The following is a 72,089-nucleotide window of genomic DNA, read 5'->3' as shown; positions in this document are numbered from 1 at the left end:
CATCTCATTCCTGTGATAACTCCAAACATTTTGGTAGAACCAAAAGGTTTGGACCAACTAATACCTGTTTATTAATGAGCACTAGTATATCAAGTCATCTAAATTTATCATTGAGCCTCCCTCTCCCCTACCCAACATTCACTGGTATAGATGTATAATCAATGTCTAAGCCCATATGAAACTCTGCAAATAATAGTTTTTAAAAATAAAGTGGCAACTTATCCTTTTGTGACCACATATGATGAGATGCCAACCATTTAGGAAATATGAATGGTGTCACAATAGGATCGGTGCATCTGGTAACTAAATATCTAGTAATCTTACATTGTCTCGGACTTTGATAATGGGGGAACATAGTATAGACCTGTATAGAGGATACATCCCTGCTCACGCCTTCTCATTTCACCATCAGGATTATATGTCCGAATAGTGTCAATCATATGTAGTAAGTCATCCCTAATAATATTTGCCCTTTCCTTATTAGGCCGAGTTGTGGAAAAATATAATTTGGATGCAAGATGGTCTAGTGCACGCTAGAGGGCCTAAGTGGTTTCAAAAAAAGTTGATCCCTAACATCACTATCACTAGAAGGCATTCAACCAGACTATCTAGATGTCTCGTTAGTACCCTCACGATGAACTCTACCATATGATGCCTAATCGGCCATGTTGAAAATATCTGTATGTACATAATTATAAAAGCAAAGAATTTTAAAAATAATTATTCAAAACTATTTGAAACAATTCAAACTAATTTTGAATAAAATTTTAAACTAATTCAAACATATTTAAAAATGATATACAATTGTAATTTAAAGTAAAATAAGAAGTAATTGAAACATTTGATACAAATTACTTTAAAGAAACATTAAAATTAAATACATGTGTACATACACATACACATACACATACACATACACATACACATACACATACACATACACACACACATACACATACACATACACATACACATACACATACACATACACATATACATATATAATTTACTTTAAAGAAACATTACAATTAAATACATGTACATGATACACAAACACATATACATTCACATACACACACACACACATGTGCATATACACACATACTATACCTACATACATACATACACACATGCAGACATAAATACACATGTATATACATATACATGTACACACACATATACCCACATACACACATACACACATATACATATGTGCATGCATATATTTATACATACACATACACACATACATGCACATACACATGCATACACACATATGTAAACACATAAATACATGCATACATGTATGCGTGTATGTATGTATATACATATGCATGTATGTGTGTGTACATGTGCACATATGTGTTTATGTGTATGGATACACATGAATTCATGTGTATGTGTATGTGTGCATGTGTGTATGTGGGTTTATGTGCATGTGTATGTATGTATGTGTATATGTATTTGTATGTTTGTTTATGTGTGCATGTATGTATGTATGTATGTATGTAAGTGTATGTATGTGTGTATCTGTATATAAATGTATGTGTTGGCAAATGTGTATATGAATGTATGTATGTATGTTTTTATAAATGCATGTCGATTTATGTATGTATGTATATAACATGTATGTATGTATGTATGTATGTATGTATGTATTCTTATGTGTGTGTGTATATATATATATGAATGTGTGTGTATGTGTATGTATGTGTCTTTGTATACACACATAGACACACATAAATACATAAACACATACATACACTCACATACACACATACACCCATACACACATACACATCACATACACATGCATGCATACATACATACACACATACACACACATATACACACATGCATACATATACACGTACATACATACATACACATTCAAATGTAAAAATTCAAATTTTGGATTTGGCAAGTGCCAAATGTGAAAATTCAAAATTTTGCATTTGGCATGCGCGATATTTGGTGCTCACCAAATGGTTTGCTTGGGAGAATACCAAACCTTTGGGTTAGATTTTCCTTGGGCATCTGACCCATAGGTTTGGATGACCTTTTCATGCCAATGACGCATTTTTATGAAAAAGTAAGAAGTGGCACCCTTTTGGTAACACAACTTGGTGCACTTACCCCCAAATTACATGATATCATCTCTAAAGAAGAAGAATTTTGGAAGAAGAGATCTAGAGCCTTATGGCTCAAAAGCGGTGACAAAAACACTAAGTTCTTTCATATGATGACTCTTAAGCACATGGCTACCAACATAATAAGAAAAATTTAGATTGGGCAGAGATGGGTTGATAAGCATGATGAGATTTGTTAGGAAGCCATCAATTTTTTCTCCAAACTCCTTTCTGTGGATGATCCTCTTGATCCTTCAGCTCAGATTGAAATCTTGCAGCAAATTCCCTCCATCATCTGTAGGGACATGAACTTGGACCTTACTAGAATCCCCTCCCCTGAAGAAGTTCACAATGTTGTTTTCTCTTTTGAAGGTAACAAGGTCCCCCGACCTAATGGTTTTCCTCTTTTTTGGATCCCGCTCTCTCCAAGAGGAACTGAATGCCATCTTCCTGGTCCTCATCCCAAAGAAATCTAGCGCCTTCTCTTTTTCAGGATTTTAGACCTATTAGCCTTTTCAACTCTATTTATAAAATATTCAACAAGATTCTTGTGCTCGGGCTTAATATTTTCATCCCCTCTGTATTCTCTAAACATCAAAACTAGTTTGTGCCCCAAGGGTTGATCCTGGATTCTTCTATTGTGGTTCATGATAACATCCAATCCCTTTGTATTAACAAAAAACATGTTTTCTCTTGAAACTTGAGCTGCTGAATGCTTTTGATAGAGTTAATTGGTGTTTCCTCCTCAGAATCCTCAAGGCCTTTAGATTTGGAGATAACTTCATCTATATTAGTGAGCAATATGTTTCCAACCCAAAATTCTCTGTGTTGATTAATGAATCTACCTCCGGTTTTTTCTCTGGGTCTAGGGGCATTAGACAAGGGGATCCTCTATCTCCTTTCCTTTTCATTTTGATGAGTGAATCTCTTAGCAAAATAATTCAGAGAGAGGTCAGAAATTCCAATATTATGGGCCTTCGGCCCTCCTCTCGGGCCCCCACTTGCTCTCACGAGCAATTTATTGACAATACTCTCTTGATGGGGTAAGGTTCGATCAAACAAGCTAAGAATTTAAAAATGACTTTGAATATATATGAACATGGCTTGGGACAAAAAAATAGCCTAGCTAAAAGCTCCATCTTCTTCTTTAACACCCCTGAGCACAAGAAAGTTAAGATTGCCTCGATTATTGGCTAGAAAATTCAAACTTTTCCTAATTCCTATCTAGGCCTTCCCCTCTACCAGGGCCCGACTCTTGACTCTTTTTGCATGAATGTTATACATAAATTCTAGAACAAATTGGCTAGATGGAAATGCGCTTTTCTAAGCCCAGTTGGTAAGCTCCAATTACTCAAAGCCTTGCTTCAGAGCCTTTCAGTTTATGCTATGTGTCTATTCAAAATCCCAATTAAAATCGCAAATAAATTGGAAAGAATTCAAAAAAGAAATTATGGACTAGAACTGAATCCAAAAATAGATTACACCTTGTGGCTTGGAATCAATTTTGCTTTCCCAAACTCATGGGAGGTCTGTATATCCAGAATTTGAGAGACTTCAATAAAGCCCTGATGTCCAAGTAGCTATGGAGATTTCTTAAGGAGACTAATGAATGGACTGATATATTCAAACTTAAGTACCACAACCTTGATATCCAAAACACTCTAGAAACTTATGCGCTCCCCAACGTAGTTTCTGATTTCTAGAGCAATTTCTTTGGCTCCTCCAAAGTTATCTTGCATGGTTATAGATGGATGCTAGGCAATGGTATGAGAATCAGTGTTTGGGATGACTAGTGGACTGGTGATGGCCCCCTATTAGACTCTGTTTGGGCTTACCCCTACAAAGAATTATGCCTCAAAAAAATTGGCACCTAGGTGGCTGATTACATTAGAAATGGAGAATGGTTGGACCTCTCTTCTGTTGATAATGATCTGAGACCTATGAAACCTTGGTTGAATTGCATCTACATCCACCACTCTCAAAGGGAGGATGAAGTGTTCTGGAACTTCTCCTCTTCTAGGAATTTCAAAGTTGCTGATGCTTATAAGTTCATCTCTAGATCCTTCTCCCTCCCCCCTATTGGGTGGGTATTTGGAACAAACTGCTAATTCCTAAAATTAACATCTTTTTCTGGTTGTTTATGCAAGATAAAATCTCTACCATTGATAATATTTGGAAAAGAGGTATTCCTCTCTTTAATCGATGTTTTCTTTGTAAAGAGGCGGAGCAAAATGTTAGCCATCTACTGCTGCATTGCATCTATGCCAAAGATATCTGGAATCACTTCAGGGACTTGGAAACTCCTCCTTTTGTTGTGGCTGTTAGAATTGACAATTTTATCAAAGAGAACTTTCTCCACTTCTACCCCAATAGAAAGAATGACTCCCCCATTCCTACTCTCCAGGAGGATTGGGAGACTATCAATCGGTGGCAAATTGATTAGAATATTGCCAAACCAGTCCACAAACCCAAGCATTGTAGAACAAATATTGTATGGCATCCTCCCCCTATGGGCTAGATCAAAATCAATGTAGATGGGGCAGCTAAAGGAAATCCTAGGCCGACCGAGTGCGGGGGAGTGGCTAGGAATTAGACCCCTCTACTGGTTTCTCCAATGGTGCTCCCCCTAGGCACCAAGCCTAACCACTATGCGGAAGCCAATGCTGCCCACATTGGGCTACACATGGCTAAAAGAGAGGGGTTTACTAAAGTGTCGCTAGAGTCCGACATGCTAAACATTGTCAACTACATGAGTGGTCACATAGATCCTAGCTGGGTGATTGCCAACCTGATCAACAACTGCTGAAATATGATTAATGAACTAATAGATTTTAAAATCTCGCACATATACCTAGAAGGTAATAAGGCGGCGGATCTACTGGTAAATCTGGTGATGGGATACTTGGCAACCAACTGGTGGATTAGCAGGGATGCTTTCCCCGAAAATCTATGCGACCTGGCACGTAATGATTATTGTGTTAATTAATGATCCCTCATCATGACATGACTAGGTTGATAAGGAAATGACTCTTTCTGGTTTTCCCTAATCAAAAGTATAGAAACCTCCTCAGTGACTAGATTTCATATCTCATTATGTGGTTTTTCTGCTACTGTTCTGATATCCTTTGGGTGTGTCCCATTGTCTATGACTGGTTGGTGATATTGAGCCCCTTCTCCTATTATCTGGCGACTAGGAGCATAATGGGAGGGGATAAGAATAGACAAGTGCCCTCTACTTGTGAGAAGTCAAAAAAGAATAAAGATGTATGGTAGGAAGTTGTCGATGGTCGTCTCGTCCCCTACCTAGACCGACTTCATGGCCCCTCTCCTCTAATTATGGAGGTCTTTGTTAATGGATGGAAAAAAGGGAGTCTCAGGGCTTATGGTGCCAATTATCAGATTGATGAAACTTTGGTGGCGATGGTCATTGGTCTGGTTATGACTGGATGAAGCTTTTATAGGGATAGAAAAACTAGGAAGGACGACCTGTCGAGTTTCTTTGACAAAGAAAAGGTGCGCTCCAGAGTCACCAAGATGGTCGATGGCAGCTATAATAGAAAATACCTCATAGCCCCATGGGCTAACATGGTAGAGTTTATAATGAGGTATATCACCCTAGATGGTAGGTATGCAAGCATCTTCTCCTACCATTTCACTATCCTAAATCATTTTTATCACGGTTAAATTATCTTTGTTCCCTAATATCTTGCCTCCTCCCTTCAGAGTATCTTGGAAAAGCACCTGGAAAACCCTAACAACTCTGTTCTTTATGAGGGACTTATTGTCCTTATCATGGAACATGCCAAATCCCTTGAAATTGTGCCCCCGCTTGCTGAGATTGACCTATAGATGGATGCCCAAGATGTCTTTGATTCAGAGATAGACCTACATGATAGTGGGGTTCCTTTACATGACCCTGAATACGAACCTATGGATGAAAAGGAAAAGATGGTCACTCCTAAGGTGCTCAGCAACAAGAATCCACCCAGATGGGTGGATAGTAAATACAAAACCAACAACAAGCTGATCTTCGAGGCTGAAACCCTCACTAAAAAGAAAAAGATGGTGGTGAAGGATCACAACCTGAAGATTACGGACCAAGGGTTTAAACTGGACATCCCTATCAATGTCCATAAAGATAATTGGGGGAAGGATGGTAGTCTGATGAATCTTGTCATGGAAGCCACTAGAAGCCAGTAGTGCTGTTGGAAATGGGTCGAGCATGAAATTGACACCTTTAAAATGTGGGTCAAAGAAATAATTGACATTTTCACTGCTTCCTGTGAACCCAGCAAGCGAAAAAAACTCATGACCATGACTCAAAAACTCTCTCAGAATGTTGAGGTAATGAAATGTAACCATGAACAAAGGATTGATAAGGTGGAAGAATCCATGGCTAAGATTAAGAAAAATCTCAAGAACCTGGTCGACATTAGTAAACAAGCCATGAACAACAACATTGAGGGGCTTGAAAAGATTAATGACATGGTTGCTAACTATAGATCCTTCCACAGTGGCCTGGTGAAAGATCTTGGAGGAGATGATGTGGTTGCTAGAGACAACAAAACCACTGGACCCAGTTCCAGAACTAGGAGCACAAGCAACAAAAAGGGTACCTATTGCTCTCATTTAACTGGGAGCTTTTTTAGCTTTGGCTTGTTTGTCTCCGTTTCTTTTGTTTTTGTTTTTGTTTGGGGTTGCTTCTCTATTTTGCTGTTGTTTCTTGTCGGTTTGGCTGTTGGCCGACTATTGTGAAACTTAAGGTTTCGGGTCCTTGTAAAACCCGTTTATCCTTATCAAAAATATTTAATAATTCAACAAGCTAAATATCAAGATTTATCATCTAAAATAACATGATCAATTCTACTTGAACTAATTATAGAAATATAACATAGACAAATAGACATATGTAATAAACAAACAAGTAATCTTATCAAACAAGTGTGTCTGATATGTACAAGTGTTAGATACATAAACAAACATGTACAAGTGTCCGATATGTATATAATCTCATCAAACAAGTGTCAGATACATATATGTAAAAAAAGAGTACATGCATTGTACATATAATCTCATCATAAACTAAATCGGTCAACGCTCCACTAATCCATGTCTTGAATATCGTCCTTGCAAAAGAATGTACACACAAGAACACGTATATATAAGAACATTTAAATATTATCTAACTATGAGTATGCAAATTTTACTTCAACATATGTACATGTAAATTTTGCTTGGTCTAATTCATCATCTCCAGCACTAGAGTGTGCATGGGCCACAGGAATCCGAGATGGAGAAATCAAAAGTGGTCCAGGAACTTGGATCATATATAATTTAAAATTAAAATTATGTTAACTAATAATTTTGATGTTGAAATCCACTATTTAAAATCAATTTAGTAATATGAACTTACAGAAAAAAAAAGAAGGCGTACCTGACTATGACCATGTGTAGGAGCAGAAGGAGGCTACAAATATACTAATGTCTCCAATGTAATAGGACACTATATATAATTCAAAATTTAAATTGTGTTAATAATTTTGAAGTTGAGAGTGCTATTTAAAATTAAATAAATAATATAACCTTACAGAAAAAACAATGTTTACCTCACGAGACTCGAAGGCTCTCCCGATCCTACTGACCTCGAGTGAATGGAAGGACACATGGTAAACATCTATATCCAATGACGTATCCTCTAAACCATCAATAAGAAGACTGGTATAGTGACCATGAGCTCGAGAAGGAGTTGTAAAATTGATAGGCGGTAGCAATGTAGGTCGTGGTGGCTTAGGTGTCGGATTGCCTGGTGTAGGCTAAGGAGGAGTTGTAGGATCAACTGATGTATGTGCTAGAGGGATTGTAGGATGCATCAGAATTCCCTCCTCTCTCCCCATATCATCATGAGATTCTCTACCACCATGACTCCTAGAACCACCTCCGTGTACATGTTGTCTCACCCGTGTTGGTACATCCTCGAGTGGGATCTCAAGAATCAAAGAAAGAAGTGTATATGAATCCAATAAATCACTAAATAACAATGCACTCATCTGCTTCACAAGATCAACCTCTCTCTACCGTACAACAGCAAGTGGAGATGGTATATCTACATGAGCATAAGAATCAGCGCCACTACTAGATGTTGCATCTGTAGCCCTCAAAATGGTACGCTGTGATCGCAACAAATATCTCCCAACATGATCAGATCTCATCTAGTCAACCCAAGTGGAAATCTATGCAATGCTAGAGTATATATGTCTTCTAGCATTATTAGTTGTTGTATCTGATTCCTGTGATAACTCCAAACATTTTGGTAGAACCAAAAGTTTTGGACCAACTAATACTTGTTTATTAACAAGCACTAGTACATCAAGTCATCTAAATTTATCATTGAGCCTCCCTTTGTCCTACCCACTATTCACTGGTATAGATGTTGTGTGTACATGTGCATGTATGTGTGTATGTGAATGGATACAAATGCATGCATGTGTATGTGTAGTGTGTGTATGTGTATGTCTGTGTATACACACATAAACACACATACATACACTCACATACACACATGCATACATATACACATACGTACATACATACACACAAACATACCCACACATACCCATGCACACACATGTAAAACTATGTCTGCATGTGTATGTGTATTTGTGTGTATGTGGACATGAGTCTCTGTGTGGGTGTGGATGTGGGTGTAGGTGTAGGTGTCTATGTCTTTGTATGAGTATGAGAATTTATTTTTTATGTGTAGCGTATTAATTATATTTTTTTATGGTTTATATGTAAGGGTAATGAGAAAACGATTTACTTTTTAATTATTTAATAGGTATATGCGCATATTTTTTTCATAGTTTCATAGTGTTGGTTTTCACATTTTGCTAGCTTTAATTTTGTTTTAACATTTTTCTAATGTTTTCCTTCTAAATGTTTTTTAAAAATTGATAAACTATTCAATAAATATAATTATAGCAATAAATATATTAATTTTTAAATTACAAATACAAAACCAAAAATCAATGAAAAAAAAGAACCTTCTTGGAAAAATGGGGGCTGGAAATAACTTCCTTGTGAGTCCGACCAAACTCCCAAAGCTCCTTAGGGTGCAAATGGGGGTCGCTGGGGAAAATATCAGTTTATATAATCGATAGTCCGGTCGGACTCCAGACACCATTTCAGCGCCACGCGGCTTGGGTGTAGTCTGTCCGGACTGAGTCCAGTCGGACTACCCATAGTTGACTTAAAGTGTGACACAGGTTCATGCATTTACCCCCTACTCTTTGGACTCTATAGTGCACTTGCTACTTTTCAAAAAGCTATCCTGGCCATTTTTCTAGACTCGAAAACATGTGTGGAAGTGTACATGGATGATTTCACTATCTATGGGAAAGCTTATGAAGAGGCATTGAGTTGTCTAAACCAATTATTGAAGATATGTAAAGACCACAAATTATCCTTGAATCATCAAAATATTTTATTAATGATGATGGAGGGCATCGTCTTGGGTCATCACATCTCTGAAGGAGTCACGGTAGACTCTATAAAGGTAGAAGTTATTCAATGAATCCCAATACCCTAGAATAAAACTAATATAAGGAGGTTTTTGGGCCATGCAGGTTATTATAGGACATTTATTTTAAGAAAGATACAAATTTCACTTGGACAAAATACTATCAAGAGTATTTTGAAGCCATTAAACAAGCCTTGACAATTTCTGTTGTTATAAATGTACCAATGTGGCAACAACCATTTCATATTCACGTTAATGCATCCAATCCAACAATTGAAATGGTCCTCGGTCAAAAGGATGAGTCTAGAGAAATGCATGAAATCTACTACATAAATAATAATCTCAATCCTGCTAAAATGAACTACACCATGATTGAAAAATAATTATTGGCAATTGTTTTATTCAATTAATAAATTTAGACATTAAATTATATTGGTTAATTTTTTTTTGTCAATACGAACCATGCAACTATTAGGTATCTAATGAACAAGTTTGTAATAGGAGAACATATTATTAAATGGTTACTAATACTTCAAGAATTTGGCATAGCCATTGTTGATAAACTAGGAAAAGATAATGTCATAGCTGATTTTCTATCAAGAATGATTCTATAAGGTAACGATGAACCAATCAAGGATACATTTCTAGATGAGCATTTGTTTCCCATTTCTATCCAATCACCTTGGTTGATATTGTAAATTATTTGGTGACGGGGAAGTGTCCTTCTCAATTTAGCTCAAAACAAAAAAAAGAAACTAATTTGTAAGAGTTGTAGGTTTAAATGGATTAATGACATGTTGTTTAAAATGTGTCTTGGCCATATTAGAAAGAACATTGAGATATTAGTGAAAATTATATCACTAATATACATATACAATTTAGTATGTGATGAATATACAATACTGCAATTTGACCTAGCTCCATGTATAATGTATTATATGATGTAATGTTCATGTGAGTATTCACAAATTATCAATTTTACTTATATCTTCTTGTCTCAATGCTTTTTAACTCAAATTTTCAAGAGACTCAAGCCCATATCCTTGACATATACCTATTGTTTCGAACATTTTGGTTCCAATGTCAAGACTTTTCTAAAGTGATAAAGGAAAGGTCAAATCAATACATAAAGGAAATGTCAAATCAATACTATCATTTGTGATGGTAAAATACATTAATAAAAGATTATTTAAGACATGGAAAAAAAATAATGGGTAGAAATAGAAATACTACACATATGTATCACACTTTAATAAAGAAAACAATCAGTACACATACAAATTTTGAAATTCAAACACCTAAATGTGACATTTATTATTTGAATTTTAAAATGATGTAAAATGTAGTTTATAAGATACATTTAAAAATAGTTGGATTTATCATTTTTTTCTAAAATTTTAGAAAACAATGAGTTGGATGGGACATTACCAAAAAAACAAAATCATTTTTCTCCTCATAGATTACTTGAAATCAAGTGCATGAAAAAAATAAAAAAAACTCAATGATTTTTTTAATAATTTTTAAAGTTAAACTTAATCAAAACGTTACAATTTTCATAAGATATCAATTTTCATTTAATTTTTTCATGATTTAAAAAATGTAACCTTGGAGAGGATTGTCTCCTCTAATACACTCTATGTTTTTCAAAAGCTCTAGATATATTTGATATATATTTACAAAAAATTAAATAGAATATGTTGGCCAAACGTGAACGCAACATGACTTCTTCATCTAATTAGACGAAGAAAATTTGATGTACTTATTGCTTTTAATAAGGACACAAAGAATGAGTTTCTTATGATAAAAGGTGTGAAAAGAGGTAGAGACAGTTTGATCGACTATGAATCTAATGTAAGAAATTTACAAACAATTTTTATTCACAGAATTAAATATGATCTTCCTCATTAAGTCAATATGTTCCCAAGTTGAATCTGATTCCAAACATGGATTTTTGCCCACCAGATTATGTCCAACATCAACATTTTCCAAGTCATGTACATCAATTGGAGATCCAATCTTAGTGGGACTTTCAATCATTGCACCATCTTCAAGTAAAATATTTTCCCAAGTTGAATCTAATTCAAAGGACAGATTTTCCTCCGCTGCAAGCATGGCATCAACATTTTCTAGTCCATCAACACAAATCAAAGATCCAATACTAATGGGACTTTCAGTCATTGCACCATCTTCTAGCAAAGTGTTGGCAGCATAATCCGATTCACAACAGCTCCTAGGTTCTTGTAAATCTCTAAATTGACCTTCAATTTGCTTGGTTTCTGCCTCTGCATTTGGTTGCCCTAGATTATGATAAGTAGTATTCAAACTAATTTTATGAATAGGCTCCTCACTTGTATTGTTTTGGGAAATAACATCATCTTCATATTTCTTGACGTAAATTTCACCTATGTATAATCCATCATCCAAGTTTGGACCCAAGTTCAACTCAGCTAACCAATTACTTCTCTCCTGTAAATCTGGTGCAAAAGTGGAGTTGAAGCCATTTTCATTTATAACTAAATTCACTTCTGGACAACCTGAATTGTTTATACCATTCCTGTATGGTAAAGTTTCAATGTCTCCATTTTCATGTGTACCTGGTTACATATAACAAAACAAGTTAATATCAATATTAAACAGAAGCCACAAATAAAGTATTGTACAATGTCAAATTAAGGAACAAGAGCTTTTAGTTCAGGGTAGAGCACCCCAGCATTTGGACAGTCTTAAACCATACACACCAAGCAACATATGAAGTCTAGAGAATGTTAGTCAACTTTGAGTGTTTAACACTTTTAAGTCTAGAAATATATTAAGCCTAAAAAATGTCAGTCAACTCTCAATGTTTAACACTTTTAAGCCTAAAAATGTAAGCTTCATGTGTATGATTTAAGCCGTTACCCAACACCCTAACAACACAATAGACAATGCTTAGATCTAATTTGATCCTACTGTTTGGCCGCAAAATATGTAGTACCGATTCTAGATTGTTTAATACTTGTGTACCCAGTTTTATGGTGGGAAACCTAACATTATGGATTACAGAAGCTTGACATCATTCAACAGTAACAAGTTCTCTTTCGAATTCGGTAGCTCTGTCCATAATCATTCTGCGAAATCACCCTCTCTTTTCCTGATATATGAACCTCCATTCCCGACTTGACCGGATTTTTAAACAAAATGATTCGCAATAATAAGAAGATAAACTTAGAGAATTGTGAACAAATAATTTGCTCCGAGCTCGGTTATTTATTTGATAATTTCTAAAATAAGGCTGTAGCAGTCACACCCACAAGGGTCATGGACGTATCGCTTGGATCTATAAGTTAAAACGTAGTTTTCAATTTATAATTTTTTAAAATAAGGTTTTACTAATTATAGTGGCCACTGTAATGGATATATTAACCTCATTTTAAATTAATCAAATATAGATACATATTAAAATCTTGTTAATAAGTAGCAATCGCACTTTAGTGTGCGATGTCGAAGAGGTGTGGAAAGTCAATTAAGAAGAAAGTATATTTTTTACATATATTTTCTTAGTCCATTTGGTCATTTAATAGATGACTTTTATGCAACAAAGGTCTTAATAGACAAGCGATATCTCCCATTCAACTATGCATATGCTTACATGGATATGAACATGATTGAAATAAAGCCTTTAAATTAGGAAGATAATCAGGATCAATTACCAATAGGATCATGTTATATTTGCAGTAGAGAGTGAAGGAGAGAGAGGGATAGATAAGGATGGAAAGGAGAGATAGAGGGGGGAAGAGAGAGAGGGGGTTAAGGAGATAGAAATAAGGGATGGAGGTAGAGAGGAAGCTAGAGACAAGATGGAGATAGAGATGGAGATGGAGGTGGAGAAGGATATAGGTATGTAGAGAAGGAGGGGGAGAGATAAGGAGAGGGGGGACAAATAGATAGATTGAGATGTAAGAGATGAATATAAATAGAGGGAGAGAGGTGGAGACGATATGACAGAGATATGAAACGTCATAGAGAGGTGTAAAGAGATATAGTGGTAGAGAGAGATGGAGAGATACCAAGATAGAGATAGAGGGAGAGATGGAAGAAAAAATATAGAAAGATTAAGATAGAAAGGCAAAGAGATATAGGTGTAGAGATGCAGGAATAAGGAGAGGGGTGGGGGATATAGATGTAAAAGACAGGGAGATATGTCTAGAGATAAAGGGTGAGAGAGGAAGATAGAGGTAGAGATGAAGATAATGAGAGAGATTAACAACGTCAGAGAGAAGAGGGGGAGAGGAAGAGATATAGATAGAGGGTGATATAAAGAGATAAAGAGGGATATGGAAAGAGATTGAGAGATAGGGAGAGTGATAGAGAAATAGGGAGATAGAGAAAGGCACAAATAGAGATGGAGAAAGACAAAGAGAGATGAAGAAAAAGAGATATTGAGAGAGGTAGAGAAATAGAGAGCCCAAGAGGTAGAGGGGGAAAGAGAGAGTAATAGTAAAAGTGACATGTTTATGATTCCATATTATGCATGCATGTCTACCAATGTAGTTGTGATATATGTCATAACCTATTCTAGATCTCTCATTTTGGTACAAACAAGGATAAAGTAAGAAAAATTTGTAGAGACTTACTTTATATATGTCAAATGCATTTGCTTAAAAGTTTATAAGTAATTTTCAACAAATCCATTTTGTGCAGTTTTTGCAATTATAGCAAGCCATGAGACAAAGATAGAAACTAGGTTCTTATTTGAAACTTTTGACCAACTATCTCATGATGTTAGACATCTTGCTAGCCAAACATTTTTTTTTTTATGACTCTTTTGTACATTCTCTTGAATTCCAAGCATGTATGATTCTTGAGTATATAGGAAAACAAATAAGAGAACTAGTGAAGAACATTAACCCAGAAATGTATCCACAATTGTTTAAGGAATTACAAGATGAAGTAGATAAGGAAATGAAAGAGATGATCCCTGAAAAGGGAAGAAGATTATTGTAAGAAGAAGGGGTCCTAATCCTACCTAGATGGGATATTAGCTCAACCATAGCTTTTGACAACTTAAGGATCAATTGGAACATGCAAGTCAAATTGAGTGTTGGAGTTGCAGATAAGATCTACACTGGATCAAGAGTTCACCCTAATAATAAGTCTTCGTATACTTGGGCCTTATATCCACCACGTAAGAGGTCTCTCAATATTGAAAATCCAAGTCAAATTTATGGATATCTTGTTCATAGATTAGAAGACATGAACCTTGTTAAGGCTGTAGACCTAACACTTAATTCAACAAAATTTACGAAAGCTCATATTGAAAAACTCGTGAAAGAAAACACATGGTATAAGAGAGAAAATGAGCACTTGGGAGAAGAAAATGTGAAATTTGGAGATAGATTGCCATCTTATTTAGGGACTACTCTATTGCCAATAATTGATGCACCAAATCATGAGAGAAGACTAATGAAGGTTAATTCAAAGAGGTCTTATTAGAAACTAGAAGTAATAAAGTTAGTGAAAAGAAAGGAATGGATAGTTCAATAGTGGAAGGGTTTAAAAGCCAATGTTGTCATAGAGTTAACGAATGACATATTTGAAAAACTATTGCTACATGTTGACAGATTTTGGACTATATTTATTGGAACATAGAAGGCCATTAAAATTGCATGAGAGGTTACAAGGAAGGCTAGAATCAAAAAGAGAGGAAGAGACATAAGATCCTGTTCAGGAGAAGTCAGAATATGCAGCAAAACAAGTTGATAAATGGATAAAAGTACATGGAAAGTTTAATAAGAAGTTTCAATCAAAGAATTAAATAGATATGATCAAAAGAAAGACACTTATTTCCCCTCACTCCTTAAGGATACTAATAGTAGTTTGAAAAAATTCTAGAAGAGTGGAACATGAAGATTATTTAGATGTTACCACAGGCCACACGTATTGTCCTTATTAATTACAAGTTGTTGAGAATAAAAGTGTTAAATTGAATAAAATATCTTTACTAGAATTTGGAGTGAAGCATGTCAATGGCCTTAATGGTGTATATGATGTTGGCATTTTTTATGATTATGCTATGATTGTCATTGATGGACACACACTTGCATTGGGATCACCTTTATATGAATGAGTTAAAGCTCAACCGGAATTTGTTGCAACTGGTATGCTGTATTATAGTCTTTAGACTATCGGTGTTTTGCAGAATGTGTTTACCGGTCTGAAGCGATATCTTGTCCCCAAGCGGTTCGTGGATCTCAAGCGATACGAAGGATCAAGTGACAGGACACTCATTTTCCCAGTCTTCATTTCTTGTCAAACTGGCAACCGGTATTTTCCCATTTGGGTTTTCACATAAGATCCTATTCAGGAGAAGTCAATGGTTTTTGATGATTATGCTATGATTGTCATTGATGGACACACACTTGCATTGAGATCACCTTTATATGAATGAGTTAAAGCTCAACTAGAATTTGTTGCAACTGGTATGTTGTATTATAGTCTTTAGACTATCGGTGTTTTGCAGAATGTGTTTACCGGTCTGAAGCGATATCTTGACCCCAAGTGGTTCGTGGATCTCAAGCGGTACGAAGGATCAAATGGTAGAACACTCATTTTCCCAGTCTTCATTTCTTGTCAAACTGGCAACCGGTATTTTTCTTAATTCAGTATTTTGTATGAATCGGTAATACTCTGTGATGAGTTACCAACTGAAATTTTGTGATGAGTTACCATCCACCGAATGTTTGATGGTGCCAACACTCTAGTGGTGCTATTTGTGTCATGTTACCAAGTATGTCTAGATTCATTGAACCTTGGAAATTGGATTGTAAACCTATTGGACTGACATGAAATCAGATTCCTTTATAAGGACATCATGTCTAGGCTTTTAGAGAGTTGCTAGGGTTTTAAGGTGGTTGATGAGTTTTTGTAAGGGAAAATACAGAAGAGAAGTTTAGGTCTGAAAAGAGAGACAGAGATTGAATGTGTTGAAAACTGAAGTAATGCTAGAATGCATTAGCTATGAGCCATAGTGGATCTAACCAAGCAATCTGTGCTATTTGCTAGATCAATCTCTTGTTGATTACTCACATCTTCGACAAGTCTGAAGCCCTTATCCGGGTAGGCTCAGAGTAGCCTTTGTAAAATCTTCTAACAAGGTGGTTCACATTTGTGGATCTAAAATCCTCTAGCAAGGTAGTCTTTGATCGGACTTATCTCCTAACAGAGATTGAGATCCCTAACAGGATCTATTCTGGTAAAGAAAATTGTATGACCTTAACCAGTCTGGTTCCTATTCTGCAGATAGTTACTTGTGAGTTTCATCTCACCGTGGTTTTTCCCATTTGGGTTTCCACGTCAAATATTTTGTGTTATGGTGTTATTGCTGTTGTGGGTGAATGTCTTATTTGCATTTTGATTTAGTTGTCTTTTAACCTGTTTGACTGTTAAACTGTTCTATCGGTTTATCACTAGACTGTTTAAGGGTTTAAATACAGTGTTTTTCAGTATACTAATTCACCCCCCCTCTTAGTCTTCATCAATTGGTATCAGAGCCTATCTTTCTATAAGTCTAATCACTTGGAAAGAGACATGGGGGAATACACTTTGAGGGAACTTACTCATCGGCTCACTCAGTCTGAGCAAGCCTATGATGATCTTATGGTAAAATATGAGGCCTCTCAGGCAAAAAGAAGAGAGCATGCTGAAAAACTGATGGAGCTATCTGAAAATAGTTCTTTTGATGAAGCGGATATGTAAGCCCTAATTCAGGAAGTAGAATAGTTGAATGAATCAAACTCCAACCTGAGAAAGGATGTTGAAGGACTGACTATCCGAACGTGTCAAGAGCTTGAGAACTAGAGGAAAACTGAAGATCTGGAAGGACAAAGATCATGAGACCTCCAAGTTGAAGCAAGAGATCAGTGCACTTACTGCTCACCTTCATGAAAGTAGAATGGAAAAAGAAGAAGTATAAGGTGAACTGAACACAGCCATCTCTAAGAATGCAAACTTGATGGAGACAAATGCTGATATTTCAAAAGAACTCTCTCAGTCAAAGGAAATACTTGCTAAGTTCAACAAGAGTACTGTTAAGCTAGAGCAAAAGCTTAAATCTGCCAAACTTGTCAAGAATATTGATGGACTTGGTTTCTCTAGTCATGAGGAAGGTGAGACCTCAGGTGCAAATGCTATAGCATCAAAGAAGCAACTGGCATTCAAAGGTAAAGGTAAGGAAAACTTCAAACCTATTTGCTTTAACTGTCTTAAAGAAGGACATACTGCCAATGTATGTAGGAGCAAAGCCTATAATAATTTTCCTTACTTTATAAACAATGTACCTAGATCCAATAAGTTCAATGATAGTTGTTATGCATGTAACAAGTATGGGCACAAAGCATCTGAATGTAGGTCTATCATGAACAACAATGGAAGATATCCACAAAGGACTCAAAGAGTTGGTCGAGAATCTTTTGTGAACCAGAACCCCAACCAGTTTAATGCCTTTAGTCATCAGTCAGGAAGTAGGGGCTATCAAGTGGCAACCGGATGGAGAGAAAACTATTGGATTTTCTATGGTTATGGTCACACTATGGAAAACATGCAGAAGGAAGAATGGAAACATGAACAATTGACCTTGGAGAGCACTTGGAATGGTTTGCTATCACTGCAACAAATCGGGTCATTCAGCAAGATTCTGCAGAAGTAGAAAGAGTATATCGGATGATATACTGGTCACTCTAGAAGGAAAAATTGATGTTGAAACTGTCCAAGCAGATATGAACAAAACTTGGAAAAAGAAACCAGCAATGTTGCAAGGAGAACCAGTTTCTACACCTAGTGTGGAAATCATGGAACTGACAAACTAAGCTTCAGAAAAGCTTAGGGGGAGAAAATGGTGAAATGTTTCATATTCCCGGTTTATACTAGTAAAAGACCTTAATTGGTGTGTGATACCTATCTCATGGCAGAAGATCGGAAACAGTGAAAGGAAAATTAGGGTTTACGCCCTAATAGTGGAGCATTAATTACGGTAGGTGAGGAACCCGTTTAAAAGGAATTTTGAAATCATTTCCCACTTATCATTTTTCGAAGCGAAGAAGTTTTTCAAGTGCAGAGCGAAGAAAAAGTGATTTGCGCTACGATTCAGAGAATTTTAGATATCTTGAAGGAGTTTCAGAAGCTTATTGCAAATAGTCAAGAGAAGAAGGCAAAGTGGTGATTGTGCAACCAACAAAGTGTGAGGTGAAGTAGAATCTGAAAGCCCTAAATTCACAATTTCCATAAGGTATTTCTTGAGTTTTCTATTTTTATAATGCCTTCCACATCTCATACTAGCTCAAGTGCATCTATTGATTCAGTGAACTTCATTCAACGCAAGTCCAAATACAATGCCCTATCACAAGTTCCTACTGGAGTAATAGTAGAAGAAGGAATATCTGATTATATAGATTGTAAAAATGAAAACCTAGGGTCTCTCAAAATCCACTCGCACCTAAGTCTATTATGTGGGAAGGATAACAAGATCAAACCAGAATATAGGATCCCAGAGAAGAAGATGCTTCATAATGTAGTTTACTTCCTTGAGGATTTCATAGATGACCATATTAGAATCATCTTGAGCAGGGCTCATGGTGACAAAATACATCTTGAAAGAATGCATGATATCACACCACAAGTTGTTCATACTATCACCGGTTTCTACAATGTCAGTGAGGTACCGGCCCTTTGGAAGATCATCAAGACTGAAATGACCAAGCTCACCAGTTCAGTGAGTGATTCACGAGGAATGACTGTTAATTCCATCAAGGATGATCTCGTGAAGTATGCCTACATGGTGATAGGTTACCGGACATTCTCTGCTAGCAGAATTAATTCTGTCTCTACTACAGTGGTAAATGGCGCTTATAGGATGATTAAGAAAGATGCATCGTTTGACCTGTGCACCGATATGCAAAGGCAACTCTTGTTGAATCTCAAATCAATGAAACAAGATAATGCATTGAAATTCAAGTTTGGTCAACTACTAGTAGGATTATTTTTCTACTTCCAAGGCTACTTCCTAGGAGTGGGAGACATTCAGTGGTCTGCTGACCAACCAGTTACCAAGCAAATCAAAGAAAGCCTGCAAGTAGTCGGAACCAGCTACCCTGAAGTTATGAACAAGTATTTTGATGAGTTTAGAAGCAAGATGAGCCTGATAATGAGGATATCTAGTGACATAGCCAAGAGATATGAACGGGACATCTACTTCACCATCAAAGTGGATGAATGCTTAATGGAGGCCGTTGAGCCTAGATAGGAAGAATTAGAGCCTATGGGCTATGAGGTAATGAATTATATGTTGGATGGGTATGCTTCCACCCTAATCACCTCACCCCTTGATTCTAAGGAAAAGAGAACCAACATTTATTTAGAAAGAGTTACATTGGTTACAAAACCCTTAGAAAAGAAAGGAAAGGTAGTGCTTTCAGCATCGGCACCAGTTATTGCAGCCAGTTCCAAAGTGACCAAGTGGTCACCAATCAAGAGGAAACCGGAAGCGGCACCAGCAAAAGTCTTCAAGAGGAAGTGGAAGACAAAAAGAAATTCACCTAACTCAAAAGAAACTGTGTCAGAAGAACCACCTAAGAAGACTAGGCAAACAAGGAAAAAGACAAAGATTGAACCGGCATCATCTACACCAGTAAATATTGACATTTCTTCCTACAAACCTTTGACACATTGTTGAAGAACAATTAAGAATATTAGGAGAAAATTGTTAAATGATTTGGTAGATCATTTTGATAATTTTAATGATGAAGAATAGGAAGAAGTAGAGCAAGAAGTTATAAGGTATTTATGTGCTAATGACCGGTTGCCTTCAAAAATTAGATCTGAGACATTGGATTCTATGTATAAGTCCTTAGACAATAAATGGTGCATTGCCATAGAGAAGGAACAAGAAATTAAGGAGAAAGTTTTTGCTCAACACTTACCCGACCTATCCAATTCAGAGCTATTTGATGTCATCAATTAGAATAAAGGACTCTTCTTCACCAAAAGAAGAAGACTTTGGTTATAGGAAGGAAGATTTGACGATGTCAAAAAGGACACTCATCTACATATGACAACTACGGTTCATACACACAAAGTGCTACAAGCCAATAAGAAGGCTGAGCAAGAACCGACAATATCAATACCGGACGAAGTGTTTTATGATGAAGGAAATCTGGTTGTTGAACCTACAAACACCATTGATGTCGATGCTTTGGATGTAGAGGATGTTGCTCAGGACTCACTAACAGAAGCAACAGGGCAGGAGAAGCAGGCAAAACAGGTAGAAAAGCAAAAGGAAGCAGAGGACAAAAACGAAGAAGAAAAGAAGCAAGTGGAGGAGAAGAAAAAGAGGGATGAAGAGGACAAGAGAAAGAAGGAAGAGGAAAAGAAGAAGGATGAAGATGAGAAGAGAAATAAGGAAGAGGAAAAGAAGAAAGAAGAAGAGGATAAGGAAGAGAAGAAGAAAAAGGAAAACAGGAGAAGAGAGATCTATAGTAATCAATTCCTTGGGTCGATTCAACAATATCTCATATGCTCAGATGTGGTCTTATATTCAAGTGTGTGCAGACAAGAGAGAGAGAGAGAGAGAGAGAGAGAGAGAGAGAGAGAGAGAGAGAGAGAGAGAGAGAGAGAGAGAGAGAGAGAGAGAGAGAGAGTGAGAGAGAGATGTCTTTTAAGCTTCTTAGATCATTGGAGGTGAATTAAGCTTTTGGGGTAGAAAAAGGAAAGTGTTGTGGTGAGAAAAGAAAAGTTTGAAATTGGAGATGGTAAGATGTCCAATTGTGTCTATAAGAAGAGAGAGAGAGAGAGAGAGAGAGAGAGAGAGAGAGAGAGAGAGAGAGAGAGAGAGAGAGAGAGAGAGAGAGAGAGAGAGAGAGAGAGAGAGAGAGAGAGAGATGTAAGTATTTAATGGTAGAAACATTGATGGTGAATGGAAGAAAGCAATTCAAATGTGACAGGGTTCATGTTCAAATGGGAGGAGAAAAATTGGAGATGATTCACACTCTATGTTCATTAAAAACAATTAAAGCTAGTATTTAATGGTAGAAACATTGATGGTGAATGGAAGAAAGCAATTCAAATGTGACAAGGTTCATGTTCAAATGGGAGGAGAAAAATTGGAGATGATTCACACTCTATGTTCATTAAAAACAATTAAAGCTATGCTTATTGAGAAAAAATGCCAATTTTTTTTTTTACAGTTTTAATTATGTATTTTCCATCTTTATAATTACATAAGCTACTTCTAAATTAAAAAGAAATTTCTACAAAAAAAATATTTTTCTTTCTTAGATAAATTTTATAGATACAACCAAATTATATAAATAATAAGATCCCTATTCTTAAAAAGACCAAATACACTTTAGCAAAATCTATTTATAAGAAAATAATGATATTTCCTATTATGATACACACTAATTAAACTCAACCCCTTAAATGTTGATAATATCTTATAATTAATTGAAATATACAATATGCCAATTAGGGTCAACTACTTTGGTATTAATTACCATTTGGAAGCAAGAAAATACATATTTAGGTATCAGGTGGGGCCATTTCACCTACTACCATTAGCAAACAACCACACAACTCATGCCTAATGGCCAACATATATAGTGGATAACGTAGTCACTTTTGATGGGGCATTTTCAAAATAATGAGATCATTTCAGGAACTCAATAACCCAAACTCCATTAACACCACAAATTGGCTTTACACCTCCTACAAATCCTGTTTCTTTTGCAAGGTCTTTGAACTCCTCCTCTGTACGCTCTTTTCTAATTAGGTTGAATGGCAACATGCAAAGATCTGCAACCACTGGCAAAATGGAATCCACTATAAGAACTACGACCTATCTCTGGCTTCAGCTGATCTGGGTTTTCCAACAATATTGCATAATCACAAACATAATTTCCAGTCTTCTATTTGATTCTGATATTTTCTTAAGTTTTGGGTGAAATTTCAGAATCCATTATCAAGAAGCAGAAAGCAAAAGAATAAGAAAGTGCCAGAAATCAAACTATAGATCATAAAGTTTGATCTGAAATATAAAAAAATTACCAAAATCAAATCTGAGAAAATATAAAGAAAAGATAAACCAAAAATGTATGATTCATAGAAGATTTCCTCCAAAACTGCATCGAGAGAGAGAGAGAGAGAGAGAGAGAGAGAGAGAGAGAGAGAGAGAGAGAGAGAGAGAGAGAGAGAGAGAGAGAGAGAGAGAGAGAGAGAGAGAGAGAGAGGTATTTGATGGTAGAAACATTGACGGTGAATGGAAGAAAGCAATTCAAATGTGTTAAGGTTCATGTTCAAATGGGATGAGGTAAATTGGAGATGATTAACACTCTATGTTCATTAAAAACAATTAAAGCTATGCTTATTGAGAAAAAATGTCAAAAAATAAAATTTAAAAGTGTTAAGTACGTATTTTCCATCTTTATAATTGCATAAGCTACTTCTAAATTAAAAAGAAATTTCTACAAAAAAAATATTTTTCTTTCTTATATAAATTTTATAGATTCAACCAAATTATAAAAATATTAAGATCCCTATTCTTTAAAAGACAAAATACACTTTAGCACCATATATTTATAAGAAAATAATGATATTGCCTGTTATCATACACACTAATTAAACTCAACCCCTTCCATGTTGATAATATCTCATAATTAATTGCAATATACAATATGCCAATTAGGCTATACTACTTCGGTATTAATTACCATTTGGAAGAAAGAAGATAAATATTTAGGTATCACGTGGGGCCATTTCACCTACTACCATTAGCAAACAACCACACAACTCATGCCTAATGACCAACATAAATAGTGGATAACACAATCACTTTTGATGGGGGCGTTTTTGAAATAATGAGATCATTTATGGAACTCAATAACCTAGAATCCATTAACACAACAAATTGGCTTCATACCTCCTGCAAACCCTATTTATTTTGCAAGGTATTTGAACTCCTCCTCTATACGCTCTTTTCCAACTGGGTTAAATGCCAACATACAAAGATCTACATGAAATGTTTGCTTGGCATAGGAAGAGGTCTCTACAGCCACTGGAAAAATCAAATCCACTACAAGAACTACTGCCAATCTCTGCCTTCAGCTGATCTGAGTTTTTCAACAATATTGCATAATCACAGACATAACTTCCAGTCTTCTATTTGATTCTGAGCTTTTCTTAAGTTTTGGGTCAAATTTCAGAATCCATTATCAAGATACAGAAAGCAAACGAATGAAAAAGTGTCGGAAATCAAACTATAGATCATAAAATTTGATCTAAAACATAAAAAAATTACCACAATCAAATCTCATACAACATAAAGAAAAGATGAACCAAAAATGTATGATTCATAGAAGATTTCCTTGAAAATTGCATCTGAAGAGAATTATAAAGAAGAATCACTGGGGTAGCTAAGTATACATTTTTCCACAAATGAACAAGTTCAATAAACATAATAAAAATAAAAATATAGCTGGCAAAAATATTAATGAGCTATTTAAACAAGTAGATTGACTATCTAGGTACGTTGTTGAACATATCTCCCCCAACATGTGTAACCCCTAAAATAAAATAAAAATCATCACAAAAGGGATTTTACTACGGAAAAACATTCCAACCAAAATCCTAGCTTAAAAGATGTCATATCTCTTTTCACTATTAATCTAAGCAATCACTAACTGCCTGCAGGTGTCCCTAGATCTCTAGAAACCATGGGTTTTGGTCCTGAATTCAGTAGTAAACTAATATTCCATTGGAGAACACTCACCCGGAAACTGAGGAGAATCTGCCACAACATGAGGTTGATCAAAATTCACTCCCCTTATACGGGGTACTTGGAAACTATAAGATTGAGAGTAGACCCAACTCCACCTCCTACATCCACCAGCTCCTCCAAATCCTTAAAACCCTCATATGTCTCCAGAATCCTCCCTATCATAAGTGTAGAGTGCTCATCCATAGCCCTATTAAAAACCCTATTAAATCTCTGGTCTTTGGTAGGGTACTCAAATGCATTCAGCCCATGTGCCTTGGTGAATGGTTGGCTCCCTTCAACAACAACATCCTTAAGATAATGTCAAGTGTCTATGAACACCTTGTCCTAGTTCATCAAGGTTAGTGGTGCCAAGGACAGACCATCCTTGTTCTACACATGGTATTTGTACAGAGGATTCATACCATAGATCCTCTCAGGCTTTCTATTCTTGTGGTTACAAAAAAACTAAGGGAATGACTTGCTAGAAATCTGAGAATCTTATCTAGAGTAATTGCTGAATCTGGGTTTGTTTTTCCTTGGTTGATAAAAGGCAAAGCTAGAATAATATATTGATTTTAAAGAGAATTTACATTAAGAAACCACAAATTTCTAAAATGGCCCAGTAAGTGCTAAACATTGTGAAAATAAAGCTATGTCCATGAGTATGCACAGAAAGAGAAAACCACATCCAAAACCCTAAAATTCTCTGAAGTCAGAGTGGGATTTGAGTGTTGATTACAAATCATTTATCCCTTTCATAAAATCTATTTAACGCTTTTTTAAATTTATAACTCTAATGCTACGGTAAAGTTTCTTTGTAAGTTTAAAATTAACAAAGAAATAAAAAAGAGCCAACTATGTGCTCTGTAGCGGCCTAAAAAAAAAATAGAATAACTGAAAACCTATCTGTTTAATCCTCTCTTTGAGGCATGGCCAGAGGCATTGGGGCACAACCTCTTCCGAGAACCCTTCGTGGAGGATGACACCTTTCTCGACCAGAAGCACGACTGGTACCTCGACCACTACCTCACCTACTCTGCTCTGCTTAGGGACCCTCTGCTTCTATTTTGGGAGGCAGAACACCATTGAGTCTATCAAATTCTAGAAATTCTTCTTCCCTGTCCGTGTGCTCTGGATTGTCCCCCAGAAACCTCCATTTTAAAAACTAGAGGGCCATGCCAGCAAAGGATTTATGCTTTTGTAAGTCCTTTCCCGTCAAGTCTAGCTAAAAAGGATAGAATTTAATCATCTTTCACGGGATATTGAAGAGGATTCTCTCACTCGGACACGGAGTGCCAGAATCATGTCGCACTTTGTTTAGGACTTATTGAAATTCAAGCAAGATGTCACCTGGGAAGAGTCGTCTAGTGAGGTTCCATACTTCCTGTTTATGAAGCTTGAGGTCCATCAACGAGGTGAAAAACTAGGATGAAATGTTCGTATTGTTGCTGATATGCCCACTACCAAGACTGAGCTTAACAACAAGGATGACTGTTGGCTCAGGAACTAAGAGGAGCCTCTTCAATCTCAGGTCTATGATTTGTCTGAAAGAGACTTGTTGGGTTGAGGCAAAGAGAGAGATGGGGGTATCCGCTTCGAAGCATGAGAATGGTGTTGAGAAGACACTCATTTTAAACCCGAACGACAACTCCCTAGACATCACTTAGAAACCTGTAGTAGCTTTAGCTTCTTTGAAGATGGTTGCAGAGAGAATCTTGTTGATAGTCTTGTGGAGGAAGCCAAATAAAAGCTAATAAACATTCTCTTCAACATGCACTTAATACAAAATGGCTTGCAATGAATTCTCTTGCAAAGGTGGCAAGGGATATCTGTCTAGCATCATGTAAAATCTTGAGGCTAAAAAGTTGTGCTCTTTCCAATGGATAGCGCATGCCTCATACTTGCAATGATAGCAGATCGTAGGCTGTCTTTTCAAGATGAAAGTGGGAAAAAATTCTTTTAGAAAGGCCAAAATAAGATGATGTCATAGTTGACGTGACAATTTCACTTTTGGAAAGCTGGCGGAAAAGTTTGAATTTGAAATGATAGCCATTTAGACCAAGATGGCAAAAATTTTTTATGTCTGACATATGAAAACAAGAATCCACTACTGAGGAATGTTGATATACTATTTGTAACTTTATCCATGATTAATGATGTCCTTCTCCAACCAATGTAAAGAAAGGCCTTTTGCTACAATTTTTGAGAGAGAGTTTGCTTCTATGTTAGCCTCTTTGTAGACATGTTTAGCCTCATATTGCTCTAATTTGATCAAAATATCAGTTATGCTATCCAAAATCGCCTATAGCCGCTAGTTTGGGGTTCTTCTTGATTTAATTGCATTGATTGATATCTCTGAGTCTTCCTCTAATATGAGGTTTCATATCCCATGTTTGTGGCATAAAGTAAGCCTATGAGCAAAGCTTTGTATCCTCTTATATTGTTAGTATCTGGTGGCAGTGACATGGCCATCTTTCCAATTACTGTTCCTATATGATCTCTAATCACATATCCTATACATGAAGCACCTGGGTTTACTTTGGAGGCTCCATCAAATTTTAGCTTGAACCAACCCTGTTTAGGGGGAGACCATATAGCATCCTTTCATGCACTAGGGTTTCTCCCAAAGGAAGGAGGAATCTTGATCCCTTGCCATTTTTTTCTTATACTGTCATCCCAAGTAGAAATTGTTTTGCTAGAATTTGTTGAGAAGGCAAGTTTGCAATTTACGGCCTCGATAATTCATGTTTCAATTGAGGATAAAACTGATTCAAATATTCTTGCTTTGTCATCAATAACACTTTGATTCCTTTAACAAGGCAAGTAGGAGAGATTTCACAAATATGACTTAAAGTGCTTTCCTTAGAAGGAAGTGGCTAACATTGAAAAAGAGTGACTATATAATTAGGGAAGATTGTTATACACCCAAGTTTTGTACAAAACTATCGCCAACTTTTTAAGGAAAATGGGCAGTTTAAAAGGAGATTGTCTACTATTTCTCCTTGAGATTTGCACAAAATGCATCTTGAGGGCCCTTCATAGCCTATTTTAGTGAATCTTTGTGCTGTGAGGATCCTCTTTTTGAAAGCCAACCATGGAAAGTTTTCTTCTTTTGGGATAATCTCGCTACTCTAAAATAGTTTTAGTGGAATATCTCGTTCCTCTTGATTCCCAAATTTTGCTAGAACCCCATAGCCATCTTTAGCATTATATTATCCTATTTTAGAACAAGCCCATATAAGATAATATTTCCCTCTTCTAGGATTAATATTTCTTGCTCTAATGATTTCTAATAGCTAGTTGATTTCAATAGTAGGAAAAGCCAATCCCTCCAATTGATTCCAGCTTTATCCTTGCATTCTAGTAGCCCTATCCAAAACCAAATAATCACTAACTAGAGATCCCCAATGCTGTTTAAGCCAATGCTTAGCTGTTAGAATATCGAGAGAGTTGTCAATGCTTGGATATCCTCCCCATGAGTCCTCCCAGAAAAGGCTAGAGGATCCATCATGGATATCCCAAGACAAAGAGTTTGCAACTAAAATTTTGCATGTGACAATGAAATTCCAGGTCCTAGATCCCTCTGGATGAGAATTTGATCTTAGAAGATTTAGACAAACCCCATCTATAAGGCATTCTTTTACCATTATCCTCACCCGTAATTCTTTAGGATCTTTAATGAACTTCCAAACTAGTTTAGCTCCCAAGGCTTTGTTCTGCAAGTGAAGATTTTTTATTTCTAGACCCCTATGGACTTGGGTTTGATGATTTTATCCCATGCAATTAGAGAAATTTTATGTTTTTCTTCAGTGTTTTGTGAGAAGAAGTTTCTCATATTTTCAATGATGAAGGAATTTGCACCAACGGTGAGGTATTACCATCCTACTTGGAGCGTTACCATGCTACCAGCCCATGAGCGCCATTTCCCTTTCTAGGAGTTAATATTCTAATCTAGCTTTAACTTTAGAGGATCCCAAAGTTTTGAGTTCCTCAATCCTCTATCAATTGGGATGCCCAAGTGAGTACAAGGAAGAGTGCCCCTTTTACAATTCTAAATTATTTGGATCTTAACCTTTAAGGGGGTAGGGCTAGAGAAGAAGTTTTTTCTTTTTTCTTTCTTCATAATTTGGCTTGAGGCCTTCCCAAAGGATTCCAAGAGCATTTTCAGCTAAATTGCTTCATTGATATTTTCTACATTTAATAAGAGGTTATCATCTGTAAATTTTGATGCCAGTCAATGAAACATCTGATGAGGATGTTGTATGTCCTATGACATTCTCTTGTCAGACAGGTGTGAAAATTTTTACGTCGACCCAAGAAACATCCAACAAGGATGTTGTATGCCCGACGACATTCTCTCACTGGATGAGGAGTCATGACTGTCGTCGAAAGAGTCTCGGGTGTTGTCTTAATTTTGACGTCCACCCAAGAAACATTTGATGAGGATTTTGTATAACTGACCACATTCTCTCACCGGATGAGCGGTCATGGCCGTCGTCAGAAGAGTCCTGGGTGCCATGGGAATTTCAACGATAGTCAAAGAAACATCTGACAAGAATGTTGTATGTCCTATGGAATTCTCTCATCAAACGGGTGTCATAATTCTGACTTGCACCCAGGACACATCCGACGAGGATATTGTATGCCTGACAGAATTATCTCGCCGGATGAGCGGTCATGGCTGTCGTCGGAAGAGTCCTAGGTGCTGTCAGAATTTCGACGCTAGTCAAGGAAACATCTAACGGGGATGTTGTATGTCGTATGGGTTTCTCTCACTGGATGGGTGTCAAAATTCTGATGTCCACCCAAGAAAGATCTGACAAGGATGTTGTATGCCTGTTGACATTCTTTCACCGATTGAGTGGTCATGGCTACCATCGAAAGAGTCCCAATTGTCATTGGAATTCTGACGTCCACCCAGGAAACATCCGACGAGGATTTTGTATGCCTGACAACATTCTCTTACTGGATGAGCAGTCATGGCCGCTGTCAGAAGACTCCTAGGTGCCCTCGAAATTCTGATGCTAGTCAACGAAACATCTGATGAGGATGTTCTATGTCCTATGACATTCGCAGTGTTAGCTTTAATGGATGGTTGGTAAAAGTTCTATGGCTATATTTGCGCTTAAATATTATATCTATTGTTCCAGTATTTGGTTTATGTATTCTAGTAATAAGGTTTTAATGCTTAAAGTTCTATAATATGTTGACAACTGATTCACCCCCCGTCTTAGTTGTCCTCCAGTTATCTGATTTGTCTAACAACAACAACATGCTAAATATGGCCTAAAGTTTTTGTGGAACTTTTTTTAGGGTGGACATGGACAAGGAGAGCATGATGGAGCAAGAGCTTGTGTGCAGTGTGCACTTTGCCAATATAAACTTGGAGGTAACAACATACAAAATTCAAGTGAGATAGTAGAATGGTGCAAAAATCATTTTGGTGCACGTGACACAACGTACAAAAAATGCTATTTTGGGGAAGTTAAATATTTTGATCGATCATCATTGCCAAACAATTAATGGCATTAGAAGTTTTCATCAAGTGATGACTACATGACATAGAAAACCTCTTAAGATCCAGGTTAGATAAAAATCATGTTTTTGTGTTGATTGCATTGAAAACAATGTAGATATTCAACAATGTCAAAATATTAGAGATGGATTTGCTTCAGAATGGAAGATGAAACAATTTGTCACAATGCCTCCTTTTGAAGATAGTGACATTGTAGATATTCATGATCCTATATATTCAGTTGATTATGAACGGGTTTCTGATTTAGTTGTGTGAGGTACACTTGCATTTTATTTAAATATACTTATAGTTTTTCATGTACTTTGTTTAAATTTTAATTCAATATGAATTATTTTTACACTCTACCATACACTTTATAATTTAATTGTTTGTATTTTGCCGTATACGAGTGATATTTTTGTTGTTCTTGCAGATCCTAACAATGTAGAAGGTGTTGACTATTACCTACTATGATGCACAAAACCAAAATGTAAGTTGTCAAAATCAGTGGAAGATGTTGATGGGGAACAATATCCCACTAGATCCATCATTATTGAAGGTAGTTATTATCAACAAACGAAGATAGATAACAATGGTGTTACATTTACTGAATACATGCCCAGCCAAAAAGTTTTGCAATATAGTCATTTAGTTATAGCAACAAGATTACATTTTATAACTTAAGAAAAAGAGTTTGTATCTCCCAAAAGTGGTGGTTGCCTATAGAAGATCATGAAAGGATATTACAGACAGTAAAAGATAGAGAGGGTCCATATTTATTTTTTTTTTTTAATAGATTAATAGCTGTAGAGGGGCAGCACCCTTGTATTAATCAAAATTATGAAATACATACCTGGTTCAAAAAGAGCCATAGAGGGAATTAACTAGTAAGAAAACCCCCTACCAATGCTCCAATAGTGAACAAAAAGGCCACCCAAGCTGGCAAAGATCCTAACAAGATAGAAAAAAGAGAGAACGAGAGGAGAACAAAATATTGATGGAAAACCAAAGAGGGTCATAGCATGGGCCGATGAGGTCAATACATTCAAGATTGTTCATCGCTTGAGCCTGGGTCCTCATCACCAACAGCAGGAGCAGCGGCTGCATCCAAAATTACCAGGGAGTCATTCCTGCAAGCAGCATGAGCCAATGCTTCCACTTTTTCCCAAGGGTGGCGGAAATCTTCTAGAATCCACTCTTCATTGTGGCCATGACCCCAAGAGTTTCCTTCAACTATGTAACCATTGGCCATAATGCCAATGTCTTCTCTACCCAAAATCCCTTCCTCCTAGATAAAGGTACAACTCCCGGTAGCCGTGAAGCCTGGTAGTATACTAGCAATCTTGTAGAGGAACTCAATATTTCTATTAATAACAGGCTAGGAAGCCTCCAAGGCATTGAAGTCAAGAGAGTTTACAATCACCTTTTTCCACACCTCCACACCATTACCCAAACTAATATAATAATTTTGAGGGAAGGGTAATCTCAAATTGTCATTGACATTGTCAAAAATTGCATCAATTTCCCCAAGAAAGAGGTGCTCGACCACCATTTCGGTGAGAAGATTCACCTTTTGTTATCTAATCCTCATATAGAACAGCATAGCTAGGAAGAAAGTCGGGGTGTCTGCATTGGCTCTGTATCTATGGTATGCATTTAGGAATTCCTTCCCCAAAATTATTTTAACACAGTGCAGAATCAAAGGGTGGTTTGAGGAAATAACCGATTGCAGGCACTTATTAGAGATTTTGCCTAGGAATGCCATCTGATGGCAGGTTGCCTCCAATAGAATTGATGTTTCCATTGAAAAACAACAGAGCAAGAAAGAGGAAGAGTTTGATATGAGCTCACTTAATTTATTAGAACAAGTGAACTCGTGTATTTTTTTTACCATGATACATGTCTATATATGCATATATATGTATACATACATTTGAGTTCTTTTTTGGATTGCTATACACTCAATGTGTATGTACATTCAAGCTCTATTTTGGATTGCTATACATATGTACAGACATGCAAATTTGAGTTATTTTTTGCAACATATATATAGATGTACATTTGAGTTTATTTGTTGCAATTGCTTTGAAATCAAAATTTGCACAATTTGAGTTAATTTGTTGCATGCTATCTTATATTGATTTGAATCACTTAGTTGAATTGAATTAATTAATTGATTTGAATAAATAATTTGATTTCATTTCATTAAATCATTGGAGGTATTTGAATCACTTAATTGAATTGATTTAATTAATTATTTGGATTGATTAGAATCACTAATTGATTTATTTGTTGCATTGGTTAATTAATTGGATTGATTAACTCATTGCATTAATTCCTTGAACTGATTAATTGATTTTAATTAGTTTGATTAATTCTTTGAATTGATTTGAATTGATTTGAATTAATTTGATTAATTGATTTCAATTAGTTTGAGTAAGTCATTGAATTGGTTTGAATTGATTTGATTAATTGATTTGAATTAGTTTGATTAATTCATTGAATTGGTTTGAATTGATTCGATTAATTTCTTTGATTAATTAATTGAATTGATTGATTTGATTAATTCAATGAATTCATTTGATTAATTGATTTGAATTAATTTGATTAATTCATTGAATTGAATTGATTTTATTTAACTAATTGATTTGAATTAATTTTATTAATTCGGTGAATTCATTTGATTAATTCAGTGAATTCATTTGATTAATTGATTTGAATTAATTTTATTAATTCATTGAATTGAATTGATTTGATTCGATTAATTGATTTGAATCACTTTTTGATTTGAATTGATTTGATTAATTTAATAATTAAATCAACAATAAAACTAACTAAATCAAATCAATAATTAACAATTCAACTAACTAATTAATTTAATAATTCATTGGTTTGAATTGACTTGATTAATTGATTTGAATTAATTTAATTAATTCATTGAATTGAATTGATTTGATTTGATTAATTGATTTGAATTGATTTGAATTAATTTGATTAATTCATTGAATTGAATTGATTTGATTAATTGATTTGAATCACTTTTTGATTTAAATTGATTTGATTAATTTAATAACTAAATCAATAATTCAACTAACTAAATAAAATCAACAATTCAATTAACTAAATCAAATAACCAACTAATAATTGCTACTATATTCTTTAATCTTAAAGATGGGTCCTCCTAGGTCATTTCCAACATCTATGCTCCTAATGGGAGATTAGCTAGAAAATCTCTATGGTCTTCCATTTTCCTTGCTAGATCTCTCTTCCCTAATGAAAAATGGATCCTTCTAGGTGATTTCAATACTGCTCTTTGTAATCTAGAAAAATCTGGTGGTTTACCAATTTCTATTGATAGTAGACAGGACTTGGCTGACATGATCAACTCTTTGAGCCTTTTAGATCTTGATGTTATTGGGGCTAAATTCACTTGGTCTAATAGACACAGCGGGGAGGAACTTATTCAGGTCAAGCTTGATAGGGGTCTTATTTCTTCAGATTGGCTTTGTCTGGCCTCCTACAGACTCAATGCTTTAGCCCGTGTTGGATCAGATCACTTCCCCATTTGCCACTCAGTCTTTCCATTATTTGATAGAAAGGCATACCCCATGAGATTTGAGAAAATGTTGCTCATGGCCTGGAAATCCAAGATAAAATTTTCGAGTGGTGAAATATTGATATCCAGGGAAGGACTGTGTTTTGTATAGCTAAGAAGCTCTCCAATGTTAAGTCTAATATCCAATGCTGGAAAAAATCCACTTTTGGCAACATCTTCAAAGATAAAGAGAAGCTCAAACTGGAACTTGTGGAGGTTCAAGAGCATATCCAAGCTTACGGGTTCAATATTGATGTCTCAAATAAAGAAATTGATAGTTTGACCAAATTACATGATATCATCTCCAGAGAAGAAGAATTTTGGAAGCAGAGATCTAGAGCCTTATGGCTCAAAAGAGGCAACAAAAACACTAATTTCTTCCATATGATGACTCTTAAGCACATGCCTACCAGCAGAATAAACAAAATTCAGATTGGGTACAGAGGGGTTGATAAGCATGATGAGATTTGTTATGAAACCATCAATTTTTTCTCCAAACTCCTTTTTGTGAACGATCCTCTTCATCCTTCAGCTCAGATTGAAATCTTGCAGCAAATTCCCTCCATTATCTCTAGGGAAATGAACTTGGAGCTTACCATAATCCCCTCCCCTAAAGAAGTTTGCAATGTTGTTTTCTCTTTTGAAGGTAACAAGGTCTCGTGACCTGATGGTTTCCCTCTTATTTTCATTCAAAACTTTTGGCATGTTATCTTCTCTGATGTCGTCGCTGCTTCTCAAGAATTTTTTGGATCCCACTCTCTCCTGAAGGAACTGAATGCCACCTTCCTAGTCCTCATCCCAAAGAAATATGGCACCTTCTCTTTTCAAGATTTTAGACCTGTTAGCCTTTTCAATTCTATTTATAAAATATTCACCAAGATTCTTGTGCTTAGGCTTAAGATTTTCATCCCCTCAATCTCTAAACATCAAAATGGGTTTGTGCCTAGGGGGCAGATCCTAGATTCTGCTATTGTGGTTCATGAGAACATCCACTCCCTTTGTATTAACAAAAAACTATGTTTTCTCCTGAAACTTTACCTGTGAAAAGCTTTTGATAGAGTTATTTTGGTGCTTCCTCCTCAGAATCCTCAAGGCCTTTGGATTTGGAGATAACTTCATCTAGATTATTGAGAAATGTGTTTCCACCCCAAAATTATCTGTGTTGATTAATGGATCTACCTCTAGTTTTTCTCGAGGTCTAGGGGCATTCAACAAGGGGATCCTCTATCTCCTTTCCTTTTCATTCTGATGAGTGAATCTCTTAGAAAAATAATTCAGAGGGAGGTTATAAATGGGAATACTATGGACCTTCGGTCGTCCTCTCAGGCCCCCACTTGCTAAAAGCTCCATCTTCTTCTTTAACACCCCTAAGAACATTAAAGTTAAGATTGCCTCGATTATTAGCTACAAAATTGGAACTTTTCCTGATTCCTATTTGGGGCTTCCCCTCTGCCAGGGCCCGAGTCCTGACTCTTTTTGGGAGAATATTATAGCAAATTATAGAACAAATTGGCTAGATGGAAAGGTTCTTCGCTAAGTCAAGATGGTAAGCTCCAATTACTCAAAATCTCACTTCAGATCCTTCTGGTTTATGCTATGTGTCTATTCAAAATCCCAATTAAAATCATAGATAAATTAGAAAGAATTCAAAAACAAATTATGGACTGGAACTAAATAAAAAATTAGATGACACCTTGTATCTTGGAATCAAGTTTGCTTGCCCAAACTCATGGGAGGTCTAGATATCCATAATTTGAGAGACTTCAATAAAGCCCTAATATCCAAGTAGCTATGGAGATGTCTTAAGGAGACTAATGAATGGACTGATATATTCAAACTTAAGTACCACATTCCTGATATCCAAAACACTCTGGAAACTTATGAGCTCCCCAACGTGGTTTCTAATTTCTGGAGCAATTTATTTGGCTCCTCCAAAGTTATCTTGCATGGCTGCAAATGGATGCTAGGTAATGGTACCAGGATCAAGTTTTGGGAGGATGAAGTGTTTTGGAACTTCTCCTCTTCTGGGAAGTTAAAATTTCTTGATGCCTATAAGTTCATCTCTAGATTCTTCTCCCCCCCTATTAGGTGGGTATTCGGAACAAACTCCTAATTCCTAAAATTAACATCTTTTTCTAGTTGTTTATGGAGGGAAAGATCTCTACCATCGATAATATTTGCAGAAGAGGTATTCCTCTCTCTAATAGATGTTTTCTTTGGAAATAAGTAGAGGAAAATGTTGGCCATCTACTGTTGCATTGCACCTATGCCAAAGATATCTGGAATCACTTCTATAAAATTTGGAACATTACCTAGGTCTTCCTTGTTTCTACTCAAGGAATGTGGTTTGAATGGAAATGCCCTTCTGATAATCAGGCTTAGGTATTCTTTGGAATTTATCTTTGCCTCATATTGCCTGGGACATCTGGAAAGAAAGAAACAATAGAGTTTTTAGGGACTTGGAAACTCCTTTTGTTGTGGTTGTTAGAATTCACAATTCTATCAATGAGAACTTTCTCCACTCTTGCCCCAACAAAAAGAATGACTCCCCCATTCCTACTCTCTAGGAGGATTGTGATACTATCAATTGGTGGCAAATTGATTGGAACATTGCTAAACTAGTCCAAAAAACAAAGAAGTGCAGAAAAAATGTTGTATGGCATCCTCCCCCTATGGGTTGAATCAAAATCAATGTGGATGGGGCAGATAAAGGACATTCAGGACTGACTGGGTGGGGGGTAGTGGCTAGGAATCAGACCCTTGCGCTGGTTTCCGTGGTGGCGCTCCCCTGGGCACCCAGACTAACCACTACATAGAAGCTAGTGCTGCCCACATTGGGCTACACATGGCTAAAAGAGAGGTGTTTACTAAAGTGTGTCTCGAGTCTGACTCACTAAACAATGTCAACTACATGAGTGGTTGCACAGATCCTAGCTGGGCGATTGCCAGCCTGGTCAAGGAGAGCTGAAATATAATTAATGAACTGACAGATTTCAAAATCTTAAACATATACCTGGAAGGCAATAAGGCAGCGGATCTACTAGCCAATCTGGCAGTGGGATACCTGGCAACCAACTAGTGCAGTAGCAGGGATGCTTTCCCTAAAACTTTGTATGATCTGACATGTAATGATTACTATGTTAATCAATGATCCCTCATTATGACATGACTGAGTTGATATGGAAATGACTCTTTTTGGTTTTCCCTAATCAAAAGTCTAGAAACCTCATTGGCAACTAGATTTCCTATCTCATTGTGTGGTTTTTCTGCTATTGTTCTGATATCCTTTTGGTGTGGCCCATTTTCTGCGACTGGTTGGCGATAGTGAGCCCCTTCTCCTATTATCTGGCAATTAGGAGCATAATGGGAGGGGATAAGAATAGACAAGAGCCCTCTACTTGTGAGAAGTCAAATAAGAATAGAGGTGTCTAGCAGGAAGTCATCAATGGTGGTCTTGTCTCCTACCTAGATGGATGGAAAAAAGGGATTCTCAGGGTTTATGTTGTCGATTATCAGATTGATGAAACTTTGGTGGTGATGGTCACTGGTCTGGTTATGACTGGATGAAGGTTTTATAGGGATAGAAAAACTAGGGAGGAGGACCTGCCGAGTTTCTTTGACAGAGACAAGCTGTGCTCCAGAGTCACCAAGATGGCCCATGGCGGCTATTATAGAAAAGACCACATGGCCCCATGGGCTAACCTGGCATAGTTTATAATGAGGTATATCACCCTAGATGGAAGGTATGCAAGCATCTTCTCCTACCATTTCACTATCCTAAATCATTTTCATCATAGTAAAATTATCTTTGTTCCCTACTATCTTGCCTCCTCCCTTGAGAATAGCCTGGAAAAAGCACCTTGAAAACCCTAACAACTCTATTCTTCATGAGGGACTTATTGTCCTTATCATGGAACATGCCAAATCCCTTAAAATTGTGCCCTCGCTTGCTAAGATTGGCCTGCAAATGGATGTCCAAGATGTATCTGATTGAAAGATAGACCTGGAAGATAGTGGGCTTCCTTTTCATGACCCTGAATACGAACCTATGGATGAAAAGGAAAAGATGGTCACTCCTAAGACACTCGATAGTAAGAATCCCCCCAGATGGGCGACTAGTAAATACAAAACCAACAACAGGCTGATCTCCAAGGCCAAACCCCTCACCAAAAAGAAAAAGATGGTGGGAAAGGATCATAGCCCGAATATTATGGACCAAGGGATTAAACTGGACATCCCTATCAATGTCCAAAAATATAATTAGGGAAAGGATGGTAGTCTGATGAATATTGTCATGGAAGCCACCAAAAGCTAGGAGTATTGTTGGAAATGGGTCGAGCATGAAATTGACACCCTCAAAATGGGGGTCAAAGAAAAACTCATGATCATGAATCAAAAACTCTCTTAGAATGTTGAGGTAATGAAATGTAACCAAGAACAAAGGATTGATAAGGTGGAACAATCCATGGCTGAGATTAAGAAAAATCTCAAAAACCTAGTTGACATTAGTAAGGAAGTCATGAACAATAGCATTGAGGGTCTTGAAAAGATTAATGACATGGTTGCTACCTATAGATCCTTCCACAGTGACCCGGTGAAAGATCTTGGAGGAGATGATGTGGCTTCTAAAGACAAAAAAACCACGGGACCCAGTTCCCGAACCTGGAGCAAAATCAACAACAAGGGTACCTCCAAATTCATCTTGGAGGAGCTTGAGGAAATGAATAGGATTTCCATCCAAAAGAACAAAGATGTAGTGCTCTCGCTGAAGTGAGAGCTTTTTTTGCTTTGGCTTGTTTGTCTATGTTTCTTTTGTTTTTATTTTTGTTTGGGGTTGCTCCCCTGTTTTGCTGTTGTTTCTTGTTGGTTTGGCAGTTGGTTGACAGTTGTAAAAGTTTAGATTTCAGGTCCTTGTAAAACTCATTTACCGTTATCAAAAATAATTAATAATTCAACAAGCAAGACAACAAGCAAGACAACTAATTATAAAATATAACATAGACACATAGACACATGTAATAAACAAACAAGTAATCTCATCAAACAAGTGTGTCCGATATGTACAAGTGTTAGATACATAAAAAAATATGTACAAGTGTTCGATATGTATATAATCTCATCAAACAAGTGTCAAATACATATATGTAAAAAAAAATACATGCATTGTACAAATAATCTCATCAAATAATGATAATGCATAAACTAAGTCGGTCGACCCTCCACTGATCCATGTCCTGAATGTTGGCCTTGAAAAAGAATGTACACGCAAGAACATGTATCTATAAGAACATACAAATATTATCTAACTATAAGTATGCAAATTTTACTGCAACATAAGTACATGAAAATTTTACCTGGTCTGATCCATCATCTGCACCACCAGAGTGTGCATGGGCCACAGGTATCCGAGATGAAGAACTCAAACGTGGTCTAGGAACCTGGATCATATATAATTTAAAATTAAAATTGTGTTAACTAATGATTTTTAAGTTTAAATCCACTATTTAAAATCAATTAAATACTATGACCTTACAGAAAGAAAAAAAATGTGTACCTGACTATGACCATGTGTAGGAGCAGAAGGAGGCTACAAATATACTAATGTCTCTACTGTAATAGGACTCTATATATAATTCAAAATTCAAATTGTGTTAATAATTTTCAAGTTGAAATTCACTATTTAAAATTAAATAAATAATATGACCTTACAAAAAAACAATGTGTACCTCACGAGAATCGAAGGCTCTCCCAATCCTGCTGACCTCAAATGAATGGAATGACACATGGTCAACATCTATATACAATGATTTATCCTCTAAAATGTCAATAAGTAGAATGGTATAGTGACCATGAGATCAAGCAGGAGCTATAAAAGTAGTAAGCGGTAGCAGTGTAGGTCGTGGTGGCTCAGGTGTCTCATTGCCTAGTGTAGGCTGAGGAGGAGGTGTGGGATCAACTGATGTATGTGGTGGATGGGTTGTAGGATGCACGAGAATTCCCACCTCTCTCCCCATATGATTGTGGCATTATCTACCACCATGGCTCCTAGATCCACCTCCTTGTACATGTTGTCTCACCCGTGCTAGTACATCCTCGAGTGGGATCTCAATAATCAAAGAAAGAAGTGTATATGAATCCAATAAATCACTAAATAACAATGTATTCATCTACTGCAAAGGATCAACCTCTCTCTACCGTGCAACATCAAATGGAGATGGTATATCTACATGTGCATAAGGATCAACACCACTACTAGATGTCGCCTATGTAGCCTATGGAATGGTATCCTGCGATCGCAACAAATATCTCCCAACATGATTAGATGTCATCTAGTCAACCTGAGTGGCAATCTATGCAATGCTAGAATAGATTTGTCGCCTGACATTATCAGTTGTTGCATCTAATTCCTGTGATAACTCCAAACATTTTGGTAGAACCTAAAGGTTTGGACCAACTAATACATGTTTATTAACGAGCACTAGTACATCAAGTCATCTAAATTTATCAATGAGTCTCCCTCTCCCCTACCCAACATTCACTGGTATAGATGTATAATCAATGTCTAAGCCCATATGAAACTCTGCTAACAATTGTTTGCAAAAATAAAGTGGCAACTCATCCTTTTGTGGCCACATATGATGAGTTGCCAACCATCTAGGAAAAATGAATGGTGACACAACTGGATCGGTGCATCTGGCAACTAAATATCCTCTAATCTTACATTGTCTCGGACTTTGATAATGGGGGAACATAGTATGGACCTGTGTAGAAGATACATCCCTACTCATGCCTTCTTATTTCACCGTAAGGATTATATGTCCGAATAGTGTCAATCATATGCAGTAACTCATCCCTAATAATATTTGCCCTTTCTTTGTTAGGTCGGGTTGTGGAAAAATCTAATTTGGACACAAGATGGTCTAGTGCATGCTAGAGGGCCTAAGTGGTTTCAGAAAAAAGTTGAGCCTTGACATCACTATCACTAGAATGCATTCAACCAGATTGTCTAGATGTCTAGTTAGTGCCCTCGTGATGAACTCTGCCATTTGATGCCTGATCAGCCATGTCAAAAATATCTGTATGTACATAATTATAAAAGTAAAAAATTTTAAAAATATTTATGCAAAACTATTTAAAAAAATTTAAACTAATTTTGAATACTATTTTAAACTAATTCAAACATATTTAAAAATGATATACAATTGTAATTTAAAGTACAATTGGAAGTAATTGAAACATTTGATACAAATTACTTTAAAGAAACATTAAAATTAAATAAATGTGTACATACACATACACATACACATACACATACACATACACATACACATACACATACACATACACATACACATACACATACACATACACATACACATACACATACACATACACATACACATACACATACACATACACATACACATACACATCTACATTAACATACACATACACATACTATTAGGTCCTGGAGACAACTGAGAGGGGGGGGGGGGCTAAATCAGTTGTCAAATAAATTCAAATCAAAAACAACTTAACCAACTTATTGCTTAATACCAGTAAACTAGTCTTTTATACCGGTGGACAGATTTATCAGTTAAGTGCAATACCAGTAAAGATTAATGCATGAAACAAAAAGACAAAGTCATCCATAACACATAACACCAATATTTGTATGTGGAAACCCTGTAAGGGGAAAAACCACGGTGTGAAAACTTACCCACAATCAGATGATACTACTACAAATAGTAAGTGTATACAAATGGGGTCTGCACATGCAGAAAAGCCAAGCACCTAGAGCTCAATGCTCAAACACAAAATAGGAGTCACACTGACTACAATTGGATGGTTAGATCCAATAAGAATGTACTTCTTAAATTAGCATCTTCTATGCTGGATTCAGTACCGGTGTAGTTTTGATTGTCTTCACTAAAACCTTCCTTCAACCTTCAAATGATGTCTGCATGTATAGCTCTTCTTATTCTTGCATATACCTTCACACAATCCTTTTTCGTATTCGACTATCAATCTTACAAATAAGATTTTACATTTATATCATAACATAGGACCAATTATAGTAGGTTGGCTCTAAAGGATGTTACAATAAAATCAATTTACAAATAAATTAATGCCCGATGCAATAACTAATTCAACATGTTGGCTTAATGCATTTACAACAATAATAAATCATCTCCATAGCGTGCCATGCTGATCTAGAAAAGATAAGCCTATCAGTGTATAACCTGGACCTATTTGCCGGTAACAACAAATATGCTAATACGAATATGCCACTAAACAATTCTTCAAGACAAAGTGTCCAAACAATGTCTTTGACATAACCAAGTGTTTTCCATGCCATTCTAAGTGTCGGTGATCATTATATCCTGCCAGTGTACCAGATATCGGTGACTGTGCATGAGTTATTTGCTTGTCGGTGAATGTTGCTGATTCACCAAAGTGTCAGAGTTGATAAGTGTTAGTAGGTGTTGACATCAATGACAAAACCATACCAAAATACCAACACATACACATACACATATACATACACATACACATACACATACACATACACATACACATACACATACACATACACATACACATATACATATATAATTTACTTTAAAGAAATAGTAAAATTAAATACATGTACATGATACACATACACATATACATAAACATACACACAAACATGTGCATACACACACATACTATACCTACATACATACATACACACATGTACACATAAATACACATGTATATACAAATACATGTACACACACACATACACCCACATACACACATACATATATATACATACATATACATACATGCACATACACACACATACATGCATATGTAAATACATACATACATGCGTACATGTATGCATGTATGTATGTATGTAGATATGCATGTATGTGTGTGTACATGTGCACGTATGTGTGTATGTGTATGGATACAATGCATGCATGTGTATGTGTATGTGTGTATGTGTGCATGCGAGTGTATGTGTGTGTATGTATGTATGTGTATATGCATATGTATGTGTGTTTATGTGTGCATGTGTGTATGTATGTATGTAAGTGTATGTATGTATGTGTGTATGTATGTATGTAAGTGTATGTATGTATGTGTGTATGTGTATGTACATGAATGTGTGTGCATGTGTGTATGAATGTATGTATGTTTATATATATATATATGCATGTCGATGTATGTATGTATGTATATAACATGTATGTATGTATGTATGTATGTATGTATGTATGTATGTATGTATGTATGCGTGCATGTATGTTTATGTGTGTGTGTGTGTATATATATGTATGTGTGTGTATGTGTATGTATGTGTTTGTGTATACACACATAAACACACATAAATACATAAACACATACATACACTCACATACACACATATACCCATACAGACATACACATCACATACACATGCATGCATACATACATACACACACATATACACACATGCATACATATACACATATGTACATACATACAAACAAACATACGCGCACATACCCATGCACACACAAGTACAACTATGTATACATCTGTATGTGTATATGTGTGTATGTGCACAGAAGTCTCTGTATGGGTGTGGGTGTGTGTATAGGTGTATGTGTCTATGTCTTTGTATGAGTCCGAGGATTTATTTTTCATGTGTAGTGTACATGCATAATTAATAGGATATTTTTTTTAACTATTTAATAGGTATACGTGCATAATTTTTTAATAGTTTCATAGTGCCGGTTTTCACATTTTTCTAGGTATAACTATAGCAATAAATATATTAATTTTTTAAATTTCAAATACAAAACCAAAAAACAAGAAAAAAAAATGAATCTTCCTGGAAAAATGGTCACTGGAAATAAGCTCCTTGTGAGTCTGGCCAAACTCCCACAGCTCCTTAGGGTGCAAATGGGGGTCACTGGGGAAAATACCAGTTTATATAACTGATAGTCCGGTCGGACTCCTGACACCATTTCAGGGCCACGCAACCTGGGTGTAGTCTATTCAGACTAAGTCCGACCGGACTACCCATATTTGGCTTAAAGTGTGAGATAGGTTCATGCATTTACCCCCTACTCTTTGGACTCTTTAATGCACTTTCTACTTTTCAACAAGCTATCCAGGGCATTTTACTAGACTCAACAGCATGTGTGGAAGTGTACATGGATGATTTCACTATCTATGGGAAAGCTTATGAAGAGGCATTGAGTTGTCTAAACCAAATATTGAAGATATGTAAAGACCACAAATTATCCTTGAATCATGAAAATATTTTATTAATGATGATGCAGGGCATTGTCTTGGGTCATCACATCTCTCAAGGAGTCACGATAGACCCTATAAGGGTAGAAGTTATTCAGTCAATCCCAATACCCTAGAATAAAACTAATATAAGGATTTTTTTGGGCCATGCAGGTTATTATGGGAGATTTATTTTAAGAAAGATACAAAATTCACTTCGACAAAAGACTATCAAGACTCTTTTGAATCCATTAAACAAGCCTTGACAATTTCTGTTGTTATAAATGTACCAATGTGGCAACAACCATTTCATATTCACGTTGATGCATCCAATCCAACAATTGAAATGGTCCTTGGTCAAAAGGATGAGTCTAGAGCAATGCATGAAATCTACTAGATCAATAAGAATCTCAATCCAACTAAAATGAACTACACCACAATTGAAAAATAATTATTGGCAATTGTTTATGCAATTAATAAATTTAGGCATTATATTATATTGGTTACAAATTTTTTGTCAATACAGACCATTCAACTATCAGGTATCTAATGAACAAGTTTGTAATAGGAGAACGTATTATTAAATGGTTAGAAATACTTCAAAAATTTGGCATAGCCATTGTTGGTAAACTAGGAAAAGATAATGTCATAGCTGATTTTCTATCAAGAATGATTCTATAAGGTAATGATGAACCAATCAAAGATACATTTCTAGATGAGCATTTGTTTCCCATTTGTATCCAATCACCTTGGTTGATATTGTACATTATTTGGTGATGGGGAAGTGTCCTTCTCAATTTAGCTCAAAACAAAAAAAGAAACTAATTTGTAAGAGTTGTAGGTTTAAATGGATTAATGGCATGTTGTTTAATATTTATCTTGGACATATTAGAAAGAACATTAAGATACAAGTGAAAAGTATATCACTAATATACATATACAATTTAGGATGTGATGAATATACAATACTGCAAGTTGACCTAACTCTATGTATAATGTATTATATAATGTAATGTTCATGTGAATATTCACAAATTATCAATTTCACTTATATCTTCTTGTCTCAAATTTTTTTAACTCAAAGTTTCAAGAGACTCAAGCCCATATACTTCACCTATACCTATTGTTTACAACATTTTGATTCCAATGTCAAGACTTTTCTAAAGTGATAAAGAAAAGGTTGAATCAAGACATAAAGGAAATGTCAAATCAATACTATCATTTGTGATTGTAAAATACATTAATAAAAGATTATTTAAGACATGGAAAAGAAATAATGGGTAGAAATAGAGATACTACACGTGTTTCACACTTTTATAAAGAAAACAATCAATACACATACAAATTTTCAAATTCAAACACCTAAATGTGACATTGATTATTTGAATTTTAAAATGATGTAAACGAATTTAAAATGTAGTTTATAAGATACATTTTAAAATAGTTGGATTTATCATTTTTTTCTATAATTTTTAAAAACAATGAGTTGGATGGGACATCACCAAAAAAATAAAATCATTTTTCTCCTCATAGATTACTTGAAATCTAGTCCATGAAAAAAAAAGAAAAAACATTCAATGATTTTTAATAATAATTTTTAAAGTTAAACTTAATCAAAACGTTACAATTTTCATAAGGTATCAATTTTCATTTAATTTTTTTATGATTTAAATAATGTAACCTTGGAGAGGATTCTCTCCTCTAATACACTCTATGTTTTTCAAAAAATCTAGATATATTTGATATATATTTACAAATAATTAAATCAAATATGTTGGCCAAATGTGGACACAACATGACTTCTTCATCTAATTAGAGGAAGAAAATTTGTTGAACTTATTGCTTTTAATAAGGACACAATTTTAATTGAGAGAATTAAATACGATCTTCCTCATTGAAGTCAATATGTTCCCAAGTTGAATCTGATTCCAAACATGAATTTTTGCCCACCAAAATATGTCCAACATCAACATTTTCTAAGTCATGGACATCAATTGGAGATTGAATCTTAGTGGGACTTTCAATCATTGCACCATCTTCAAGTAAAACATTTTCCCAACTTGAATCTAATTCGAAGCACAAATTTTCATCCAATGCAAGCATGGCATCAAGATTTTCTAGTCCATCGACATAAATCGATGATCCAATACTAATGGGACTTTCAGTCATTGCACCATCTTCTAGCAAAGTGTTGGCAGTATAATCCGATTCACAACAACTCCTAGGTTCTTGTAAATCTCTAACTGACCTTCAATTTGGTTGGTTTCTGCCTTTGAATTTGGTTGCACTAGATTATGAGAAGTAGTATTCAAACTACTTTTATGAATGGGCTCCTCACTCGTATTGTTCTGGGAAATAACATCATCTTCATATTTCTTGATGTAAATTTCACCTATGTATAATCCATGATCCAGGTTTGGACCCAAGTTCAACTCAGGTAGCCAATTACTTCTCTCCTCTAAAACTGGTGCAAAAGTGGAGTCAAAGTTATTTTCATTTATAACTAAATTCACTTCTGGACAACTACAATTGTTACATCATTCCTGTATGCTAAAGTTTCAATGTCTACATTTTCATATGTACCTAGTTACATATAACAAAACAAGTTAATATAAATATTAAACAAAAAACTTTATAGAGGTCACAAATAAAGTATTGTACCATGTCAAGTTAAGGAACGAGAGCTTTTAGTTCAAGGTAGAGCGCCCCAGCATCCGGGCAGTCTTAAACCATACACACTAAGCAACATATGAAGTCTAGAAAATGTTAGTCAACTTTGAGTGTTTAACACTTTTAATTCTACAAACATGTATTAATCCTAAAAAATGTTAGTCAACTCTCAATGTTTAACACTTTCAAGCCTAAAAATGTAAGCTTCATGTGTATGATTTAAGCCTTTACCCAGCACACTAACAACACCCTAACAAGCTAATGGACAATGCTTAGATCTAAATTGATCCTACTGTTTGGCAACAAAATATGTAGTACCATATAGGAAGATCTAATTTGAGACTTTTGTATCCAATTTATCAAGAAGATCTAAACCTAACATTATGGATTGCAAAAGCTTGAAACCTTTCAACAGTAATAATGGGCTCCAATTGTTCAAGCAGAAAACATCCTAATTGCTACACCGAAGCTTTGTAAAATGACAGTGTTCTGGTTCAGGGTGTTTTAAAGCAAATGAGGTCCAAGTAGTAATTTTTTTGGTTCTTGGGCTTGAACTGTGCACCATTATTCATTCTTTTGGTTGGGCAATCCCATATTAAATGATCTATGAGCCACAACAATAACAAGTTCTCTGCGAAATCACCCTCTCTTTTCCTGATATATGAGCCTCCATTCCCGACTTGACCGGATTTTTAAACAAAATGATTTGCAATAATAAGAATATAGACTTTGAACAAATATTTTGCTCCAAGCTCGGTTATTTATTTGATAATTTCTAAAATAAGGTTGTAGCAGTCACACCTTCAAGGGTAATGGACGCATGATTGGATCTATAAGTTAAAATGTAGTTTTCAATTTATAATTTTTTAAAATAAGGTTTTACTAATTATAGTGGCCACTTTAATGGATATATTAACCTCATTTTAAATTAATCATATATAGACACATTTTAAAATATTGTTAATAAGTAGCAATCGCACTTTTGTGTGCGATGTCGAAGAGGTGTGGAAAATCAATTAAGAAGAAAGTATATTTTTTACATATATTTTCATAGTCTATGTAGTCAATTAATAGATGAATTTTACGCAACAAAGGTCTTAATAAAGAAGTGATATCTCTCATTCAACTATGCATATGCTTATAGGGGTATGAACATGATTGAAATAAAGCCTTTAAATTAGGAAGATAATCAAGATCAATTACCAATAGGATCATGTTATATTTGCAATAAGGAATGAAGGAGAGAGAGGGATGGATAAGGATGGAAAGGAGAGATAGAGGGGGGAAGAGAGAGAGGGGGGTTAAGGAGATAGATATAAGGGATGGAGGTAGAGAGGAAGCTAGAGATAAGATGTAGATAGAGATGGAGATGGAGGTGGAGAAGGATATTGCTATGTAGAGAAGGAGGGGGAGAGATAAGGAGAGGGAGGACAACTAGACAGATAGAGATGGAAGGGATAAATATAAATAGAGGGAGAGAGGTGGGGGTGATGTGAGAGAGATAGAAAGATCAAGATAGAGATAGGAAGCGACATAGAGAGAGGTAAAGAGATATAGTTGTAGAGAGAGATGGACAGATACCAAGATAAAGATAGAGAGAGAGAGATGGAAGAAAAAATATAGAAAGATTAAGATAGAAAGGCAAAGAGATATAGGAGTAGAGATGTAGGAATAGGGAGAGGGGTGGGGGATATAGATGTAAAAGAGATGGAGATATGTCTAGAGATAAAGGGTGAGAAAGGAAGATAGAGGTAGAGATGAAGATAAATAGAGAGATTAACAAGGTCAGAGAGAAGAGGGGTAGAGGAATAGATATAGATAGAGGGTGATATAAAGAGATAAAAAGGGATATGGAAAGAGATTGAGAGATAGGGAGAGTGATAGAGACATAGGGAGATAGACAAAGCCACAAATAGAGATAGAGAAAGACAAAGAGAGAGTTGAAGAAAAAGAGATATTGAGAGAGGTAGAGAAATAGAGAGCCAAAGAGGTAGAGGGGGAAAGAGAGACTAATAGTATAAGTGACATGTTTATGATTCCATATTATGCATGCATGTCTACCAATGTAGTTGTGATATATGTCATAACCTATTCTAGATCTCTCGTTTTGGTACAAACAAGGAAAAAGTAAGAAAAAGTTGTAGAGATTCACTTTATATATGTGAATTGCATTTGCTTAAAAGTTTATAAGTAATTTTGAACAAATCCATTTTGTGTAGTTTTTGCAATCATAGCAAGCCATGAGATGAAGATAGAAACTAGATTCTTATTTCAAACTTTTGACCAACTATCTCATGATGTTAGACATCTTGCTAGCCAAACATTTTTTTTTTATGACTCTTTTGTACATTCTCTTGGATTCCATGCATGTGTGATTCTTGAGTATACAGGAAAACAAATAAGAGAACTAGTGAATAACATTAACCCAGAAATGTATCCACAAGTGTTCAGGGAATTAGAAGATGAAGTAGATAACAAAATATAAGAGATGATCCCTAAAAAGGGAAGAAGATTATTAAGGAAATGAAAGAGATGATCCTTGAAAAGGGAAGAGGATTATTGTAAGAAGAAGGGGTCCTAATCCTACCTAGATGGGATATTAGCTTAGCCATAGGTTTTGACAACTTAAGAAGCAATTAGAACATGAAAGTTAAATTGAGTGTTAGAGCTACAGATAAGGTCTACACTAGATCAAGATTTCACCCTAATAATAAGTCTTGGTATAAGTGGGCCTTATATCCACTACGTAAGATGTCTCTCAATATTGAGGATCCAAGTCAAATATATGGATATCTTATTCATAGATTAGAAGACATGAACCTTGTTAAGACATGAACTTAATGCAACAAAATAAATGAAGGCTCATACTGAAAAACTGGTGAAAGAAAACACATGGTATAAGAGAGAAAATAAGCACTTGAGAGTAGAAAATGTGATGTTTGGAGATATACTGTCATTTTATTGAGGGACTGCTCCGTTGCCAATAATTGATGCACCGGATCATGAGAAAAGACTAATGAAGGTTACTTCAAAGAGGTCTTATTAGAAACTAGAAGTAATAAAGTTAGTGAAAAGAAAGGAATGGATAGTTCAATAGTGGAAGGCTTTAAAAGCCAATGTTGTCATAGAGTTAATGAATGACATATTTGCAAAACTATTGCTACATGTTGACAGATTTTGGATGTATTTGTTGGAACATAGAAGGCCATTAAAGAGCATGAGAGGTAACAAGGAAGGCTAGAATCAAAAAGAGAGGAAATCACACAAGATCTTGCTAAGGAGAAGTCAGAATATGCAATGAAACAAGTTGATAAATGGATAAAATTACACAGAGAGTTTAATAAGAAGTTTCAATCAAAGAATTAAATAGATGTGATCAAAAGAAAGACACTCATTTCCCCTCAGTCCTTAAAGATACTGATAGTAGTTTGAAAATTCTAGAAGAGTGGAAAATGGAGATTATGTAGATGTTACCACAGGCCATAAGTATTGTCCTTATTAATAATAAGCTATTGAGAATGTTGGTATTTTTGTATGGTTTTGTCATTGATGTCAACACCTACTAAAACACTAGCACTTTGGAGATCCAACAACATTCACTGGCAAGCAAGTAACTATTGCACAGTTACTAGTATATGGTTCACCGGCACTTGAAATGATATGGAAGACACTTGGTAATGTCGAAGACATCGTGTGGACACTTTGTTTTGAAGAATTAATCATTGCTATATTCATATTTGCATATTTGCTTTTACTAGCAAATAGGTCCAGGGTTATCTAGGGTTACACCGGCAGGCTTATCTTTTTCAGATCAGCATGGCACGCTATAGAGATGATTTATTATTGTTGTAAATGCATTAAGCCGACATGTTCAATCAGTTATTGCATTGGATATTATATTATTTGTAAAATGTTTTTATTGTAATATCTTGTAGAGCCGACCTACTAAAATTGGTCTTAGGTTATGGTATAAATGTAAGATCTTATTTGTAAGATCAAATGTGGAATGCAAAGAAAAATTGTGAGAAGGTATATGCGAGATTAAGCAGAGGTATACAGGAAGACATCATTTGAAGGTGAAGCTAGGTTTTTGTAGAAGCATATCAACATTACACCGGTACTGAATCCAGCATATGAAGATGCTATTTTGTACAGTACATTCTTATTGGATTTAACCATCCAACTGCAGTCAGTGTGACTCCCATTTTGTGATTGAGCAGTGAGCTCTAGGCTGTTGGCCTTTCTGCATGTGCAGACCCCATTTACGTATGCTTACTATTTGTAGTAGTATCATCTGATTATGGGTAAGGTTTCCCACCATGGTTTTTTCCCTTACAGGGTTTCCACATACAAATATTGGTGTTATGTGTTGTGGATGATTTTATGTTTATGTTTCATGCATTAATCTTTACTGATATAGTGATTTACTATTAACACTGTCTACTGACATACTTAACTAGTTTACCGGTATTAAGCATTAAGCTGATTAATTAGTTTTTGGTTTGATTTTATTAGACAACTGATTCACCCCCCCCTCTTAGTTGTCTCCGAGACCTAACAATTGGTATCAGAGCTTAGTCCTCTTTTGCAGAAGTTTAAAAACTTGAGGAGATCCAAAGTCTACTAATTATTTCAGGAAGGATAGTCCTAAGCTTGATGGAACCAACTATGGGATATGGAAAATCAGGATGGAGACACATCTTATTTGCATTGGTAAAGACATCTGGGAAGTTACAAAGAATGGTTATACTTCTGCTGTAGTTGGTCAGACTGCTCCAACTACCTTAACTAAAGATGAGGAGAATGATTGCAAAGCAAGATAAGCACTTTTGAGCGCATTATCAGATCAACAAATCATGGGATTATCAGATAGGTCCACTGCTAAAGATATTTGGGATCATTTGGAAACACTAAATGAAGGAGATTCCAAAGTCAAGATTGCAAAACTTGAAAGCTTCTGAGTCAGGTATGAACATCTGAAAATGGAAGAATATGAAAGAATTTCTGCTTTTATGGAAAGAGTAAATGAAATTGTTTTGGGTATTAAATGTTGTGGAGAAACCTTGAGTGAGGATGAAATTGTTTCAAAAATCTTAAGAGGTTTGCCACCGACATATAAAATGAAGGTTACTACTATAAATGAGTTGAGAACAATGCCTAATACATCAGTAACTAGGGATACATTGATTGGAAAACTTTCAGCCTTTGAAATTGAGGAATTTGGTCATGTTATAAAGACAGATTTGTCCTTTAAAGCATCAACATCATCTACTCCATCTTTTGAAAAATCAGACTGGAAAGCCTTTTATGCAAGAGAACTTGAAGAAACTAGGAAGGAGAATGAAGATCTTGAAGAACTTGAAGCACTATTTGCAATGAAAATGCCAAAAGGTCCAGTTGGAAGTAAGTATGAAGATAAAGAACCCTTTAAATGTTTCAACTGCAATAAAATTGGTCATATGGCTTCGAGATGCCCTAATAGACATGCTAGACTAAGAGAAGAAGCTAGAAGAATATACAAGCCTAATCTTGAATATCAGAGATACAGATTTAAGAAGAACAAAGACAAATCTTGTTACATTGCTGATGAAGGTGTGACCGATGATTCTGATGAGTATCTAGTAGATAATGGATGGGTTTTTGTTGCTATAACAAAAGATCAACCGACACCTACTGCTCAACCAGTAGAACAAGCCCTAGCAGCTAAAGTTGTAGTAAAGGATGAATGGATCATTGACTCAGGATGATCACATCATATGACAGGAGACAAAGGTAAATTCTTGAACTTTCAAGAATACAATGGCGGTTTAGTAAGATTTGGAGATGACAAAACCTGTTCAATCAAAGGTAAGGGTTCAATATCTCTTGATGGTAAGCATAACACTGACAATGTCTACTATGTTGAAGGATTAAAGCATAATCTTTTAAGTGTTGGTCAATTAGTTGAGAAGGGATTTTAGTTACAATTTAAAAATGGAAAATGCAAAATCATGAATAGAATGGTTTGGAAATTGCAACCGGTAATCAGACTAGAGGTAATATCTTTCATTTGAATAACAGTGAAAAGGCATGCTTGATTGCACATATAGATGAAAGTTGGTTATGGCATAAGAGACTATGTCATGTAAACTTTGATTGCATGGTAAAAATCAGTACTTCTAAGGCAGTTAGAGATCTACCTAGAATTGTGAAACCTCAGAATATAATTTGTAAGGAATGTCAATTTGCTAAAGAAGCTAGAGCTAGTTTCAAAAGTATTCTAGACAAATCCAATAATACTCTTGATTTGATTCACACTGATTTATGTGGTCTAGAAAGAACTAAAAGCTTACAAGGTGATACATATTTCATGCTAGTTATTGATGATTATTCTAGAATGTGTTGGGTTACTTTTCTCAAAGAAAAATTTAGAAGCACTTGGAAAGTTCAAACTGTTCAAAGCAATGGTTGAGAATGAAACCAGTAAGAAAATCAAATGTTTAAGATCAGATCAAGGAGGAGAATTTACATCTAAGGACTTTAATACATTCTGTGAAGTGAATGGAATCAGAAGACAATTATTAGCACCTCGGACACCATAGCAAAATGGAGTTGTTGAAAGGAAAAACAAAACTATCTTAGATGCAGCAAGAAGTATATTATCTGAAGCAAATCTACCACATGTGTATTGGAGAGAAGCAGTTAGCACTGCTATCTATACATTCAACAAAGTTCACATCAAAGGTGAAACTGGTAAGACCCCTCATGAACTATGGTTTGGTAATACTCCTACTCTTAAGTATTTTAGAATTTTTGAAAGTAAATATTATATTAGAAGAGATGAGTATATTGGCAAATTTGATCCTAGAAGTGATGAAGGAATATTTCTTGGTTATTCATCTAAGAGCAAGGCATATAGATTTTTTAATAACAGATTGTAGAAAATTGTTGAGAGTACAAACGTAAGGATTGATGAACAATTTAGAGGAACTTCAAGGTATATAGACTCTGAACCGGCAACAGAAATTGTGACAAATGAACCTACACTAAATCAACCGGTACAGAATGAAGATCCAGTTACCCCAGTACCATTAGAGGATTCCACAGTAATTGAAGAAGTACAGTAAACTAAGACACCCCGGTATGTAAGATTGAATCATTCTGAAGATCAGATAATTGGAAACAAATTGAACCATCATCTATCAATGAGGCATGTGAAGATAAATTTTGGATTAAAGCTATGGAAGAAGAATTAGGACAAATTGAGAAAAATAATACTTGGACATTAGTTCCCCAACCTAAAGATAAAAATGTAATTGGAACCAAATGGTTATTTAAAAAAAAACTTAATGAAGATGGTAAGGTTGTCAGAAATAAAGCAAGACTAGTGTGTAAGGGATATTCTCAGAAATAAGGAGATGATTACAATGAAACCTTTGCACTAGTAGCTAGAATTGAGGCAGTCAGATTATTCTTGACATATTTTCTCTGACAGATCTTGAAGAGGATGTATATACTAAAAAACCTGATAGATTTTCTCTGACATATGACAATGATATGGTTTGCAAGTTAAAAAAAGCTCTATATGGATTAAAACAAGTCCCAAGAGCTTGGTATGCAAGGTTGGATAAGTATCTTTTAAAGATTGGTTTTACTAAAGGAAATGAAGACATCAATTTATATTACAAAATAACTAATGATGACATCTTGATTATAGAAGTATTTGTTGATGATATAATCTTTGGAGGAGAAGATGGATTATGTAAGGAATTTTCTATTAAAATGTAGCAAGAATTTGAAATGTCTATGATTGGAGAAATAAAATTCTTTTTAGGATTGCAGATTTGACAGACTGATAAAGGTATATTTTTGAGTCAATCCAAGTACTTGATAGAATTACTAAAGAAATTTGGGATGGAGAACTCTAAACCAGTAAGTACACCTATGACTACAAATGACAAATTATCTCAAAGGGATGAATCTACACCTATTAATCCAACTAGATACAAATCTATGATAGGAGGTCTACTATATTTGACACAAACCAGGCCTGATATTATGAATGCAGTATGTATTGTTTCTAGTTTTCAAAGCAATCATAGGGAAAATCATGAATCAGCAGTAAAAAGGATTTTCTGGTACTTACAAGGCACTGCAAATCTTGGATTATGGTATCCTAGAGATGAAAATTTTGATCTATGTACATACACAGATGCAAATTGGGCAAGAGATGTGGATGATAGAAAAAGCACCACTGGAGGAGCATTCTTTCTTGGAAAGAGATTAGTTTCTTGGTTGAGTAAGAAATAGAGTTGTATATCTTTATCAACAAAAGAATCAGAATATGTTGCAGCAGCAACTAACTGTACACAGCTACTATGGCTTAAGCAAATGTTGAAAGACATAAAGGTAAAATGCAGAGAACCTATTACTATATATTGTGATAACACTATAGAAATTGATATATCTAAGAATCTGGTATTAAATTCTAAAAAAAAACATGTTTCTATCAAACTAAATTTTCTAAGGGAAAAAGTTGAAGAAAAGGAGATAAAACTAGTTTATGTGAATACTAAAGAACAACTTGCAGATATTTTCACAAAACCTTTGCCTAAGGAGGCTTTTGAATATTTCAGAGATCAGCTTGGAGTCATACCACCACCAGTAGAGACTTAGATAGTTGATGATTTTCATCAACCGACAGAATTGAAAGACAAATCTTTTACTTTGATCTTTGATGAGGAAGCTACTTCTCAGGGGGAGTAGATGGTATATTGAATTGATTGGTATTTTGTATATGAACTTGGTTTTATTATAACTTTGGCATTTGATGTCAAAGGGGGAGAGATATTTATGGAAAAACACATTATCTTTTGAGGAGAGATTGGTATTGAAAAAAAGTTTTGGAAAACACATGTTGCTCCCAAGGGGAGAAATTGTTTAAAGGAGATAGTTGGTTTTTGGTATTTGGCATTTCAATTTTGGCACTTTGATGGTTTTTCCATCTTGTGTTGCCATCAATGCTAAAGGGGGAGATTGTTGGTATTTTGGTATGATTTTGTCATTGATGTCAACACCTACTAAAACACTAGCACTTTGGAGATCCAACAACATTCACCGGTAAGCAAGTAACTATTGCACAGTTGCTAGTATATGGTTCACCGACAGGATATAATGTTCACCGACACTTGAAATGATATGGAAGACACTTGGTAATGTTTAAGACATCATGTGGACACTTTGTTTTGAAGAATTAATCATTGCTATATTCATATTTGCATATTTGCTTTTACCAGCAAATAGGTCCAGGGTTATCTAGGGTTACACCGACAGGCCTATCTTTTTCAGATCAACATGGCACGCTATAGAGATGATTTATTATTGTTGTAAATGCATTAAGCCAACATGTTCAATTAGTTATTGCATCAGATATTATATTATTTGTAAAATGTTTTTATTGTAATATCTTATAGAGCCAACCTACTAAAATTGGTCTTAGGGTATGGTATAAATGTAAGATCTTATTTGTAAGATCGAATGTGGAATGCGAAGAAGAATTGTGAGAAGGTATATGCGAGATTAAGCAGAGGTATACACAAAGACATCATTTGAAGATGAAGCTAGGTTTTTGTAGAAGCATATCAGCATTACATCGGTACTGAATCCAGCATATGAAGATGCTATTTTGTACAATACATTCTAATTGGATTTAACCATCCAACTGTAGTCAGCATGACTCCCATTTTGTGATTGAGCAATGAGCTCTAGGCTATTTTCCTTTCTCCATGTGCAGACCCCCTTTATGTACACTTACTATTTGCAGTAGTATCATCTGATTGTGGATAAGGTTTCCCATTGTGTTTTTTCCCCTTACAGGGTTTCCATGTACAAATATTGGTGTTATGTGTTGTGGATGACTTTATGTTTATGTTTCATGCATTAATCTTTACCGGTATAGCAATTTATTATGAACACTATCTACCGACGTACTTAACTGGTTTACCGATATTAAGCATTAAGTTGGTTAATTAGTTTTTGGTTTGAATTTATTAGACAACTGATTCACTCCCCCCCTCTCTGTTGTCTCCAGGACCTAATAGAGAATGCAAGTGTTAAATTGAATAAAATGTCTTTAATAGAATTTGGAATGAAGCATGTCAATGACATCTTTACTAGAAATAAAGATCATTGGCAAAGGTTCTATAATAGACATTTGGATGGGTAGCTTGTATGTAGTCTAATTTTGTTTTAGTAATGGGGCGCAATTTGCAAAAAAAGGTTTATATCTATGATATTGTATCAACCATTTTGAAAAATTAATGAGAATATGCTTTAGGATTATCTCTAACTTATCTCATTTTATTCACATTAACTAGTACATTAAGGATGTATTGGTTTGTCTTTGTTCTCTTTGTGTGAATGTGTAATGCATTTCATAAGTTTCTTTCAAGAAGAGAATTCATCTCTAAGGAAATTGTAGTGAACATGAGTATATGTGTTGTGATCCTTGAGTAGAATTGTGGGTGCATATCTAATTAACATTTGTATAATGCATAAGTGTTGGGATTAGATGATTGGATTTAAATCAATTCTAGATATTAAATATATATGCTATTTGACTCCATGCCCCTAGGAATCAAGCACCAATCTATCTTTGTTCCAAATTTGTTTCAAAAACGTCTCAACTATCAAGATCTCTTTTAAATTTATTTTGTAGGATTAGCTTTACTTTAGGTTTTATTCTCAATTGTTAAGTTGATGATGATAAACCAAGAATGCAACCACATTCTAAGATAATTAATCATTTCATTGGTATATTTTCATTAGAATATATCTACTATATATGCAATATTTGAAAATTATTTATATGGAAACTTTGAATATTGCAAGGTATAGTCACTTAGGTTTAGTAGAGCCTAAAGAGTAGGAGATTACTCAATCCTCTAATTGAAATCTGATTTGTTGGCCACTAATCGAAGGGTTTGAAGATTGAAATTTGCATTTCGTAGGAAATCCTCAGGAAATCAGATGAAGTAACCAACGAGTAGTTTAGGGTTAGGAATTTCTATAAATTTGTAACCTAGTGATATATAGCTAGCAAAACCATCTTTTGTAAGCCTAGAATGAATTCATTTTATGTGGGTTATACCTGTATAGTCCTATGATTTGTATAGGGGTTATTGAGGTAGCAAACTATTTTTTGTTCAATGACATTCTTTGGGGCTAAGTCAACAAGTTGGGTTTGATTCTTTTTATAGTGTAATGGTCCATTTTGTTCAAATTTAATATCTATTAAGGTATTACTCTAGGAATACCCTCATGAATCTAAGTTGAATTCAAAATGTAGGAGATATAACCTACTCTCATAGAGTTGGCCTCTAACCCTCCATGATCTGTTGTTGAGATGATTTCACTTGCAAGAATACAACCCTAGCCTTACAAGTTGATTTTAGTTCTAAGAAGTGGAGCAACAATTTTAAGATCCAATAGGATGGACAAAGGTATTAATATTGGGGTCACATTTAAATTTTTACATTGTAATATTTCTTTGTCAAGGATGTTAGCAAGAGCAATTATGTTGTAGATTTTCCATGGTCCTATCTATATGGGTAGGGTCATGTCTACTCAAGGGTACTAGAACGCTAATAGTACATTGGAGTCTTGAAAAATACAAATAATGTATCTACAAGTGTTGTGGTATCTTTTATAAGTGCACCGACATCCTATATAAGTCTAGCATCATCATTTATGTTGTCTCGAAAAACTAACCTTTATTTATTTATTTATTCCTATACCAAAATGTTTACAAAGGACAAATTTGGCTCCTAAGGCACATTTGGGGGATCTATAATAATCAATTCCTTGGGTTTATTCAAGAATAATATATGGAAATATGTTGTAAGTGTTATGGTGAGAAAGGAAAAGTTTGAATTGGGAGATGGTAAGATGTACAATTGTGAGAGAGAGAGAGAGAGAGAGAGAGAGAGAGAGAGAGAGAGAGAGAGAGAGAGAGAGAGAGAGAGAGATTTTAATCTTCTTAGATCATTGGAGGTGAATTAAGGTTTTGGGGTAAAAAAGGGAAAGTGTTGTGGTGAGAAAGGAAAAGTGTGAATTGGGAGATGGTAAGATGTCCAATTGTGTCCATAAGAAAAGAGTGTGTCTGTGTGTGTGTGTGTTAGAGAGAGAGAGAGAGAGAGAGAGAGAGAGAGAGAGAGAGAGAGAGATGTAAGTATTTGATGGTAGAAACATTGACGGTGAATGGAAGAAAGCATTTCAAATGTGACAAGATTCATGTTCAAATGGGAGGAGACATATTGGAGATGATTCACACTCTATGTTCATTAAAAAAAATTAAAGATATGCTTATTGAGAAAAAATATCATTAAAAAAAATTAGAAGTGTTAAGTATTTATTTTCCATCTTTATAATTACATAAGCTACTTCTAAATTAAAAAGAAATTTCTACAATTTTTTTTTTCTTTCTTATATAAATTTTATAGATTCAAAAAAATTATATAAATAATAAGATCCCTATTTTTAAAATGACCGAATACACTTTAGCACAATCTATTTATAAGAAAATAATGATATTGTCTGTTATCATACACACTAATTAAACTCAACCCCTTCCATGTTGATAATATCTTATAATTAATTGCACTATACAATATGCCAATTAGGCTGAATTACTTCGGTATTAATTACTAGTTGGAAGCAAGAAGATAAATATTTAGGTATCAGGTGGGGCCATTTCACCTACTAGCATTAGAAAACAACCACACAACTCATGGCTAATAGCCAACATAAATAGTGGATAACACAGTCACTTTTGATGGGGGCGTTTTTGGAATAATGAGATCATTTCTGGAACTCAATAACCCAGAATCCATTAACACAACAAATTGGCTTCACACCTCCTTCAAATCCTGTTTCTTTTGCAATTGGGTTGAATGTCAACATGCAAGAACTATGGCCAATCTCTGCATTCAGCTGATCTGCGTAAAATTTATAGTCTTCTATTTGATTCTAAGCTTTTCTTATGTTTTGGGTAAAATTTCAGAATCCATTATCAAGAACCAAAAAGAAAAAGAATGAAAAAGTGTCAGAAATCAAACTATAGATCATAAAATTTGATTTGAAACATAAAAAAATTTACCACAATCAAAATGTATGATTCATAGAAGATTACCTCCAAAACTGCATCTGAAGAGAATTATAAAGCAAAATCACCGGTATAACTAAGTACACTTTTTTCCACAAAAGAAAAAGTTCAATAAACAAAATAAAAATAAATAAATAGTTGGCAAAAATATCAATGAGCTATTTAAACAAGTAGATTGACTATCTAGGTAATGAAAATATTGTTGGTAATATTGCATTATAACAGACAATGAAAGATTGTTGACATTTCAATAAGGATATTGAGAAGGTTGTTGATGATTATGGACATAACTGATCAAAGATGTTTTACTATCTTGATATTATTATTTTGTCATTGATGTCAACAAATTGATTTTCTAATTCAGTATGATGTTGCCATATCTTGAGAAGTATGATATGAAGATTATAAGGAAGTTGGTAAAGACACATGAAAGAATATGATGAATAAGGGGATAAGTTATTCAATGGGCAACTCTAGCGAGCCAGACAATGATGAGATCTTGATGTTTTAGATTGTTTTAACATCATACATATGTTGTAAAATGTAAAGGTTAATACTATACTATGTTATCAAGTAAGGAACCTAGTCGGTAAACCTTAAGGAACCTAGTCAGTAAACCCTAAGGTTATCGCTATCGGTTAATGAAGGCAGAATGTCTACCGAGTGAAGTTTAGTATTCACCGAGTTGTAACCGAGCTATAACAGAATGCATTAAATGTTTACATGTGATATTCAATGAATGATGCTGATGAGGTGGAGCGGATCAATGATTGGTAAACCATGGAAGTAAGTTTGTTAACGAATCTAAAGCAATGGAAAGTCGGCAAGAAGATCTATAGCTCAGATTGAACTGCATTACCCTAACACAAGTTCCAAGGTGAATATGCAAGTTCCAAGGCAGGGTAAAACATTTTCAGATCGAAAGATACATTGAACCTGGACAAGATTCAAGATCTGATGGCTATGATTGATTATGGGAAATGTGATCAATGAGATTAAGCGGTTAGAAGATTGTTTATAAATAGGAAACTGTTGATAAACAATGGATGTGGGCAAGTGTATGCACAGGGATGCTACATAGTGATTACTGAGCATAGAGGCTTGAAGACCTGTTAGAATAATAGAGTATTGATGCCCAACAGATAGACAAGATTAGTTCTATGTCTAGATTGTATTGAACAAATAGGAATCTGCTTTATCATTTTAGATGTGAAGTTGCAGATAGATTTTTATTACTGTTATTTTATGAAAGTGACAAGAAATCTCTTAACTGAGTGGACTTAACAGTCTTATATGTAAATCCTCTAGCAAGGTGACATTCTGATTGAGTGTTTGAAATCCTTTGACAATGTCACTTCTAACAAAGTGAAGATCCTAATAGATCTGAGGGAAATCCCTTAACCGGGTCACATCTAGCAATGTGTTTGAAATCTTTAATAGGATTTGCTTTTAACTGAGCATACTCTATAAGAGTATATTTCTTAGTGGGTCCGAAATCCCACAGTGGTTTTTCCCTATTTGGGTTTCCACGTTAAATCTGGTGTTATGAGGTTTATATTGTTCATATGCTTTTGAGTTTGCATGTTTGACAGTTTTTGGTTATATGACTGATATATGTGTTACCGAGGTTGAATTTGATGTTTTTATGGATGATTAAGTTTGTATGATTCACCCCCCCCTCTCATCTTGTTGGCTATTGGATCTGTACTTATATTAAGTATCAGAACTATCAATTGGTATTAGAGCTTTGGACTCCGAAAGGAAAGTTTAAAGGCACTTGAGTTAAAGATCCAAAGATGTATAAGAGGGATGCGCCTAAGCTGAATAAGTCAAGTTTCTCTACATGGTAGAAAAGGATGATGCTACATCTATTAGGAGTTGGAGAATATGCTATATACTATCTGGAGAATGATTTTGTTGCACCGAGCACCTATCCATTGACTATGGAAGAGATAAAAGCAAAGCAAGAACATATTCAAGCAATGATTGAAATAACATCTGCATTGATCGATTCTAAGTTTAATGATCTAGAAGGATGTACTGATGCAAAGGCAATGTGGACTAAGCTCATATCCGTGTATGGAGGAGATGAACATGTTCAAAGAGCAACAATAGATAGTTCAAGAGGACAACTTGAATCTATGAGGAAGAATGAAGGTGAGAACATAACCCAGTATAGTACAAGACTAAAGGAGATTGTAAATCAAATCAAAGGAGTAGGAGGAACTATTGAAGAAAAGGATCTGACAAGGAAGTTGTTAATAACCCTTCTACCTACCTATGCCAGTTTCCTTGGATGCTACTATTGGTAAGCTACGTGCATTTGAGCTAAGTAATTTTGATAACAATGGGTCATCAGTAAATAAGGTTGAATCTGCATTTAGTTCTTTTCATCTGAATGAATCTAATGATTACAATGAAAGAAAGTATAAGTACTCTGAAGGAGATCACAATGGAGCAAGTGAAAGATTTCAGAAGAACATGGAGGAGGTACACAAACTATATGAAGAAATCAGAAAGCAAGAAGAGTTTGAAGCACTATTGGCCAAAAGAATACCGAGAGGCAAAGGTAAGTATAAAGGAAAACTACCTTTGAAATGTTTCAATTGTGATAAGATTGGACATATGGCTTCTAACTATCCTGACAAAGATTTCACTGAAAAGAGAGATTACCGAGATGATAGACAAAAAGATAATCATTATAGAGGACACCGAGACTTCAGAAGAAGAGATAGAAAGACATGCTTAATTGCCGATGAGGAATCTGACGATGATAAATCAGATGAGACTGATATAGAGGAAGTTGTTTATGTGGCTATCAAGGATGGATCAAATGAAGAAAGGTATGAAGAAAAAGCCCCAATATCTCACATAAACACTAATGATTCTTGGATTATAGATAGTAGATTCTCACATCATATGACAGGAGATAAACACAAGTTTGTTATGTTAAAAGATTATGATGGAGGCTATGTTAGATTTGGTAATGATGCACCATGTCCAGTAAGAGGTAAAGGATCCATAACACTTCTTGATAATGCAAGATGCAATTATGTTTATTGGGTTGAAGGTTTGAAATACAATTTGTTGAGTGTAGCACAACTAAACAACATAGGTTACTGAATAGAATTTCAGAAAGGAATTGTCAAAGTTCATGACAAGAAAGGAAAGTTAGTTTCTACCGGGACACAAACAAAAGGTAATACATTTCACCTTGACTCAACTCATAATTAGTGTTTGCATGCAAAGATTGATGATACCTGGTTATGGCATAGAAGGTTTTTTCATGTTAATTTTGATAATCTGATCAAAATAAGTAAGAAGCACCGAGTAAGAGGTCTACCGAGTCTTGAAAAACTTGAGAATGCTATGTGCCGAGGATGCCAGATGGGTAAGATGACAAGATCAAGCTTTACAAGTAAGTCCTACACTTCTAAGGGAATTATAGATCTTGTGCACACTGATCTTTGTGGTCCTATGAAAGTTCAAAGTTATTATGGTGATTAGTATTTCATATTATTTGTGGATGATTATTCAAGGATGATGTCAGTAATGTTTTTAAAAGAAAAATCAGAAGCTTTTCAAATGTTCAAATGGTACAAGGCTAGAGTTGAAAATGAAACAGGAAGACAACTAAAATGTCTTAGATCAGATAGAGGAGGAGAGTTCACATCTGATGAGTTCAACCTATTTTGCAATGATCATGGTATTAAAAGGCAAGTCTCTACACCGAGAACTCCATAGTAGAATGGAATAGCTGAAAGAAGAAACAGATCTATTGTGGATTGTGCTAGAACACTGATGATTGAGAAGAAGGTTCCACAAACATTTTGGAGAGAAGCAATAAGCACAGTTGTTTACACCTTGAATCAAGTTCAATTGAAGAAAGGTACTTTGAAGACACCTTATGAAATCTGGTATGGCAAGAAACCTAATGCAAGTTATTTTAAAATCTTTGGAAGTAAATGCTATGTTCATAAAGATGATAGGAATGACAAGTTTGATCAGAAAAGTGAAGAAGGAACATTTCTAGGATATTCTTCCGGAAGCAAAGCATTTAAATGTCTGATCAAATCATCTAACAAAATAGTAGAAAGTACAAATGTGAAAATTGATAAATTTGTAGAAAGAAATGATGAAGGAAATTCCAAAGAACTAGAAGACTATGATGAATTTGTCTATGTGCAATCGAGAAGTTCTATCGAGATAACTATTGAAGAAAATGAAGAAAATATCAAGTTATCGAGTGATGAAAAAGATCATACAGAGCCTACCGAGCCTGTATTAGCCAAGTATTTTAGAAGACACCATGCACCAAGTCAGATTATAGGAGATAAGGATGATCCAGTGATGACAAGGAACAAACTGAGACAGAACACATGTTTGATATCTGAATTTGAACCAAGAGTAGTGAAAGAGGCATTTAATAGTGAAGATTGGATAAATGCTATGACAAAAGAGATTGATCAAATGAAGAAGAATGACACATGGACACTGGTCCCAAGACCGAAGGACAAAAATGTAATCGGTACAAAGTGGATCTTCAGAAACAAGCTAAATGAAAAAGGTGAGGTCATTCGGAACAAAGCAAGACTAGTTTGCAAAGGTTATGCCCAAGAAGAAGGAATTGATTATGGTGAGACTTTTGCACCTGTTGCTAGACTTGAAGAAGTAAGAACATTGTTGGCATATGCTGCTTTCAAGAACTTCAAGGTATATCAAATGGATGTCAAATCTGCATTTTTGAATGGAATATTAGAAGAAGAAGTTTTCATTGAACAACTTGAAGGATTTGTTGAAGACAATAATAAAGATTAGGTATGCAAATTGAACAAAGCTTTATATGGTCTGAAACAAGCACCAAGAGCATGGTATGAAATATTGCACTGTTATTTGATTAAGATTGGTTTTATAAGGACAAGTGAGAACAACAACATGTACATGAAGAATGATGAAAATGGAATACTAATCTTAGCCATATTTGTTGATGATATTATATTTTGTGGAAATGACTCTTTATGCAAGAACTTTGGAAATGAAATGAGAAAAGAATTTGAGATGTCATTAATCGGTGAGATAAAGTATTTTATAGGTTTACAGATACTGCAAATGAAAAATGAGATTTTCATTACCCAACCCAAGTACATAAAGGAAATCTTGAAGAAATTTGGAATGGAGGATTCAAAACTAGTAAGTACTCCTATGACTACCAACTGTAAACTATCAAAGAATGATGAATCTGCATCTATTGATGAGACACTCTACTGATCCATGATTGGAAAGTTGCAATATGTTGTTCACAGCAGGCCAGATATAGCAAATGCAATAGGTACTGTTGCAAGATTCTTTGTAGATCCTAAGGAAATATACATGACAGCAATGAAAAGAATTTTCAGATACTTAAAAGGCACTGAAGAGTATGGCTTAGTATATCAGAAAGGAAATGATTTTGATTTGAAATTTTATACTAATGCTGATTGGGCACCTAACATTGATGATAGGAAAACCACAAGTGGAGGAGCTTTCTTCTTAGGAAAAAGACTAGTGAGTTGGCTTAGCAAGAAACAAGGATGTGTTTCTTAGTCAACAACAGAAGCTGAATACGTTGCTGCAGCACTGAATTGTACCAACATTGCATGGATCAAACAACTGTTGGAAGGTATAAATGAGAAAGTTATTGAGCTAGTAACTATATTCTGTGACAATACTAGTGCCATTAATATTTCAAAGAATCCTGTTATGCACTCTAAGACAAAGCACATATCTATCAAATATCATTATCTTAGAGAAGAAGCTCAAGAGAAGAAAGTGGTGTTGGAATATGTTAACACAAAGGAGCAAATAGCAGATATCTTCACCAAGCCACTACCAAAGTACACTTTTCAATATCTCAGAAGTAAGTTAGGGGTCCTACCCCTATCTTCTACTCACTGACCGAGTTCGGTGAAAGCATCAATTCGATGACTCTATTGAATATCTTTTAGAGAGTTGATGCTATAGTGATACACTTTAGAATGTTTTTCTGAAAGTGTACTGGAATTAATACTGGAATAATATAGAGAATGATACAGGGAACAGGAATTGAAGACAAATACTCTGACCGAGACTCAGTTGATACACAATAGTAGGAAATAACTTCTTATAGAAAGAAATTATGTTTTAGTTCTATTCTTTTTGGCATTGTTGTCAAAGGGGGAGAAGGCTATTATGGGGGAGAAGATCTACCAAAAGGGTAGAAGACTTGAGAAGACTGAGAGAAGACTACAGATTGAAATAAAGACTGAAAACAGAGGAGAAGTCTAATGTATGGGGGAGAGCATTTCAGCATTTCAGAATCATAGCAATCTGAATATTTTAAAGGTCAAATCAATTGGTTTTGCCATCAATGCCAAAGGGGGAGATTGTTGGCAATATTGCATTATAACAGATAATGAAAGATTGTTGACATTTCAATAAGGATATTGAGAAGGTTGTTTATGATTATGGACATAACTGATTAAAGATGTTTTACTATCTTGATATTATTATTTTGTCATTGATGTTAACAAATTGATTTTCTAATTCAGTATGATGTTGCCATATCTTGAGAAGTATGATATGAAGATTATAAAGAAGTCGGTAAAGATACAGGAAAGAATATGATGAATAAGGGGATAAGTTATTCAATGGGAAACTCTACCGAGTCAGACAATGATGAGATCTTGATGTTCTAGATTGTTTTAACATCATACATATGTTGTAAAATGTAAAGGTTAATACTATACTATGTTATCAAGTAAGGAACCTAGTCGATAAACCCTAAGGTTATTGCTATCGGTTAATGAAGGCAGAATGTCTACCGAGTGAAGTTTAGTATTCACCAAGTTGTAACTGAGGTATAACAGAATGCATTAAATGTTTACATGTGATATTTAATGAATGATGTTGATGAGCTGGAGCGGATCAATGATTGGTAAACCGTGGAAGTAATTTTGTTAACGAATATAAGGCAATGGAAAGTCGGCAAGAAGATCTACACCCCAGAATGAACCGCATTACCCTAACACAAGTTCCAAGGTGAATATGCAAGTTCCAAGGTGGGGTAAAACATTTTTAGATCAAAAGATAAATTGAACTTGGACAAGATTGAAGATCTGATGGCTGTGATTGATCATGGGAAATGTGATCAATGAGATTAAGCGGTTAGAAGATTGTTTATAAATAGGAAACTATTGACAAACAATGGATGTGGGCAAGTGTATGCACAGGGATGCTACATAGTGATTACCGAGAACAGAAGCGTGCAGACCTGTTAGAATAATAGAGTATTGATGCCCAACAGATAGACAAGATTAGTTCTATGTCTAGATTGTATTGAACAAATAGGAATATGCTTTAGCATTTTAGATGTGAAGTTGCAGATAGATTTTTATTACTATTATTTTGTGAAAGTGACAGGAAATCTCTTAACTGAGTGGACTTAACAGTCTTATATGTAAATCCTCTAGCAAGCTGACATTTTGATTGAGTGTTTGAAATCCTTTGACAAGGTCACTTCTAACAAAGTGAAGATCCTAACAGATCTGAGGGAAATCCCTTAACCGGGTCACATCTAGCAATGTGGTTGTAATCTTTAACAGGATTTGCTTTTAACCAAGCATACTCTAAAAGAGTATATTTCTTAGTGGGTCTGAAATCCCACAGTGGTTTTTCCCTATTTGGGTTTCCACGTTAAATCTGGTGTTATGAGGTTTATATTGTTCATATGCTTTTGAGTTTGCATGTTTGAAAGTTTTTGGTTATATGACTAATATATGTGTTACCGAGGTTGAATCTGATGTTTTTATGGATGATTAAGTTTGTATGATTCATCCCCCCTCTCATCTTGTTGCCTATTGGATCTGTACTTATATTAAGTATCAGAACTATCAAAGATGTCTCATACATTCATAAAAAATAGCTTGAATAGACAGTACGATGTCAAACATATCTCCCCTAACATGTGTAACCCCTGAAACAAAAAAAATAATCACAAAAGGGATTTTACTATGGAAAAATATTCCAATCAAAATACTAGCTTAAAAGATGTCATATCTCTTTTCACTATTAATCTAATCAATCATTAACTACCTACAGGTGTCCCTAGATCTCTGGAAATCATGGGTAACTAATATTCCATTGGAGAACACTCACCTGGAAACTAAGCAGCTGCAACCACAACATGAGTCTGATCATAATTCACTCCCCCGAAAACTGAGGAGAATCCGCCACAACATTCCATTGGAGAACACTCACCCGAAAACTGAGGAGAATCCGCCACAACATGAGGTTGATCAAAATTCACTCCACTTATATGGGGTACTTGGAAACTATAAGAATTAGAGTAGACCCAACTCCGCCTCCTACATCCACCAACTCCTCCAAATCCTTAAAACTCTCATATGTCTCTAGAATCCTCTCCATCATAAGTGTAGAGTGCTCATACATAGCCCTATTAAAAACCCTATTGAAACTCTAGTCTTTGGCAAGGTACTCAAATGCATTCACTCCATGTGCCTTGGTGAATGGTTGGCTCCCTTAAACAACAACATCCTTAAGAGAATGCCAAGTTTCTATGAACGCCTTGTCCTGGTTCATCAAGGTCAGTGGTGCCAACGACACACCATCCTTGTTCTGCACATGGTATTTGCAGAGAGGAGTCAGACCATAGATCCTCTCAGGATTTCTATTCTTGTGGTTATAGAACAACTGAGGAGGGAATGACTTGCTAGAACTTTGAGAATCTTATCTAGAGTAATTGTTGCATCTGGGTTTGTTTTTTCTTGGTCGATAAAAGGAAAAGCCACAATAATATATTGATTTTAAAGAGAATTTACATCAAGAAACCATAGATTTCTAAAATGGCCCAGTAGGGCCTAAACATAGTGAAAAGAAAGCTATGTCCATGAGTATCCATAGAAAGACAAAACCACATCCAAAACCCTAAAATTCTCTGAACTCGGAGTGGGATTTGAGTGTTGATTACAATTCATTTATCCTTCTTATAAAATCTATTAAAGGTTCTTTTAAATTTATAAGTCTAAGGCTATGTTAAAGTTTCCTTGTAAGTTTAAAATTAACAGAGAAATAAAAAAGAGCCAACTATGTGCTATGTAGCAGCCTAGAAAAAGATCGGACCAACTGAAAACCTATCTATTTAATTCTCTCTTTGAGGCATGGGCAGAGGCATTGGGGCACGGCCTCTTCCGAGACCCCTTCGTAGAGGATGACCGCTTCCTTGACCAGAAGCATGACTGGTACCTTGACCACCACCTCACCTACTCTACTTCGTTTGGGGACCCTCTGCTTCTATTTTAGGAGCTAGAACACCATTGAGTCTAGCAAAGTTTAATAATAATTCTTCCTTGCCCATGTCTTCTGCATTGTCCCCCAAAAACCTCCATTTTAAAAATGTGAGGGACATGGAAACAAAGGATTTGTACTTTTGTAAATCATTTCCCGTCAGGTCTAGTAGAAAATGATAGAATTTAATCATCTCTCTCGACACATTGAAGAGGATTCTCTCACTTGTACACGGAGTGCCATAATCATGTCGCAGTTTTCTTAGGACTTCTTGAAATTCAAGCAAGATGTCACCTAGGAAGAGTCATTTGGTGAGGTTCTAGACTTCCTATTTATCAAGCTTGATTTCCATCAAGGAGGCAAAAAATCAGGATGAAATGTTTGTATTGTCTTAGGGGTTTGATTCATAACATTGTTGCTGCATACATTCAAAAACAAAATGGGGACTGATCAATAGAAACTAATAGCTCAACCGAGAGTTTCTCATGCCTCACGGGGCAAGGGGGATCAAGCAAATCAATACAATCACGTGAGTCATCCAACATTGAATAGTAAACATGAATTGAAAGGAATTACAGAGGTAACTGATCATCAAATTATATCAAATTATATTGTGCCTTAATCAACTTAAGAAAGATAATAGATCTAAGAACACCGAGATTCAAAGATAACAGAATATTTCATTAATAACTAGTCATTGTATCATCCAAACAATTCATATCAGAAACCAAAATTTTATTGGCTGCTCCCAAAATCACAATTTTTAGAACCTCTTCAAAGCCAAGCTTTTCAGCTTAAACAACCACCAGGCCATAGTTTTTACATAATTAACAAATAACATTTACTTTCACTTCAGTGAAAGAAACCGTTGAACTGACACAAAATAAAGCTAAACTAATAGCCACTGAAAGGCCGACATTTCATTCTAGCACAACTAAGCATCTGCTACACCTGAGGAAGTTATGTGCTTGTCTTGTTTTACCACAGATCCTTGCCATTCTAGGTGTGTAGTCAAAATGTTCAAGATAACTTGGAAATAGGGTAGGCCAATGTGTATGATCCTCTTCTTCCACACTTCTTTGTCCATATTCACCCGTGTGACCTTCACCTTATGAACCTTTAAGTGATCTGAACAGACAATGAGCATTAATTCAATCCTTGCTACTTTCGAAAAGTCATTGGTCGTTAAGGATTTTGTGGTCCGAATGGAATGAACCCTATCTTGAAAGACTTTAATCATGTCTACAACTTCCTCAATTACCTTGGTTCCCTCCATGAGTTGGATATCAATACATTTAAGGTCCTTATGTATAGTTTCAATCAAGTCAGTCAGTCCCCTAAGTATCTTGGTGGACTCTTCATGGCCTTGCCCGATGATTGAATTATGTCATTCCATGTTCTTCTTTGATACGTATAGCACATTATCATCTAGGTTCTCCACAGTTTTATCAGCTAGGAACTTCATCACTCCATACTTTTGGACATCATTCATTTGTGTGAGAACTGCTAACCACTTAATTCTTTCCTTTTCCTAGGCGACCGTCTCCAGCTTGAGCTCTTTTCTCACGGTTTCTACATCCTTATAAAACTTGACCATATTAGTAATATATTCTGATCCTTGTTGAATTATTAGATCTAGCCATTTGTTGAACGTCTTCATCACTACCCTATTCCTTTGAACTTTATCAAGCATCTTCTGATTTGCTGGAGACTTAGCATCAAATGATAGTGGTATCTGTGACAATGGTTGAGGATTTGGATTATGAATAGTGTTGATGTACTCTGCCATTTGTGTGACCATTTGCTTCATTTCTCTCTTATCTTTTTCATCTTTCCAAGTCCTTGAGATTATCCTCTTTGTAGAAGAGTTCAAATTCTTTACATCCACGACCCTTGATGCAATGCCCAAATCTTTTTTCTCCACAGTAAAATCTTCCTCTGTGGCCTTATCTGCATCTCTCCCAGGAATGGACTTGGCCACTTCAGTTGTCCAGTGCTCGGTTGTGTCATCCACATTAAGCATTGCTTGTGTTTTTATCTTTTGGGGCTTCAATGCATTTCCTAAGCATTTACTAACCATGTCCTCCAATGGAATGGTGACCGACACCATGCTCCTCTTCTTTCCAATGGTGGCTTCCAACCATCTTGGTGCATTGGTAGGTCCTTTAGGTGGCGGGGTGATCTATGCATTTGGGGAGGTAACAATTACCAGGGTATCCATGGGATCCTGTTGAGTTTCCACTCCTTCATTTGTATCCACTTCTTGTATCCCAAGTTCTCTTTGATCCTGTGGGTCCATTATTTGTTCAAGCTCTTCACTGGGGTCTAAGTCCACCACGACCAATTGTAGAATAGGCTCTTTACTCTTCTTTTTGCTTCTTGACCGGGTTACTCAGGCAGCTGTAAGACTGGATGGCGACCTTGTTGACCTTCTTGGTGGTATTTTATCTACATCGAGCTTTGAGACACCTACAATACCAGTAATTTTATGAGTGGCAAAAATAGGAGATTGAACCAGGATGTGTGAATGACTTCTTGATTCGTGTGACAACATTGAAGGTCCATCTTTGAATTATATCATTTTCTTTTTTATTGCAACCAATTTATGGAATTGGTTTCCCTTCAATCTCAGTACCAAACTCAGGGTCCAGGACGTCTTCCTCTATATCTTCCAATAGACCTGATGTATTAATTGGGAGCCTCAAGACAACTATCTGTCATAAAGTGAATCTTGACCACAACCTCTTTCTCACTTCATGCTCATCCTTGCAGTTTTCCCAATAATCCGCTATCTGAGGTTCATGGAAGAAATGACTGTCTATGTTAAGGTTCTCCCTTGCATAACCTTTGTTGTCAAATCTTCGCCTAGCCACATATGGCTACAGGTTCATCCTCTTGAACTCCAGTTCAAGATTCAAAGCATCTGATACCCATTTGCAACTTTAATACCCAAGCTCAACGGGAAAAACCACCCAAGATTCACCCTTTTCTCCTAGTCTCTTATCTATATGAGCCAACTGCCTTCTCACTTCTGTAAGTACAAAGCTATCAAAGGCGTACCTAGGCAATTTGAATGGTTGGCCTTCAAAACCACCAACCCGTATGTAAGTAAACAATGGAAATTAGATAAAGAAGCTCCTATAAATAC

At 35.4% G+C, this 72,089-nt stretch overlaps 1 pseudogene; it reads right to left on the bottom strand.

Annotated features, from left to right (window-relative positions):
* Window positions 1-24,186: 24,186 nt before the first annotated feature.
* On the bottom strand, window positions 24,187-71,021 carry LOC131027766 (caffeic acid 3-O-methyltransferase-like; annotated as a pseudogene).
* Window positions 71,022-72,089: the final 1,068 nt, after the last annotated feature.

The sequence above is a fragment of the Cryptomeria japonica genome, chromosome 11 (assembly GCF_030272615.1).
Source record: "Cryptomeria japonica chromosome 11, Sugi_1.0, whole genome shotgun sequence".
NCBI lineage: Eukaryota > Viridiplantae > Streptophyta > Pinopsida > Cupressales > Cupressaceae > Cryptomeria > Cryptomeria japonica.
Note: the sequence above shows the minus strand (reverse complement) of the source record. Positions and strands in the feature narration are given on the sequence as shown.